A 71,887-nucleotide genomic window follows, 5' to 3' on the forward strand; every position below is an offset into this window, starting at 1 on the left:
GTCCGTGAACACATCTCGTTTAGAGTTTGATGAGAAGCTTGTTTAACCAGCTGAGTAGCACATGAGGACAGCAGCACGGCTGTGCTCGTTTGTTGGCGATACGTAGCTGGGAGCAGCAGGGTTTCCTAGGAGGCCATGTACCAAGGCCTTGGGATCCCATGTGTGTGAATTCACCAGTAATAATCACCAATGTCTTCAAACTAACCATTTCCTACAACACCACATTCCAGCTAGGGCTGTCTTCATTTACTTTCTCGCCTCCGAAGTGCAAAACCAGGGAGCAAAACAGAAGTTACCAGGTTGCTGTTCAGGCACTAGGAACATGGAGAGCGATTTGATAAAGCAGACACAGCCTGACTCTTTACATATACCCCATACATAGGCTTGGTCAACAAGCAGCATTCAATAGCTGGAATATATCAAATGGATTTCCACCAACTCAGCTGGAGAGCTGTCTCTTTCACTGGCATGATTTGGGGTCTGGGGCAGATTTCATTCAAAAAGGAAAAAAGTCAAAGTTGGTTTCCCGTTTCTGGATGTTTTTGCAGCAGCAATGCCGTTCCTTGATGTGCCAAGAAGAGCTCAGGGTTAGCAGGGTCCCGTACAACTGCATCTTCTCCATCCACAGGCTGCAACCATCATCTGTCTGTGTGCCAGGTCTGGATCGGGAGCTGACCGGGCTCCTGCCCCCAGCCCCATTCGCTGCAGAGTTCCCTGCTGGCCTGGCTGCAGCAGCCGCAAGCAGCAACATGTGGACAGGACCTTGCACAAAGGTGTTTGGTTTTTTGGCCAATCCCTGGCATTGTGTCTGGCAAGCGCTGCCGGCCGGGCCTCCAGGTGCCGCGAGGGAGTGGGGATGGGATAAGGTCTTCCTGAGATCTCCTTTGCTGTTGCACTCCAGTCTGTTTTCAACACCTCCCAGAGCACATTCCCTGCTGTCAGAGATACCCCTGATGTTCCCCGTGCTTCTCCCCATCCAGCGGTTGAGTTCATAGCTTGTTCTTCTGTCTCATGGTTAAAAAATCTAACTTTGTTTTTTACTTTTCATCCTCGTCTCCCTCGCTCATGCTGCTGAGGGAGGCGGAGGCAGCTTTTGGAGAGGAAGGTGGGGAGGCTTTATTGAAGACCCAGGGTGGAGACGGGGAGCGGGATGGAGAGCGGCCTCGTGTAGGGCTGCTGTTGGGGCTCTGCCGGGGAGAGAAAGCCTGGAGCATTCGGCCGCTTCGTTCCTGGAACATCTGCTTCTGCGAAAGCAAAATGAAAAGATGCTCTTTGAGGAATGTGCAGAGGGGCAGGAAAGTCTATGGGCAGGCAGGGGCTGTGCTGTGCCTCTTGCCTCAGAGCAGGGAGACACGAGTTCTGCGCTGAAGCGGGGCCAATTCAGCCCACACGTCACCTCTGCCTCTTCTACTGTGATTGTAATAACCTGGTTTTTATATGACAAGGTTTTTCCTTAGATTGGACGTCCTAGTGTGAGGATACTGTGTATATTGTCCTAAGCCAGCCAGGAGGAACTCTCTTTGGGGATTTTTTTGTATACGTTGGTCACTGTCTCAAAAAGTCAGTTTTGTGCCTGAACTCCCAACATTCCTTCTTCCCAGGACCTTTTCCTTTTAGCATACTGGGACAGACCACCCATCTTCTGCTGAGCTCCCTGACTGGCACAGCCTTTTTTCCTCCTTCCCTTCTCATGGGAGGCAGTGGTGCCTGACAAGTACTGGCAGACACTTTCCTGGAGCAGGCGCCACCCAAACCCTTAAATTAGGTGGTAGGAAGGTCAGAATTCAGGTGTCTGTGTCAAAAAGAGAAACACATGCAGGCTCTATGTTCTGCTTTGGGCTTTATTGTCATTTTTGCTTTGTAAAGCTGAGTGGAGACTTGCTGGAGCTGGTGGGGTAGAAGAGGCCACCTGTTCAGTCAAGGAATCCGCTACACTAAGGCAAATGCTGCTACTTGTAAGTGCCTACATGGCCTTGCGTTAGGCTGCTGGGCTGGCTTACAGGAAATCTGGCATGTTCTGCATGGCTGCCGCAGGCTTCACATGGGAAATGCCACATGCGAGCGCCCTGCTGCTCCTCCTGGGGGTGAGGAACAAGAAGGCTCCACCTCGGCGGGAGCACTGGGGTTCGTCTCGCAGGCGATGCTCGGCTGGAACAGAAGAGCCAGCCCAGACAAAGTTAAGTTACTGCCCAGGTCTGCGAGAAAAATGCTTCTGCAGAACGTGTTCTGGGTTTGCCTGCTCGGGCAGCTGCACCCACAGGCTTTGTCAGCTTGAGATTTTGTTTTGTTCCTCCTCCCTTTCCTCCTGCAGCGACTCCGCTCTGCAATAACCTTCCTCCCACCAAAAGAGCATGTGCTCCCCCTCTCCAAACCTCGGTATTCCCACCCAGCAGAGGGGCAAATGCTAGGTGTTCCCATCAAGTTTCTGGTGTTTGCTAATGCCAGGGATTAATGATTGAGCACAAATACCAAGTTTAACTATTCCTCTGTGAGCTCTCTCACCCCATTTATATTTTTATCACATTGGCCTTTATTAACTTAGTTTCGGAGCCTGGATGTTGCTGCAGTGCAGAATGATGGAACAGTTCCTGCCCGGAGCCACGCTTCACCACGCTCTCATGCATGAAGACCCACGGTCTGTGACCTACCCCTGCACTCCTGCTAGCTCCAGAATAGTCAAGACTGCCTAGAATCTCCATAGTTAGCAGATGGTGGTTGCTCCTGATAAGTGGTGCCAGGAAGCATTCGGATGGGGGAGGGTTTCTACTGCTGAGAGCTGTGAGGATGTCACCAGGGCTGGCAAAGCCCCGGAGCCCAGTCAAATTCAGTGGTAGGAATGCCAAGTGGTTTTTTTTTTTTTTTTTTAGATCAAAGAAATAGAGGTTTTGTTGATATGATTTAGTCTCTTTCATCCTCTCACTGAAAATAACTTAAAAAAATGCTGTTTGATAGGACATATCTTTTTCCTGGCCAAGCAAAATATTTTGATTCCCTTGTCCCCCTGGCACTTTACCAGCCACTTCAAACAGCTCAGTGACACTGTGGTGCCTCATGCTGTTGCGGTACCAGTGCTGGGGGAGATCCAAGTGGCCCAGCTTGGCTGGTAACGCAGGTGGCAGGGGCTGCTTGGCTGTCTCTTGGGTCGCAGGGGTCAGGGAGGGAACAGAGAATCCCACCTTCCTGTGAAGGGTCTCAGCCATGCTGGAGGACACACCTGCTTCCTGGTCCCTGCTTCAGCAAAGAGCTGGAGTTTGAAGAAGCTGGTGCACTCGCACCTTCAGCAGCGTAAGTGCCCGGCTAGTCTGAATTGCCTCCTGCCTGCATTAGTGCTGTGACCACCGTGGTGTTGGCTCAAGCCACCACTGCTGCAGGAGGAGCAGGTGTAATTCACCTGCCTCCAGAATGACTCTTCCCCTCCAGCTTTGCTCTAGCAAGGTCAGTAAGTCGTGCCCTTCCCAGGCAAGGTCTTCCTAATGGGCTGCTCCTGGGGCCATGGGGAGCTGAAAGCGTAGAGCATGTGTTACTGCTTCCCTTGAAGTGCTGGAGGATTAGATAAGGCTGGGCAGGCTCTGGACCTTCACCCGAGGCAGGAAAATAATTTCAAAGCTTTGGTTCAAGCAAGTTCAGGTACACCCAGCCAGATTAGGGAGAAAATGCTATGCTTTTGGCAAACTTGCTACTGGACAAAAGCATTTTCACAGAATCCTAGAATAGTTTTGGTTGGAAAAGACATTTAAGATCATCAAGTTCAACCACTAACCTAGCACTGCCAAGTCCATCACTAAACCATGGCCCAAACAGCCTCATCTCTACACGTCTTTTAAACACCTCCAGGGATGGCGACTCAACCACTTCCCTGGGCAGCCTGTTCCAATGCCTGACAGCCCTTTCCGTGAAGTGCCTATTTCTGAATTTTATTGCTACATGTTGATATTTCTTTGTTTTACAAACCAAGTGCCAGCTGGGCCTCGCAGTAGCCTGCTGCTTTCTGCAGGCTTTCAAGGCTGTGCTGTTGTCCAGGCTGCAAACGCATAGCGTGGCCTGAACACCCTCTGTGCATTCTAGTTGCCACCTGTAAGATTGATCTGAGGTGATGCAGCTGTTTCCCAGTGCAAACATCCCTGACTCCCTCTGTGCGCTGAGCAGAGGGCAGCAGCCCTTTGAAGGGACGCCTTGTCTGACAGGACCCTTCTGATGGAGAGCAGCAGGGAAGCCCTGCTCAGGGAGCCTTGCCAAAGTACAGGCGCCTGCTCCTACGCGTCTGGGAGGAGGTGGAATGAGCCTCGCTGCTTCCCGCATCTGTGGAGCGGCATCTCTGCCATTAGTGCCCCTGTGCGGGGCTGCAGGGGCTCCCCTCTCATGCCAGAACAAAAGTTTTGTGTCACGTTAATATTTCTTTTTTCTGACACCTCTGTGACTCTCTCACAGAAAAAACACATGCAAGGGATTGCACAGGTGGGCAAAATTGGCAATGAATTACAGACATCTTGATGTCTGAAAATGGACATTTTGACCTTTTTCACAAACAGGCCCTTTTTTTGTGGGTTACATGGCCCTTACTTTTAGAAAATTGATGCTAGCATAAGGCATGTTATAGTAATTATTTATGAAGTAATAATAATAGCATATTAATGGCATGCAAATTACTGATCTAGGAATCTAGCATGCCCATAACCATTCCTGCACTTTTAATGTCAACATTAAGAACAACATCTAACTGTGATAAGGCAAATTAATGTTAATAATAGTTTTGACACTAATAGCAAGTTATCATTATTTTAAAAGTCTTTCCTGTTGCAAGGCTCAAACTGATTTTTAAAAAGCCACAGCACCTCTCAGCTCGCTGTCACTGATGCTGTTCCTACCACACTGCAAGGAGGTTTCACTCTTGTTCTTAGCAAAGGTCTCTGTGATTGCACCAGATTTCCTGTTCTGGGGCTGGGACACTAACTCAGTAAACAGGAGGCTACCTCCAAAGACCTTTGCAGAGCATCTTCTCTCTAATTGAACTGGGTAAAATGTTTCATCAGCAAAGGGTTTTTGAAAATATCATCAGTGTGCAGTGTTGAGTGGGTAGAGCCAGGGAATGGGACTGAGGCTTTGAAGTTATTTTCCTGTCTCCACACAGCCAAACTCATCTCACCTCCTGTGGGCTTCATGTGCTCTGTTTGCATTAGTTTCATGTATTCAGCACCTATGGCCACAGGACCATCCCTCACGGGGAACACTCACCAAGCTCTGTGGAGATTCACTTCCAGCGGAAGCTTTATGTGGATGTGGTCAATGCAGGTCAACCCGGGCTTTTCATCAGGGGAGTTCACCCTGCTCTACTCCCCAAGGAAAATGATACTGTCTATGAACAGATTGCAAAATAAGCTGTTTGTATGGCTGGGACTGAGGTTATTCAGAGAACACCCACCTTTGCATGGGGCAGACATAGCTGTAAGGAGATTATCAACACATAGTCTCTGTTCTGAAGCCTTCACAGCCTAATTTTAGCCTTTCTCAAAAATGTGTGCTAATCAGCATGGCAAACCGTGGCAGAGGAGAGATGAGAACTCCAGTAAGAGACAGGTTCTCTGTGCTTTGGTGGCACTGAGTGGTGACCTGGCTGTGGTGTGGGCTACTTAATTCACCGGTGGTCTGTGAATCTTCCTGAGGATTTGTTCATGAACAAAAACTGTGCTGAGATCCTTTCAAGAGAAGGTGCCGTTCACCATGGGAAGCTGTTCAGGTATGAACTGATAAGTGACCCGAGAGAATATTATGTGTGTGTTGGCTCTTTCAAAATATTCCAGTAGTATCTGCTTCATGCTACTCCTAAACGGTTTTGGTTTTTTTTTCTGGCTTGCTGCCTCTATTGATATTTTGCCTCAAACTGTGACCCATGAGCAGTTAAAGCCCTGCACAAGCCTCCTGCAAAGGGTTTGCTTTCAAGTGAGGAGGGAGCAGCCTGACAGCCTGCATGCTGCCATCTGAAAATGTTCCTCTGAAGCGTCCTGCTGTTCTGCAGGATTATTTGACAAGCTCTTACTCTGCTCCTGTCCGTTCAGCTTGCGCTGCTTGCTGCTCTCCTCCCTGCTTGCTCACGTTTCCTCGCACTGAGAACTAGCTTTGCTTGGAGCTTGCAACCAGCAGCGTGAAGTCTGAAATGATGCCTGTACTGGAGGGTCTGGCAGGGGCCTGGGCTCTCACCAGAACCCAGCTGTGTGGAGAGCATGTTGGAAAAGGACTGACTCCCAACAGGAAGGTCTAGGAAGGCCTGTTCAAACAAATGGTAACTTTTCCCTTCAAATTAAACTTTGCTACCGGTTTCAGTCTAGCGAAGGGAATTAAGTACAAGAAAACAAAGCTTCTCAAGGTTTGGCAAGCTAATAGAACTGAAAGATGGGGGCCAGGACTCTTTTTGGGCTCTGAAGTGTCACCAGCTCACCACTCAATGACTTTGGTTTGAGCAGGTAAGGCCCTGGGGTTTCACCCCAGAAGGACACTGTTACAGAGCCCCAGCTGCATTTCCAAGGCACCTGGGGACCTCTGGTAAACGTGCTTAGTGGAGGCAGCACGTACCGAGGAGAGCTTTGAAAGGGCTGCAGTCACACCTGAGTGTTCTCTGTGATCAGACAGGCCTGGCCACTCGACATGTAAAATCTTTTCTTGGAACTTTAAACCAGAAAATTGTCAGCTTATGCTGCTGGGTACAGAGCATGAAGAGAACTACTGAAAAACTTTTCAGGGATCCTGTTTCCTTCCCTCATGACCTCCAGTGTGTAGTTCCTCTCTGATGTCGGTGTGATCTTACTCAGTGCTAATGGGGAGCACAGACGGTATGAGCCTGTTTGCTCTTGTGTTGCTATTATGCAGCTCTACTGAATGTGGTGTCACATTCAGCATCACACCTGTGCAAAAGACAGAAATTATCCCAAAGAAAGAAGAGCCAGAAGTGGCAAATCCCCCTCCTGCAGCGTTGGCACACATTATTGGGTTCAGCAAGTGGGTTTGGTGTTATCCTACTGTGCTGGCTTTCAAAACAGAGACTGTAGCAAAAGCATCTGCTCTCTACCTGTGTTACAGGGGAGAAATAAAAACCACTCAGACTTCCTGGAATGGCAAAATACCTACCCAGGCTCCGTCAGGTCCAAACAGCTCTAAAAAGTTGCCAATAAATTCCCTGGACTTTTCTTCCCATTTCTGAATGAGGTCATGGCTCTTCTCTTCCACCTTGTAAACAAATTCTTTTGATTTTTCCTCCACATTCTTGACTTTTTCTTTCATTTTGTCCACTTGGTTTTGAAAGCGGTATTTCTTCTCCTGTTTAAAAGTGTGGACAGAGATTAATATATAGGGACTTGGAAATAATTAGCCTCTGACAGATGAGAAGAAGAAAAAAAATGCATTAATGTATCCTAATATATATGACATTGGTTAACTATTCCCATGTTATTTTTATAAATGCAAATTTAACATTTGTGGAATGAATTGCAGAAGGTACATATGGAAAATACTGTCTTGTGTGATTACTTTGTTTAATCCACTACATTAATCTTTCCATACTGAATGCACTTTGAAAATTACATTAATCTTCTGAAGGATACAAATGAGGAATTAACAGCTCAAACTTTGCAGTAAGCAAAAGGCAAATCTTCCTGGGTTTTCTAGCAAATGCAGCCCACTGCTGACTTTACAGCCTGGATGTTATCTCAGACCAAAAATGTCTCTTTGGTTGGATTTCTGCAGAGCAGAAGGAAGATTCCCTTTACCTCCGAGCCTGGCTAATATAGGAGCTTGTGGCTGCAACAAAAATGTGCACAGGCCAGTGGCTTGTGGCCAACAAACTTGACAGAAGAGAGAGCACACTCCCAATTGCCAAGTCACACAGCAAAAGAGGGGGATGGAGAAGATAATGTTTGGGGGCCAATGTTGAGCCACGCTTCTAAAATACTTCAAGGTTAAAGGGCTTTTGTCTTGAAATGCTTCTGTGTTTTGCAAATATACAGGACACCCAGCGCTGTGCCCTTGAAGGTGGAATGTGTCAGCAGAAGCACAGATCACTATTGGCTTTTAATTTCCTGTGAGCTTCATTTAATGAGCACATTAATGTGCTCTTAAAACAAATACTGCTTAGTGCTGAGGGGGACTTTATTCAAGCGCATGAAGAACAGTCTTTGCAGGCCACGAGGCCAAAAAAAATCCTCAGGGTCCAAAGAAACCAAACTCACTTTCCACCTAACAGGTGACCAAGCCTTTCTTTAACAAGGAAACCAGAGCTCTTCTGTCTTGGCAAAATTCTGTTTTGTTTTGGTTTTTATTATTTTTGAAACACAAACAGCCTCTAGTGCAAATTAGTATTTATGCATTTAAATTACTATAAGCTAAATAACCAAATGCCAGGAGGGACTTCAGGATACATCAGTGTCTTGAAACCAGGGGAAGCATACCTTACGCAACAATATCTTAACCTCAGAGCTGCCACAGGATAAATCTGAGAACCCCCAAAGGCATACAGCATGCTTTAATTTAAGGGATATTTGCAATAGTGATACTTCTGGGTGGAGTACTTAAAAGCAGGGATTTTAGAGGTATAGAGGGCTGAGAAAAAAAGCACAGTGAATTAAATATTTATTCCCTGTGATCTGTGATTTATCTATGAGACTTCAAAATAAGAAACAAGTAAACAAAACCCTCACGAAATGACACAATTCAGTCCTTCACAAAGGGGTTTCCCAGCTGCAGGGTAGGAGGGTGGGAAGTCTTCCGTGAGCCAGCTCAACCACAGGGAACATTTCAGTTATGTAGGTCATCTCAAGGCCTCAAGTTATGACTTGAAACAGCAAACGAAGGAAAGTAAACTTTCATTTCTGTTAAGTGTTTAACTCCTCACTGGAGGGTACGGTGCAATTCTGTATGTAGCAGCTGAATAATTTGAGCCATCCTTTCCAATGGTCCTCTTGCCCTGCTTGTTGTGGCTTCTGGTCTCTTCAGCATCATTTGTGTATGAGGTTCCTAACACAGGGCCTTGTTTTTAAAAACTATTTTAGCTTCCTCTAGTAAACTTAGTGCTCAGCTTGCCTTTTTTTTTTTTTTAATCCTGTCACATTGTAGAGAAAGTTTGGGCATCAAAATCTTTGCTCTCAGTGCTGCCTTCCCACAGTAGGAATAAAGGAAGAAATCGTGTCTTGAGTGAGAGGCTGAGAAGCCTCCAGGGGAATGAGGGGTGGGCTCCTTCCTAGCGTGTCATTAAGTCACCTACTGCTCAAGGAGGAAGGGAGAGCAACAGCTTTGCTCCAAATGTGAAAGCATAAGATGGAAATGAAGCTGCTAATTAATAGTAGCAATTGAAACTACCCTCAGATTACCAGTTTCTTTTAGATCAAGTTATTCCTAGCTATTTTAAAAACAGCAGAAGGACGATATCCTTTCTAAGCCTTTACGCTACATTCAAGGTCCTAGAAGAGAATGTCTCAGAAGCAATTGCAGATTGTTGTACTTACATTTATAAAACTAACATTCAGCTCTTTGGCGGTGTATCCTCGTTGGAGATTGCGCCGGGCATACACATCGTAGTCCCGTACGATCCTTGTGATGATATCCGATGTCGAGATACCTTCGGTTCTCTGTGTTGGTACAAACATTCCTGAGCAAAGTGGGAAAAGAAAGCCTGCTGAGAAAGCATGGCAGGACCAGGCACTGCAGCAAGTAGCTGAGGATGAACATAGAAATGCTTCACCAGAGGTAAGAGACTTGCAGTTCTGCCTGCCCTATTCCCAGTTCTTTCCTGCTGTTCTTGTGTGAGCTTAGGGAAGATGCTAGGTTGCTGTACCAGTCATTTTTTCTCAAGTCTTCAGAAAGGCTAAAACTTGCCCTCTTCACAATGTCATTTGTGATGTAAAACTTATTATAGAATCATAGAATGTCCTGAGTTGGAAGGAACCCACAAGGGTGTCCTGGTTTTGTTAAAAACAAGACCAGTTCTCTGTTAGTGAATTGTTCCTTTCAGCTAAGTTCTTCTAAGTACTTTCTAAATAACTGCACTTTTCTGAATTTACCTACATGTTTGTCGGACACTGTTCCCCAAAGCTCACAAGGGTGACCAGTGGAATGCAGAAGAAGCCCCATGTTTAGATTTATTGCTGTAACGACCAAGAAGACTGGTAAGATTCCACACATCACATAACTGAGAGGGGTATATTTGCAAGGAGGGGAGAACAGGTGACTAAAACTGACTAGCTGAGTATTCCATCCCACATGCATCATACACCCTACAAAAGAGGGAGATCACAAGGGTCTCACTCTCTTCAACCATGGCTGGCATCTGAAGAGGACCCTGCCTGTTGTCCCTGCATCCCCAAATCCAGTTTCTGGTTTGCTGTGAAGTCCCGCCCAGGACTTCTGGGTGCCTGCCTTGCAGCTGCTGGAGCCACAACAGCTCCCAGTTCTGCCACCACTGGAGCGACGCCAACTCCATATGGGGCAAAGCTGCTCTACCCCAGGACATTCAAGATTGGCTTTGTATATTTTGTAATTTTCTCTCTTTATTAGTAGCATTAGTAAAGCCTTTTAACCCTTTCCAACTTGAAGCCTCTCTTCCTTTTTCCCTCTTATCACTTTTTCCTATCTAAGGAGAGGGTGGGGGTGGGATTAACAGAGAGCATCTGCCACAGTTTATTGTCACCTTGCTTTAAACCTTGACAAAGGGTCATTGAGTCCAACTCCTGTCCCTGCACAGGACAACCCCGCAGTTCATACCATGTGTCTGAGGGCTTGTCCTGTCTCTTCTTGAACACTGTCAGGCTTGGGGCCGTGACACCTCCCTGGGGAGCCTGTTCCAGTGCTCCACCACCCTCTGGGGAAGAACCTTTTCCTCATGTCCAACCTAAACCTCCCCTGGCACATCTTCCTGCCATTCCCTTGGGTTCTGTCACTGGTCACCAGAGAGAAGAGATCAGCGCCTGCACCTCCTCCTCCCCTTGTGAGGAAGCTGTAGCCACCATGAGGTCTCCCCTCATAGAATCACAGAATCATTTTAGTTGGAAGAAACACTCAAGATCACCAAGTTCAACTACAACTTAGCTCTAGCACTAAACCATGTCCTTAAGGACCCCATCTGTACGTCTTTTAGGACGTACAGATCTGAACGTCTCCAGGGATGATGACTCCACCATTTTCCAGTGCTTCACAACCCTCTCCATGAATAAATGTTTCCTAATATCAAATCTGAACCTGCCCTGGTACAATTTGAGGCCATTCCTCTCATCCTATCACTTGCTACTTTGGAGAAGAGACCAACCCCCTCCATGCTACAACCTCCTTTCAGGTAGTTGTAGACAGCAATAAAGTCTCCCCTCAGTCTCATTTTCTCTAGGCCAAACAGCCCCAGTTCCCTCAGCTGTTCCTCATCAGACTTGTGCTCCAGACCCTCACCAGCTTTGTTGCCCTTCTCTGAACTCTCTCCAGCACCTCAGTGTCTTTCTTGTAGTAAGGGGCCCAAAACTGAACACAAGATTTGAGGTGGGGGCTCACCAGCACTGAGTACAGTGTCCTCAGTCCCCTCTTCTCCAGGCTGAAAAAAATCAAGTGACTTTAGCTGCTCCTCACACGGTTTCCCCTCCAAACCCTTCACCAACTTTGTAGCCTTCTTCTGGACACTCTCCAGTAGCTTTATATCCTTTTTATCCTGTGACACCCAGAACTGCACATAGTGCTCCAGGTGAGGCTTTGAGTGTCAGGGTCTCCCAAGCCAAGCAGGCTAAACCTTGCAGCTGTGGCAACTCACTGAGCAGTTCCTTCCATAAAAGCAGCCCTTATTTAAGGTCAGGTAAGGGAGCAGGGGTGTTGGCTTCCACTCCTGCTGCTGAAAGGCCATTTGCTGCTCTCCTACATATTTCCACTCTCCACTCCTGTGCTGCAAGAACTGATGGTCTTTGTTATACTAAGACAGACCAGCCTCTGGCCTTCACCAAAACCAGGAAGTGCCTTCACTTAAAAGATGTGTAACAATAACTGGAAAACACCCCGGAGGTGCTGGTAGCTTGTAGTAGGAAGGTGAAGCCTAGTGGTGGTGTGAAAAAACACCGGTATACTGTGGGCACTGAGGCTATCAGTCACCACAGCCCCCGTTTCATGTCCACCTGGCCATGTCAGTGGCCACATAACCACCCTCCCTGCTCTGACAGATCAGTCCCTAAGAAAACTGGCCTTTTACTAATCCTGCTTCTATTTTCCTCAACACAGCTGAGGTATATATTGCTTTTGAATTGCTCTGCATCCAGACAGGATCACAGTATCACAGTATGCTTGGGATTGGAAGGGACCTCAAAAGATCATCTAGTCCAATCCCCTTGCTGGAGCAGGAACGCCTAGGTGAGGTCACACAGGAAGGTGTCCAGGTGGGTTTTGAATGTCTCCAGAGAAGGAGACTCCACAACCCCCCTGGGCAGCCTGTTCCAGTGCTCTGTCACCCTCACTGAGAAGTTTCTTCTCAAATTTAAGTGGAACCTCTTGTGTTCCAGCTTGATCCCATTACCCCTTGTCCTACCATTGTTTGCCACCGAGAAGAGCCTGGCTCCATCCTTGTGACACTCACCCTTTATATATTTATAAACATTAATAAGGTCACCCCTCAGTCTCCTCTTCTCCAAACTAAAGAGACCCAGCTCCCTCAGCCTTTCTTCATAAGGGAGATGCTCCACTCCCTTAATCATCTTTGCTGCCCTATGCTGGACCCTCTCCAGCAGTTCCCTGTCCTTCTGGAACTGAGGGGCCCAGAACTGGACACAATATTCTAGATGGGGTCTCACCAGGGCAGAGTAGAGGGGAAGGAGAACCTATCTCGATCTACTAACCACCCCCCTTCTAATACACCCGAGGATGCCACTGGCCTTCTTGGCCACAAGTGCTGGCTCATGGTCATCCTGTTGTCCACCAGGACTGCCAGGTCCCTTTCCCCTACACTGCTCTCTAATATGTAATTTCCCAACCTATACTGGAACCTGGGGTTGTTCCTGCCCAGATGCAGGACTCTACACTTTCCCTTGTTAAATTTCATTAGGTTATTCCCTGCCCAACTCTCCAGCCTGTCCAGGTCTCACTGGATGGCAGCACAGCCTTCTGGTGTGTCAGCCACTCCTCCCAGCTTGGTGTCATCAGCAAACTTGCAGATAGTACACTCTATTCCCTTGTCTAAATCGTTAATGAATATATTGAATAATATTGGCCCCAGTACTGACCCCTGAGGCACTCCACTAGATACTGGCCTCCAACTAGACTCCGCACCATTGACCACCACTCTCTGGCTTCTCTCCTTAAGCCAGTTTGCAACCCACCTCACTACTCTATTGTCTAGACCACACCTCCTCAACTTAGCTGTGAGGATGCTGTGGGAGACTGTGTCAAAGGCTTTACTGAAGTCAAGGTAGACCACATCCACCGCTCTGCCATCATCCATCCACCTTGTTACATTCTCATAAAAGGCTATGAGGTTGGTCAAGCATGACTTACTCTTGGTAAAGCCATGCTGACTGCCCCTAATAACCCTCTTATCCTTGATATGCCTTGAGATGGCACCAAGGATAAGCTGTTCCATTACTTTCCCAGGGACAGAGGTGAGGCTGACTGGTCTATAATTACCTAGGTCCTCCTTCTTGCCCTTTTTGAAGACTGGAGTGACATTTGCTTTCCTCCAATCCTCAGGCACCTCTTCTGTTTCCCAAGACTTGGCAAAGATGATGGAGAGCGGTCCAGCAATGACTTCAGCCAGCTCTCTCAGCACCCGTGGGTGCATCCCATCTGGACCCATGGATTTATGGGTGTCCAGACTATTTAATTGCTCCCTAACCCAGTCCTCATCAACTAAAGCAAACTCCTCCATTGACCTGGCTTCATCCAGGGTCCCAGGGGTACAAGATCTCTTGAACTGTTCACGCAAGTCACAAAGGCAATAATATAATAGTAGAATGCTAGCACACCTTGGTTTAGCAGTTATTTGGGGCTACAAAAATCACTACTATCACTTATACATAATTACAACAGCAAGCTGCTGATGAGAGAGAGCTGTGAGATAAGTCTGGAAATGGTTTTGCAAAAAAGTACTGCTTTGTCTTGAAAGAGTGCTATAGCTACTGGCAAATTAATGCTACTTGAAGTAGGCAGGCATTGCTAGCTAATTTCACAGGGTTAGAGAAAGATCTGGAGAAGGAATCAAGAAGCTTAGCAGCCTCTTGTGACTAAATGCTATGTGATATTTTTTCTTTCTGATTTCTGATTAATACTCTGCTAAGAAATAGATTATTTCAATCGCAAGCAGAGAGGTTTCTCTGATCATGCTTTTTCAGGCTTGCAGCAGTCAGGAAATTATTTTTGGAAAAAAGCAAAAATCACTTTTGAGCCAGAAGCCTTTATAGATAGCAGCTACAAGAATACATTAACAAAATCCACACCCTACCCTTGCTAAGCCAAAAGCTTAATTGTTTTCAAATAGATACACAAAGTCATGTATGAGAACATTACCTTTAGTCATTGATTTTGTTTTCATTTGCTTCATGTGATTCATGTTTTCCACACTAATTGTTCACAGATGTGCAGAGGTTTAGTCAGTGCTTTGTGACCCAGCTCACCACCATCCATATGCCCCCCCACCCACAGCAGGGAGTGGGGAAATGGGAGCCCACGGACATTAACGCAAGGGGCTCCAGAGTTCCCATCTGCTTCTCTCCTCCCCAGCAACCTGATGTGCGAAAATGGGAGTACTGAAACAAAGGAAAATGCACAAGTGCATCCACAGCATTGGTCTATTTAAATCAAAACGCGCTAGGAGAAAAGGGAAATTAATTATCATAGTAATGCTGTTCTGGAGTGTTGGGACTATTACAGCACTAGATCACAAAACTCTTCACAAATAAGGTAACATCATTCCTAGTTTATAGGTAACGAAATTCAGCCATACAAGACTGAAATCACTTCTCCAGCATCTCGCAGTGAGAGACACGGGACAGACCACAAGTCCCTGAAGCTGTACATCCATACTCTGGTCTGCAAGCAGTCTGAATTTCTCATCAGGACATGTGTGCACTGCACCCATGCCCAACAACAGCAGAGAAGGACATGCCAGGTCTGGGCACTCTCCAGCTCAGGCTGGTAACGATGCTGTGACACCAAGGGCTCCTGTCACAATGTCCTGTGCACTCAGCACCTTATAGAAGAACGGCATAATAGCTGTCTGGCCAGCACATATGCTGTGTGTTCCTCAGTGACCTGTCCTTACCAGAGGTACATTTGTTACACTGCCCAGTGAAGTAAGTTAGTTCTGGTGCTGAAACTGTAGAACAGCAGTTCCCAAAGGAGGATTGTGAGTCTGACACCACAGTGAGGTTTACAAATGGAAAAAGATCAAGGACTGCTGCTATAAAAGCTTATTCTTTCAACTCAGGTCAATACCTAGTCTACTGTTGTCATTGTATAGCTTGAGAAGGTCACTTTGCACAACAAATTACCATCAGGCAGCTTTGCTCTGGAATTTTTTTAAGCCCCCAATAAACATGTTTATGTGGACTAGGAAGAGGATGGATCTGCCAGGGTCCAAAGCATCTCCAGGGAACAGAAGAAGAAAGGTGTGATCAGTTCACTGTGTTTGGATAGCTGCCACTGGCCAACAGTAGCTAAACATCATCTCCTCAGATTTAATTCATCTTCCTCAAACTAAAGTGATACAAATTCCTGATTACTTCAGCATGTTTGTGTTCAGTGTGTAATATGGTAGTCAACCAAACTGTTAAATGGCCATAGCAAATCAATTACTCTGTTACAGATTTAAACTCTCTGCCAGTGCAGTGAAAAGAACCCTTAATGCAAATCAGAAGTGGATCTAAATGGTTCCTGAAGGCTGCCCATGCTTGCCCCTATTCAGGACTGGGCTGTGTCAAGCAGTCAACAGTTTGTGCTTATCGACATACCACCAAAGCTGGCTGGGCTTTTGTGGGAAATAGACTAATTTTCAACCATTCAAAGCTCTTAGTCAAGCACCATAAAATTGTTTTAAAAACCCAGATGGGACTCTTTTGTGACAGATCAGAATGGTTTCCTGGGGGTTAGGCAGGAATTCTGCCAAAGTGAATCTTTCTGCTGAAGTCACCAGTACCTACTGTTAGGGTGTAAGAGAACTTGATATTATCTCTACTGCTTCTGTCTCAGCAGTTGTGGTCAAAAGGCAGTGAAAGAATTTGAGCTGAGGCTCAAAAGGAAGGTGCTAAAAATTTAAAGTTGCTCTTACCTGCCTCCTTTATGTGTTTATATACATCATCCGAGCCAGCGGAGGAGTACGGGATGTCATCATGGGCTACAAAGTCGATCTGCCAGTGAACAGAAGAAGAATCACATGCCACCATCACTGAATTTTGGTTCAGTGGGGGGTCGTTGTGGAGGATCATCTCTTTTCTCGACTTCAGCTGAATTGCTTTGGACATTGTCATCCTAAAGCCATCACCTAGAATATTGCACTAGATTTAGGCCTACAGCTGCTGTGTTGTACGATCAATTATGAAAGAACAGAAAGCTTGTCTCCAGAAGCACTGCCATTAACACGTCACTCTGACTGGATCTTTATGATATTCTGTAGAAAACCTAGGACAGCCATTCCTGCTTTTATTGCTACTGGAAGAGCTAAGCCAAGTGGCAAAGCCTTGACTTTCAGAACCGTGGAGGCAGGATTATTGATTCTACCTCCTTAGGGCTGTGCATATGCACATATACATGCTGTCCATTCATCACTCAGGGATGTGGACACTAAAATAAATCCTCATTAACTGTGCTTTTTTTAAGATTTATATGCATCGCAAGACAGTCAATAGCACATAAGCAATTATATTCTGCCTTTTAGAGGACACATGACATTTTTATGTATTTCTTGCCAATTATTGCACCTGTTGACATTAATAAGTACCAAGCCTTTAATTCAGACCTTTAGCAGGGCTTTAGTCACTATGTGATAACTTTCCTGGTTCTTGAGCACCTTTCCTATATCTCAATTTTTGGCTGATTCTTCTGTGTTATTTTATCATTCAAAAATCCCACTACAGAAATCATCCTAGCATACTGAGAAAAAAATAGCAAGACAAATATAACATTTTCTGATGAAGACTGGGGCCAGAAATGTTGTGTACCTAATTTAAGTGACTGGAATTAACTGAATTAAATAATTTACTCCAGCTAGTAGAGTTTAACAGATTGCTGTTTACAGAATTATAGAATTATCATAGAATAATTTGGGTTGGAAAGGACCTTCAGAGGTCATCTAGTCCAACCTCCCTGCAATGAACAGGAACATCTTCAACTAGATCAGGTTGTTCAGAGCCTCGTCCAGCCTGGCCTGGAATGTCTCCAGGGATGGGGCATCTACCGCCTCTCTGGGCAACCTGGGCCAGTGTTTCACCACCCTCATTGTAAAAAATTTCTTCCTTATATCTAGTCTGAATCTCCCCTTTTTTAGTTTAAAACAATTACCCAACTGTAATGAGTTTATTCTCTGTTGTTCTATACAGGAGAAGGGAGGGATAAGGTGAGAAACGTACCTTATGTTTTTCAAGGAACTCAGGTGTCAGTGTCCAGGGTGCATCTCTGATGACTTCATCCACATAGCGACAGTGTCTGAGAGCTTCATATCGCTCATTTTCATTCATCACAGTGAAGCCTTTGAATTTATGAGTTAAATCATCACTGCAAACTAAAATATGGAAGTGTCAGCAAATTGCTACACACTTAGTAGAATGAGCATGACCAGCAGTTATATATTTCCTGATAATTCCATTAAGCACTTAGTTATTAGATTAGCTAATTTTGGGGTGCTCCAGGGCACCTAAGAGTTCTTCTGTTCAGGGTTCGCAGGTACAACCATAGACTTCTGAGAGCTCTTTCCATTTCTGGAGCTGCAGCCACAACCCAGCTAAGATATTGTAGGACATCTCAGGTGGTACAGTATGCACACGTTGAGGCAACTCAATCCCACTGTAAGTTGGGATTTCAAGGGCTGTAAATTGTCAGGGGTTACGGCCAATGCTTTAAACACAAATAAAAAGTGTGGTGTCGGCAGTCACAGAGTGCCCACAAACTTAATGTATCACAAAATAGTTGAGGTGGGAAGGCACCACGGAACATCACCTAATCCATCCTTCACCACCCCCCTAGCAGGGTCAACTAAAGCAGGTTGCTCAGGACCATGTCCAGTTGAGTTTCTGAAGATGGAGACCCCTCAGCCTCTCTGGGCCTCCTGTTCCTGCTTTTTGTTCTTGTGTCTCTAAATCACAGCAGAACAGTTTCTCACTAAATAAACACTGATAGAAAACAAGTCATGGCGTATTTTATAGGAATCTGTCTCTGAGTTTAGCTTTGAGATCAGCAGGTTTCATAGAAAGAGAAGGAAGTGTTGTGCAATGTTCAAATGGGAAATGGCAGGAGGAAGCTCCACAGAAAGGACTGGGAGAAGCAGTACACTCTAGTGGAGTGAGCACATCCAAAATCCTGCATCTTTAACTCTGCATGTACAAATACTTTGTCACATTGCTTTAAAAATGAGGGGAAGCAACGCCCATGTTACCGAAGGACTATAAAAATCAGGTATTAGTATCTTTCTACTCACATAACATTGTGTAAAACACAGTGGCCTGTCCCCACAACCATAACTCTATCAAATATCATAGCTACAATAGTCCCTTCCCATGGAAAAATGTGAGATCTGTTTATCACTGAGTTGACAGTGGTTGTTCTTCACCACAGGTCAGACCTGTGCCTTTGGATCTTACTTGTCTGTGACACTGGGAGAAATAGTCAATGTACTTGACAAATGATAAATGCAACAATATTAGTTTTGCAAGGAAATGAGAGCAGCTCTATAGCTGCTACTTCTTTCTAAGTTGAAAACACCAACCTATCAGGCAAGGTGCTGGCAAAGATGCAGTCTTTTTTTGAAATCTAAAATGGAGGTTCTTGCTGTGGTGGTTGTTAAGGACCTTTAAAGTAGGAAAAATATAGGAAGGCTTAGATAGCCCTGGAGTTCATGCAAAATTCAAAGCCAGATAATAATATACATACGAATTTCAGTTAGTGAAATTCTAGTCTATCCTATTATGTCATTTCTGATGCCTGCTGACAAGAAATTTAATGGAGATTAAAGCATTTTCAGTAGAAAGATCCTTTCTGAGATTGTATTTACATTTATTTACAAGCTTTATGTCATCTTAAGTCTACCCGCTCCTGAAAGAAAGGGTCTACTAAAATTATTGGAAAATAATAATTTTTGCTTGAATTCTGTAGAAAGGTTTGATTTTATTTTTTGATTACTCTTTATTCATGCACAGTGCAGACACAATATCTCTGTAACTCCTTTTGATTCTGTCATCCTGCTCTAATAACTGATTTGGGAATGTATAAATGTCTATTAAAAAAAAAAAAGCACCAAAAACAATACAAAAAACAACCCACACACAAAAAACAAACACACAAAAAACCCCAAACACCCTTAGCTCCAAGTAGTTGTCTTCACACCGAGAAATAGAAGGGATTGGTTGTGGTGCCCACAAAGACACATGACACCAGTGCTTTTGCAGCACAAATTGTATGTGGGTGTGGAAAAGTGTCCATTTTTTAAGCATGCTAAGACACGATGCCTTCCTGGGAAAAGGTGCTGATGAGTGCTGGCTGCTTTGCCCTTCACTCCAAAAATAAAGGCCGGGTTTAGCTTCTCTGCTGATGTTGAAGGCTGGGTCTGCACACACAGCACTGACCTGGCAGCCAGGGGCCATGGGCTGTGCCCGGCTGGTGGAGGGACCAAGGAGCCAGAAATAAATGAGCAGCTGATCTCATTCGCTCATCTCCATCTTTGAACAATTTTGAGTGAATAACTGAAAAAGGTAAATTATTCATATGGAGCTATTCTAAGCTCAGAGTCATGCAGGCACCTGCTTTAACTAGAATGGGAATTGTGCCTGTGCTGCTGAGGGCAGAATTTGACTTTTACTTTAATTGATGCAATTGTAAGACATAATTCAAGACAAATCACCTATAGAAAGGCCCCCAGAGTGAAAGCAGCATTCAAAGTCATAGTGTATAAGCAGCTGGGGGTGCGAGCACAGCAATAATTCTCTGATACTGAAGCACAGAAGCAAAAATTCAGCGCAATAAATAACTCAGATCTTACCTCCTACTAATAAGTAGCTATTTGGGAATAGAGTTTTGGCTTGCATAAGAGCTCTAGCATGGCCAGAGTGGAAGAGGTCAAATATCCCATCTGCATACACTCTGACAGGTCTGTCAACTGCAGAGAAAGAAACACAACAGTGATTTTTCAGACCCAACGCAAGTTGCACTTAATTCTACTGGACAGTTTTTTGTTCCCAGACCAGGTGATTGCAGAGATTTACCCCAGTTATGATATTCAAAAGCACCACGGGTGAACTTACAGTGTTTGTCCTACTCATTACTTGTTCTTCTCTCTACTCTCTGCTGTTTTCTTGCAGACGTAGCCTATTTATTATCGTCCATCATCCTCGTATTCTAATTTGGCAAAAACATCATCTTCCTGACTCATTCGGAGTTCCACCATATGTCTTGTTCTTTTCTCTCTGCCTTTCTAGTCAGTTCTGCCTTCTGGATTTTTTTCCATTTTTTCCTTATTTTTTCCATCATCTCCCTTTTCTGCCCCCCTTGTTTGTGACTTCCTTTTTTCCACGGCTTACTACTGTAAAAACGTACTGCTTACCACTTCCACATAAACCTTTCACTTCCCTTTTTTCATACTTCCCCCAAGCTCTTTCTCTAATGAGCCTATAATTCATTTTTCTCACCATCCTCCTGCTATCACCCATATAACTCTGTGCTTTCCATACGACATCTTCAGCAGCAGTCTCCAGATAGAAAAAGGACTTGATTTAACAAATGACACACCAGACAGCTGTGCCACCTCCAAGCAAAATAACAGTGGAGATAAGAGCAACAGAGCTTCAACCTCCATGGAATGTGCTTTGGTGCTACAGAGAGATGTCTCCGTTGTCAGGACATCCAAGGGTCCATGAGAGAACACTGTTCTTAGCAGAGATGATTGGAAAGCTGGGGCTTACCCCTATAAAGTGTACCTACTTTGAAAGCTTATTTCGAAGAAGTAAAATAAGTAAACAGAGGTTTTTAAAAATAATCTCTTGGAAGTTAGGGGGGCTAAAGTATATATTTGGGACTTTATGTGAAATCATTGTGTTTCCCCAGCCAAATCAAATGTCTAAATAAAGAGTTCAGAAATTGGCCATGAATTCTTTCCAAAGGGTACATTGCCTTTAGGGTCACTTAAGGTCTGATGTGATCAAAAAAATGTGCATGAAACAAGAGGTTTTCCAGCATACAGAGGCAGTATGGGAAGAGAAACAAGGAGGCAGCCACTGCACAATACAATTTTCAGGCTGGCTGGAGTGGGCTGGCAAGCCTTCCTTCCAACAAACACACAGACATCTACTAAAACATCCAACTCTAACTTCAAATGTTTTCTCTTGTTGTTTCTCTAATGGCAGATAATGATCCTGTAGCTGCTGGTTTCTTCCCCAATACCTGATAGCCCCAGATAACAGGCTGGCCTTCGTGCCTCCAGGTGGAAGGCATAAGCAAGGATTGACAGATGTTTGTGAGGAAGAGCCTGTGCCTCAGGAGCACCCAGGGTGCTGCTGGTGGAACCTCTGCACATACCTGGTGTTCCCAGACGGGCTTGGGCAATGGTTAACTTCTCATGGGGGGCTCGGCACTGGCAGCTTGTTTCGTCTGCAAATGGAGCAGGCGCTGTCAGAGTCTGCAAGAGGGGAAAAAAAGACAAAGTCAATTTGTTTCTTCCATCGAGTAGTTAAAAAAGAACCATTTAACTGTGGCAGGATGCTGTAACCAGGCTTAATGCTGGTTTGTTCTCTGGGGATTTTTGCTTTTTGGTCACCTCTGAGCACAATCCACACAAGGTAAAATGATGAGGAAAATAAAGCTTTCCAAACACATCACACAGCCTAATTCTTTGTCTCTGTTTAGAAGCTCAGGCATTTTTGAGGTGGGTGCAGGTACTTTTTTTTCTGTTTGCAGGGCAACATTAGGTTTGATGGTCCAAGCAGCTTAATCCTTGGTTTGGTTTCAAGGACTCCAAAGGCCCAAGATGCAAGATATATTCTACTACCTGTAAATAACAGCTGGAAGAACTAATTGGGATTTAGAAAGCTGCAAATGAGCCACCTCTTCACAAGCACCAGTTCCTTCCACTAACATCAGTACAGATAACTGGGCCTACAGGTTGTCTTGTGCTTTTAATCAGAATCTTGTACAATTTTGAGGAGCCATTCAGAATAAAAGCAAGAATGCAACCAGAAGTCCCACCTAGCTGGAGATAACTGAGCCGCAACTCCTTCCTCTGGTCTGACACATACTGTATAAATTCTCTGTCTGTGATCAGAGCACTACAAGGTTACTTGCTTTGAAGGGCTTATAACCTAAAGAGAGAGAGTGCAGATGTGTGAAGAACGATGTGGCATTATCTGTCAGGAAACTTGATTACAAAAATTGCATTTTCTGCCTATGCCTACGTAGGAAGTTATCAGGCATCAGCGCCTCAGATATTTATTATCTGCCATATGGTCTGATATGAAAAAACATGTTTCTACTGCTCTTGTTTCATAGAAACAGCAAACTACTGTAAGATGAGTTTTGGGTTGCTTTGGTTTTGTGAGATGAGGTGGTAGTTGAGACAAGCTGAAGGAAATCTATCACTTACTTTGCCTCCACCATGAGTTATCTGAGACCTCATGGCCTTGCAGCTGTAGCCTGGTTGGGTTTTGACAGTGACCATGGGCAGTTGTCATGACAGTTGGATCACCTGTGGTTGGTCATAACAGAATCTTTCCCTTTACGCTATTTTTCACTTTTTATATGCTGAATGCTTACTCACTGAGCGTTTATTTTCTTTAGCGTACCTGAGACACGTGAAGACATGTCAAGCCTAATTGCTACTGACCTCTGGGCTCACGGGCCTGTTGCATGGAAAGCTCAGAGGACAGCAATAAAACAGCAACAAAGACCTAAGGATGCATATCCAGCTTTTTCTGCTGATTTACTATCCATTTTGTTTACTGAAAGCGCTAAATTTTTATGTAAATTTATTTTTTTCTCCTTCCATTTTTATTTCCTTTTTTTTTGTAATTTCAAATGTTGCAGGAAATCATCATGGTCAGTATCTTTGTGATGAAAATCACAGCATCTCTGCAGAGACAAGGTTAAAAATGGAGAAACTATGTCCAAGTCCAAGTTTCTGTCCGGGTTTCGTGGACAAGAACTGTTCATCCGACCACCCACGCCGCACAGCACAGAGCATTACACATAATCATACCATGCCAGCTCCTTCCTTTATTTTCTAAATACCATCTTTTTGCTTACAGCTTTGCGATCACTGTGGGCTAACCTGTCTTTTTATCTCCAAGCAAGGTCAGGTTACGCGGCAGCCCATACAGTCTGGTTCCCGCTGGGATAAAGAGGAAGGCAGAAAAGTTAAAACAATAATGGCTTGGTCTGAGGCCTGCAATGGGTAATCAGATCCGAGTTTGGCAGAGGCTGTTTCCTTGGAGATTATTTGAAGAAAACAGACCTGGTTTGCAGCAAGATTATCTTTTTTTCCCCCTAGGCAAACACAGCGGTGCTTTTTATCTAGCTAAACACCTTTGCAACACCAAGATTTCTCTCTGTGTCTCTGCTCAATGGAGAACCACCTCTATTAGCTTCCCACTGGTCCAGCTTTTTTAAACATTCACATTAAAGCTTAGCTTATGGCTGATGGCTCAGAACCAGACTTGTCAATATTTCTGTTACTCTGTGATGTCTCAGCCACTGGATATGAAAATACATTAAAAAGATAGATTAAAATTGGCAATATTCTATCAAAGCCACATGGAAAAATGCATAAATACCATGTGCTGACAGATCAAGTGAAATATAGCAACAGCTTCCCAATGAGTATCCAATATTATTTCATTTTATCTGGCCTAGAAAAAATGCTGCTGAGCTTAACAAAAACATGAATAAAATAAATTGAGACCATTGGGTTTGCACATTATAGCATAAGATAAAATATTTCAAGAAATTATTAAAAAACATAAGTGATTTATCAAACCTCTCTCAGTTTATATACAATTACTTACAGTTGCTCCAGTTTCTTGTCAGTAATAACTAGAATTGGGAGAAGAAAGCAAGTAGTTTATATAGCAACTTTTTATTTTCAGTTAATGCATTAAAGTACTTTTGGAAGTTTGCTATACTTTTGCCAGTAATCAGATGGCTTGACAAAGACTTTTTGCAAATGTACTTCTGTCTTTGTCTGACAGATTTTTCCCTTCATCTGTGCCTTCATTGTTTTCTAAGCATTTACATTTTGTGATTAGTCAAGCAAGTCAAATTAGCCTCATATTTTGGACCAAGGTAATCTGTTTGAGATCTGCATCATCCTGTAGCAGGATGTTCTATGGCCAAAGTGTGAGTTTAGTGATGGATTATCTCATTCGGTTTGTTCAGCACATGACTCCTCTTCCAGACACGACTTATCTTCCAGACAGATGGGGAGGAAGCTGCTTCCCGTAGTCTGAGGGGAATGAAGAAAGATTTCAAGGTCTTGGGACGGTTGGCGAAAGAGTCTGGAGCACAAGATATTTTCTCTTCCCTCCTTCCATTTTTAGGTGACAACGTGGGACAGAATAGAAGAATTCGGTCTATAAACCATTGGCTACAAGACTGGTGCTACAGGCAGGGCTTAGGTTTCTTTGGTAACAGCTGGTTTTACAAGACACAATTCCAGACAGTGACACGTGGGAAAGGTTTATCTCACAGGGGCAAAAGGATGCTGGGACAGGAATTAGCAGGGATCATTTGGAGAGCTTTAAACTAGACTCGAAGGTGGATGGTGTTGTAGCTGGGCTTGCACCAATGGGGTAGCACTCTAGAGTTGATGAAGCCTGGGAGGCCTCCCATCCCCCTAGGGTGAAATCAGTGTGCTTGGCTCGCTCCCTGAAATGCCTGTACACCAATGCACGCTGCATGGGGAGTAAGCAGGAGGAGTTAGAAACCTGTGTTCAGGCAGGAGATTATGACCTGGTGGCAATTACAGAGACATGGTGGGACAGCTCACATGACTGGAATGTGGTCATGAATGGTTATGTGCTTCTCAGCAAAGACAGGCCAGCCAGGTGTGGTGATGGAGTTGCTCTTTACATGACAAGCAACTACAATGTATTGAGTACTGTCCAGGCATGGATGAGGAGAGAGTTGAGAGTCTATGGGTGAGAAATAAGGGGCAGGCTGGCAGGGGTGATACTGTTCTGAGTGTCTATTACAGGCCACCAGATAAGGGTGAGGAAGTTGATGAGGCAGCTTCTACAGGCAGCTGAGAGCAGCCTCACAGTCACAGGCCCTGGTTGTTGTGGGGGATTTTAACTTCCCTGATGTTTGCTGGAAGGACTACTCAGCCAGACAGACACAGTCCAGAAGGTTCCTCCAGTGCCTTGATGGTGACTTTCTGATGCAAATGGTGGAGGAGCCAACTGGGAGAGGTGCACTGCTGGACCTCATCCTCACTAACAAGGAGGATCTGGTTGAAGCAGTAAAGGTTGAGGGCTGTCTTGGTTGCAGCAACCATGAAATGGTGGAGTTCAGGATCTCATGTGTCAGGAATAGAATACATGGCAGGATCACAACCTTGGACTGCAATAGGGCCAACTTTGGCCTTTTCAAGCAATTGCTGGGGGAAATCCCATGGGCAAGGGTATTGAAGGTAAAGGGGCCCAAGACAGTTGGTTAGTGTTCAGGCACTGCTTCTACCAGGCTCAAGATCAGAGCATCCCAACACGTAGGAAGTCAAGGAAGGGAGCCAGGAGACCTGCGTGGTTAAACAGGGAACTGCTGGGTAAGCTCAAGTGGAAGAGGAGCGTTTACAGATCATGGAAGCAGGGGCTGGCCACTTGGGAAGAATATAAGGCTGTTGTCAGAGGATGTAGGGAGGCAACTAGGAAAGCTAAGGCCTCCTTAGAATTAAAACTGGCAGGAGGGGTCAAGGACAACAGAAAGAGCTTTTTCAAATACATGGCAGATAAAACTAACACCAGAGGCAACGTAGGCCCACTGATGAATGAGATGGGTGCCCTGGTGACAGAAGATACAGAGAAGGCAAAGTTACCGAATGCCTTCTTTGTCTCTGTCTACTCTGCCGGAGGCTGTCCTGGGGAGCCTCATATCCCTGAGGCCCCAGAGGAAGTCAGGAAAATGGAGGAGTTTGCCTTGGTTGATTAGAACTGGGTTAGGGAGCAATTAAGCAGTTTGGAGATCCATAAATCCATGGGTCCAGATGGGACGCACCCATGGGTGCTGAGGAAGCTGGCTGAAGTCATTGCTGGACCACTCTCCATCATCTTTGCCAAGTCTTGGGAAACGGGAGAGGTGCCTGAGGACTGGAGGAAAGCAAATGTCACTCCAGTCTTCAAAAAGGGTGAGAAGGAGGACCCAGGTAACTATAGACCGGTCAGCCTCACCTCCATCCCTGAAAAGGTGATGGAACAACTTATCCTTGGTGCCATCTCAAGGCATATCAAGAATAAGAGGGTCATTAGGCGTAGCCAACATGGCTTCACCAAGGGGGAGTCATGCTTAACCAACCTCATCGCCTTTTATGAGGACATAATCAGGTGGACAGATGATGGCAAAGCAGTGGATATGGTCTATCTTGACTTCAGTAAAGCATTTGACACAGTCTCCCACAGCATCCTTGCTGCTAAACTGAGGAAGTGTGGACTGGATGATCAGGTAGTGAGGTGGACTGTGAACTGGCTGAAGGGAAGAAGCCAGAGAGTTGTGGTCAGTGGGGCAGACTCTAGTTGGAGGTCTGTATCTAGTGGGGTCACTCAAGGGTCAGTACTGGGACCAGTACTATTCAATATACTCCTCAGTGACTTGGATGAGGCAATAGAGTGCAGTGTCAGCAAGTTTGCTGATGACAGGAAGCTGGGAGGAGTGGCTGACATGCCAGAAGGTTGTGCTGCCATCCAGTGAGACCTGGACAGGCTGGAGAGTTGGACAGGGAAAAATTTAATGGAATATAACAAGGAACAGCACAGGGGAAAGGGACCTGGGGGTCCTGGTGGACAGCAGGATGACCATGAGCCAGCACTGTGCCCTTGTGGCCAGGAAGGCCAATGGCATCCTGGGGTGTATTAGAAGGGGGGTGGTTAGTAGATCGAGAGAGGTCCTCCTTCCCCTCTACTCTGCCCTGGTGAGACCTCATCTGGAGTATTGTGTCCAGTTCTGGGCCCCTCAGTTCCAGAAGGACAGGGAACTGCTGGAGAGGGTCCAGCGCAGGGCAACAAAGATGATGAAGGGAGTGGAGCATCTCCCTTATGAGGAAAGGCTGAGGGAGCTGGGTCTCTTTAGCTTGGAGAAGAGGAGACTGAGGGGTGACCTCATTAATGTTTATACATATGTAAAGGGTGAGTGTCACGAGGATGGAGCCAGGCTCTTCTCGGTGACAAACAATGGTAGGACGAGCAGCAATGGCTATAAACTGGAACACAGGAGGTTTCACTTAAATGTGAGAAAAAACTTCTTCTCAGTCAGGGTGCCAGAGCACTGGAACAGGCTGCCCAGGGAGGTTGTGGAGTCTCCTTCTCTGGACACATTCAAAACCCGCCTGGACACATTCCTGTGTAACCTCATCTAGGTGTTCCTGCTCCAGCAGGGGGATTGGACTAGATGATCTTTAGAAGTTCTTTCCAGTTCCTAACATTCTGTGACTCTGTGTGATTCCTCCTTGTACTATTTGATATTCTTGTACTGGAAGCTTCAGTAAATTAATCTGCAGTCACTGATTCACTGTGTCCCGTGATTTCATAGTCCTCTGTTTTTTCTTCTCTCAGTCACCTTTTCCAGGCTGAAGAGCTTTACCTCATTCATTTGTTCCTTATGTGGAAGCTGGTCCACACCTTTGGTTATTTTTGTTGCCCTTCCCTGTTAACTGCAAGGTTGCTTATACAATATTTGAACTGATAACTTTTTCAATTTCCAGAGCTTTAACAGGTAGAGACAGAAAATTATTTACATGGTAACAACACTTTGCTGTTATCTTCAATGACATGAGCACCTTATATCTGGTGTCAGCAAGGAGACCTTTCATTTAAGCAGTCCAAATGCCAAATCATTACTGTATTATTAATATGTGGTGTCTAGAGAAAGCCTGTTCCATGTCACCAATGGAGAAATCATTGTAATATTAGGACTCATTACTGACATTTATTTCAGAAATGTTAAAAAACTCCTGCAATGCAAGTCCTATTTCCTGGGAATGAAGACAAAGCATTCAATTATAATTAAATTTACTTCCTCAAAATGCGAAAACATCATGTCCAATAACCCTAGCATATCTGAAGCAACTCATTCGATTACAAGTTTAAATATCTACATTATCACAAATTTGCAAAATAAGCAAATGGCGCTCAATACGCTTCAGGAAATTAATAGATGGGAGGTGAGTAAAGGGAGGCTTCCTAGAAAATACCTCTCAGCTCCATTTGCATCCGGTAACATCTTTGTAACCCCCAACTATACTTAGTGAGACAGTAGCCCAGAGAGGAGAGCACAGTGTGATAAGGGGATATTATACTTTATGACAAAACCCTACATGACAGCTAAAAGCAGCTTATTTTCAGGTGCTTTCAGCTTATTTTCATTGCTGCCTTTTTATTATCACTCTTCATAGTCTCTTATGCTACCATAGCCGTTTAACTAGGCTGCTAGTCAGCAGACAAACATTCATAGCTTGTGTTTCCAATGGATTTAAAGGAAAGTGGTAGGTAATTTGTAGAGGAACTGAAATAACAGGACAAAAGCACTAGTAGCTCCCCACCCTCTCTTTTCTTTACAGTCTGTAATAGGAATAATTAACTGTGTTATTGTTTGTTTGGGGTTTTTTTCTGTTTGGTTATGTTTTGGGTATTTTACACAGCAGCAAGGAAGACAGAAATATTTTGGAAAAGGGGAAGACAGACTCATCTATGCCATTTTAACTCTGCCTGCAGGGTAATTGCATGCAACATGTGCTAATGGAAGGAGTTACTCTTTTTTTATATTTTTTATTTGCATAGCTACATTACCTGCCTCACAACATGACGCAGACAAAAACACTGTTCTCTTCTACAAACAGTTGTATTGTCATCTAAGATTTTGCCATCAACAGTTTTCTAAGAAATGTGCAGGCCTTGAACCAGTACAGCTACATAAGCAAAACCTGGTAGAGCAGGCTGGGCCTGTGCTTATAAGACAATTAAGCTGGCAGGCAAATTCTGTGGGAGGTCTGATGCTGTAATCTGTTTTTATCTCAGAGGCGGTATTTAAAACAGATAACTGATTTCACTGGAACAAATCACGTGGCTAAGATCTACTCATAAGAGGAAAGATTATTTTGGGAACCTGCTCCTGATGTTGGCAAACAATAATTACAGAACAGGAAACACTGACATGAGTTGTAAGGAACATTGAAGAGAAAAACACTATCAAAACTCTTGAGAAGTAACTAAAAATACATGCTGCGTTTCTGAAGTATGAATACCCTTTACAAGTGGAAAGGCTGTGTTAAGGACTATCAAGGTCTTCTCTTAAAGGCTGAAGGAGTGAACGTTGTGAAAAATGAAAATAATCTTGTCTCATGTATTACCTTTAGTAACCTTGACACAAACAGATAAATTTATGAGTAATTAAATGTTAGGGCTGGATACCTTCAGGTAAACCTTTTACAAACAGTTCCAACATTAATGTATACATCAAAAGAATCTGGAGCACAAGTCTGATGAGGAGCAGCAGAGGGAACTGGGGCTGTTCAGCCTGGAGAAAAGGAGGCTGAGGGGAGACCTGATCGCTCTCTACAACTACCTGAAAGGAGGTTGTAGCACGGAGAGGGTTGGTCTCTTCTCCACAGGAGCAAGTGACAGGACAAGAGGAAATGGCCTCAAGTTGCACCAGGGAAGGTTTAGATTGGATATGAGGAAACATTTCTTCATGGAAAGGATTTTCAGGCATTGGAACAGGCTGCCCAGGGAAGTGGTGGAGTCACCATCCTTGCAGGTGTTTAAAAGGCGTTTAGATGAGGTTCTTAGGGACATGGTTTAGTGCCAGAGTTAGGTTATGCTTGGGCCTGATGATCCTGAAGGTCTCTTCCAACCAAAATGATTCTATGATTCTAAAATAAATCTAGCTCGTCCTCCCACAGTTCTGCTGACTCAGTGAGGTGGATGTAAACTAAAAATAGGGCAAACTAACTTTACCAATAATAATGTAAAAAAAAAAAAATCTGTTTGCAACCATTCCAAATTGCCTTATTCTCAGTTGCTTTTTCTGGGCTTTATCTCCAATCAAACATACTTCACTTGTTATTAGTATTAAGTCAGTAAGGATTAAGTGCAAGGTGCAATTACAAACTGAAGATGTATTAATAACAGAAGAAAAGCAGCTTCCATGGCATTCTCAAGAAGCACAATGATGTCCATATGTACAGATTCATGGGTTATGAATGTAGAACAACTATTATATAATCTAGTCTAATATTTGCAACGGGCCAAAGAATTTCACTACAAGATTCCTATGTGACAGCCATAACTTTTGACTGAACTGGAACACGTTATTTAGAAAATAAGATACATCCTAGAGGTAGAATGGGTCCCAAGTCAAGCAGAGCTCAAGTGGAAGAATCACTAAGGAAGCACCTTCATCTCCATGAACATCAGCTGTAAAGAAACGTGACCCTGGGCAGCTTCCCCACCTGAGCCCGCTTTCCTGGCATGGCTGGAAGGAGCAGCACCTACAGGTGACCCAGGAATGGCTCATGGAAACAAACCAAAACCAACCTAAGGCAGCATGCAGCCTCAGTGTCCTCCTCTCCTGATGGCTAGAGGCTTAGCCAAGCTGCCAGAGGTCCCAGCACTGAGGACTGATATGCAGTACTTCAGAATAAAGTATGTGGCTCCTTCAGCAGGGCACTGGTGACGAGGTGGCAGCAGCAGATGCCATCACAAAATGAGGATGTTGTAACAGGGCTGCTGAACCATGGTGCACTGGCAATTAAAAGCTGAGTGGCAGGTGCTTGGTGGCCCACGAGTAACACTGAGGGTTGGCCATGGTCAATAGACCAAACATCACCACCGCTCCAGTGCCACTCAGAGTTTTACTGATCAGTTCAGAAACTGGAGAAAATGTCAGTTCTTTCTCCTTTCCCTTTCCTTTTCCCTTTCCTCTTTCCTTTCCTCTTTCCTTCCCCTCTCTTCCCCTTCCCTCTCCTCTCCTCTCCTCTCCTCTCCTCTCCTCTCCTCTCCTCTCCTCTCCTCTCCTCTCCTCTCCTCTCCTCTCCTCTCCTCTCCTCTCTCTCCCTTTCTTCTCTTTTCTTCTTTTTTTCTTTACAATTAATACTCATTTCTTTTTACTTGCTCATTAGCATACACGCCTGATGTATGCTTAAAAAGACCTAACTTCAGCTTTAACATAGGCAAGGGTTAATCTACTGAAATCAACTGAGTTATACCCTAAGATACTGGGTGAATCTGGCCCAGTATTTGACCTCTACATAGAAATACTTAACATATGTCAATTATTACCTGTCAGACATAGGACAGTATTTTGTATAAATCGTTACTCAGAACTATGTTGAGGCAAAGGAAACCCCAGTTTTTCCTCCCGCAGAGGAGGCACGTGCTGGCTGCAGCTCCCCAGCTGGCAGCCAGAAGCTCCCTGGGAGGGACTGTTTTCCCAGAGGGAGTGCTCTGGGCTTCTCAACCACATCCCTCATTCATCCAGTGCCTTTCACAACAGCTCTTCACCTTATGCCGTCTGTCTCCATGTGTGTAGGAAAGGAAAGCAGATTATGTGGTAACAAAGGTATAAGGCGATATTGTGACAGACAGTCCGGCTGCACTGAGTATCTGTGCACAATCCTGGATATGCGGTTATGCACTACATGCACTTCTTGCCCATCTAGCTAGTATTTGGCTCCTAATTCTGTATTTCTTCTGCACCACATCCATGCATGTGTTAGGTTTCTTTTTATGTTTTATACATGTTACCTTATAATGTTGCATATGTTTTTGAGGAGGGGGCGGAGAGTATCTATTTGCAATGTTTTTTCACTCCTTTTTTAAACACATGGCACAAACCTACATAGTAAATACAACAGCACAGCTTAAGAAATCGGTAATATTCTAATAAAAGCTGCTTCTAAAATAGCATTGCACATATGCATTTGCAAGCAAGGAATACAACACATGGAATATAATGTTTGCTCCCTGTACTTACCTGTCACTTGTGAAGCCTGCAAAAAGTATCTGTAGTTCTGTATATCTGATGAATAAGTATTGCAACATGTTTTTGCAGAGACTGTGGCATTTCAGAACGTATACCAATGATATGTCCTTTATGTAGTAATGGGAAAGCACAGCAGATTTTTGGTGTCTATGGGCAATTTTTAGTTTAGCAAAGATTGCTACATATCCCCAAGTGCCAAATACATTTGGCATGTTTTTATGGGTTTGTCCTTTTATGTCATAGCCAACATTCATGGAAAGTAAAATTAATCCAGAACAGAAACCAAGCCTGTAAAGGATCAAAAAGATATTGAGTCAAATGAAATTTTTTGGTTCCTCTAATGTAAAGCTGTTTACATGTATATTTATGCTTAGTTCCACTTTGAAGCAAACAGATGGCAGATCCCCTAAGTCATAACATCGTGTGAGTGAGAAACAGATGCACGGGACACTTTTTAACCACAATAAAATGCCCTAAACTCATCATTAGCACCTCTGATTAAAATCACGTATACTTTTCAGTGATACAGGAAAGATAAAGATGAAGGTCTATGGAAGTTCATGGAATTAAAAAATCTGAAATAATTCTAGAGGTTGCAGACCTCTCAAAACACTGCTCACAAGAATGAAGGGACTAAGGCATCCAGGGATGAAAATAAAGGAATCCAAGGCATGCACACTCTTCTTGCAATTATTTAAAATATTGTGCTTAAGATTACATTGCTTAATAGCAGCAATAGCGAAATTGTCTGAAGGAGTCTAGTGCCCCCTTAAACCTTTATACAGCTCCAGTGAGTGAAAGTACTGAAATGTTCTCCTCTATCCTTCAATAAAAACAAAACAAAACAAAACAAGAAACAAAAAACAACCCCCACACAAAAAACCCCAACACAACAACAACAAAACTCCCAAAAGAACCCAGTGTTTTCTAAATGTATTTGAATAATTTGAAACAATGAATTCAGGTACTCTCATTTCTTCTAAAAACTGGATAAAATAAACAAAAAGGTTAAAGCTGCTGATACCTAAAATGACATGAGAGCTGTGATCTTCAGTTGTACCTGAGTCTCATTCTCCAAAGTATTGTAGATTCAGTGCCCCCAAGATATTTGATACCTAATTCCTATTGAACTGTAGATGTCTGTAGCTGCTGAATCTCAATAAAAAGCAATAGAAGTAAATCTGGGCTTGGGAGATGGCACCGGGATTGCCAGGGTGAACCTCAAATGGCCCTGATGCTTACAGTGCCTTGGCAGGATGTGTTTTATCTGCCATATGGATAGGTCCTAAGCCTCCAGCCAGCCTGTCCTTGCAAGGGTGATGCTAAGCAGAAAAAAATAGTTGGGTACTTTCCACACAGGGTCCCGATGCTCTTTCCTGCACAGGCAAATGGGATCTGGCCACAGCTTGAGCTGCCTGAGAGCAGGCGTCCACTGGTAGCATAGATGTCACGTTACCGCAATCTCAGGAACAGGCCAGTATTCCTGGGATCGCATTGCCAAGGGCAGAGCAGACACAGCAAAAAGCACCTATTTGCTTCTTTACGTCACCTCAAAGATAAGACTCACGTTACTGTAAATTCATGGAAACTGCTGCTTAATTCCTGCCTGGCCCTGTACCCACCAACGTCCCCACAAGCACAGGTCAAAACAACCACCTTACTTGTCTGCTCCCTCTCCTTCCCTCTAGTTCACCTTGGCTAATTCAGGTGCTCTTCTGCCTATCAGGCTCCTTAAGCTGTGCCTGACTTTGCCTGTGTGTTGCAGAAGAGACTGTATTCCTGGTTTGGGCTCAATCTCACATTAGACTCAAAGCACAACAAGATAGGAACTGCAATGGACACATTCGTTTCATTGCCCTGCATTCCCTTAGCTGAGCTAAGCCCAAAGGTTTCAGCCAGTTTTGAAAACAAGACATTGGTACCCAGGTCCCAACAGTACTTTCCCAGATGTTCCCACTGAGGCCTGTGTTGGATAACAGACATGTGAAATGCAAGGAAGAGAAGAAATCAGTGTGTTCAAGGGAAAGGTGAGACCAAGCAGTAGGTTTTGAAAGTAAGTTTCAATGTGTATTTGGTTTTTCTTTATCAGCAGCACTGTCCTTTTAAATTGCCATAGTTTCCTTTTATGAAAGACACTATCTGGAATTGTCTTCCTGAACAAAGTGTGTCAAACTGCTCATTTGCTCCTTTCAGAGTGAGGACTGGTAATTCTCGAGGTGCACACTGATCCCTCAAGGAGCTGCCCCCATGCGGGACCAAAGTCTTGTGGGATCAAACTTAAACTCTTGAAACCAAGGGACATAAATACAAAAAAATAAGCTAATTGCTTCACAAGGCTTTGTACTTACTCCTTGCTATTTCCTCCTGTGTTATCTCTCCCATCCAGTTAAACTAGGAACTTGCTTGCTTACTTACCTTTGTAGTACAGATGCCCCCAGGCAAATCCTAATGCTGGGGTTGCCAGGCTGAGCTCCATAGCCCAGCAGTGCTCTGCGGCTTGCTGAGAGTTACCTGGGGTCAACTGCTGTACCTCGAATGTGTGGTATGATATGAGCCACAGCGCTGTTTATCCCATTTCAAACAATGAAGTGCCCCATGACCAAACCATGGGTATCTTAGGGGCAGCAGTACAGCGGTACACCCTAGAGTATGAGACAGTGGTAAATCAGGAAGTGGCCAAACCCAGCAGTTTGGTCCAGATAAGAAACAGACAAATGTAAAAATAGACAAATCAGGATTGGAGAAACATTATTTGTGTTTTTTTTCTTCGCTACAGAACTGCTAAAATCACCACTATGGATAAAGCCTACAACTGTAATTGGTTTGTTTCTCCATTGTGCATTGAGACTAAAGTACGTGTGTCATCTGAAAGATATTTTTCTGGCATTCAGACACGTTGAAGTTGAGAACATAAAGAAGGCAAAGATTAAGTGTGAGATGGACCAGGGGAATTGACTGGAGCATGACAGATCATTAATGCTCTAGTTGGTTAAGAAAACCCAAAGAGTGTCTTGGGAAAAAATTAATGGCAATTTATATCACAACAGTCCTAGGCACTGGAAAACATCAGATTTCACTGAAGCTTACCTGGGAATTGTCTTCAATGTCCCCTGTTTTCCTGCTTTTTGAAGGATACAGGAGTTTTCTTTAGTCTTACTATGACACTTCCTGCCAAACTAGCAGACTCCATAGCCTAAAATACAGGTTACTGGCCTACCACTGTACATGCTGCCTTCAAAGAAGTGGAATCAGAAAAAAAGTAATGAAGATCATAAAAAGGATCTGATAGGAACTTAAAATCTGTGTTATTAGATCACCTGTTGAGGGGTGATTAACTCTTCAGGATACCAGCTCTGAATTCTTGTCCCTTAATACATGATTTGATTTTGCCTGCCTCCATCACTCCTTATGCCCTTAATAAAGCACAATGTATTACATTATACTTCAACTGGATTTTTTTTTTTGCCTGTGTTCAGTTTTGTGGTCCCCAGCTTAAGAAGGACATGGACCTGTTGGAGCAAGTCCAGAGGAGGCCACAAGATGATCAGAGGGCTGGAGCACCTCTCCGGTGAAGACAGGCTGAGAGCTGGGGTTGTTCAGCCTGGAGAATGGAAGGCTCTGGGGAGACCTTCCAGTACCTGAAGGGGTCCCACAAGAACGGAGGGGACTTTTTACAAGGGCATGTAGTGACAGGACAAGGCGTAATGGCTTTGAACTGAAAGAAGGTAGATGTGAATTAGATATAAGGAAGAAATTCTTCACCATGAGGGTGGTGAGGCACTGGGACAGGCTGCCCAGAGAAGCTGTGGATGCTCCATCCCTGGGAGTATTCAAGGCCAGGCTGGATGGGGCTTTGAGCAAACTGATCTAGCGGAAGGTGTCCCTGCCCATGGCAGGGGCTTGGAACTAGATGATCTTTAAGGTAATTTCCAACCCAAACAATGGTATGATTTTATGAAGATAATGTAGATCTGCTGACTGACAAAATATCACTTTATAAGAATACATTTTCCATAAATCTTTATTCAAAATGTCTCCATTGTCCATTATTGATTTACTGATACTCAGGAAGATCTAAAATATCATAATGAATTCTTGTTTTATTCGTGTACTCTAGCTGTCACCTTAATTTCCACAGAAATTACACTGGAATGCGTGATACTGTAAATACTGGCATCATATTGTCACTTCTTTCTTTAAAATCTTTTAAAATGTCAGACTACATGGAGTAATATATTCAAACGGGTTGTTATATCTGAGCTTTTGACAGGGAAATCTCAGACAGCCTGTATGAACACACTGCAGTAGGAACACGTGAGCTAACTTTCCCTTTTGAAACAGCTCAAAAAGTCTTCCACAAACAAATTAACAATCTTCGTCAAAATTGATTCTAATTATAAGTAGAAAATGTTAATTTAGGTCAGCTCCAACAACTGTTGCTATTTCTTGTCATACCAGAACAATGTCTCAACTATAGTGTTGAATTTAATTACTCAAGTTTAATGTTGAAATATGTTTTAATTAGGACTGTGACTGAATTCTAGTGCTAAATGATCTGATTTCCAGTACTAATTGTTGCATCAGTCATGTACTTTCACACTTTGATGCTGTCTCTGCATTTCTGTGTATGCAAACAGGTATTGTTATTATTTTCCTACCACCTTGCCAATGGTGCAAACCAGGCCGGGGGAAGGAGTGCTCATTCCTGACAGGAATAATAAAAGGTTTCAATAAAAAGCAAGGAAACATTCCAATTATTTTAAATTAGCACATGAAAAAAAAGACCAACAAGGGCAGCTCTCAGAACCTTAACTCGAGGGGAGCAGCAGCCTTGTAAAGTTGCCTGCACGATCTGGAGGAGGCTTCCCTCACCTTTAAAAAGACCACCAAAGGAGTTCATTTTTACTGTCACTTTCCTGAGGCTCCCATTCCCCCCAAAAACACAGCCTTCCAAGACTGCCTTCCTCACACACCCACCATCGAATAGGAAACTCCTCGCTGTGCTCTGAAGTTGAGAGAAGTGTGATTTACCCATTCCCGGTGCCCCAGACCCGGCCGGGGGGCGGCCCGCAGTGCTCGGCGGGACGCGGGCGGCTCTGGGAAGCGGAGGCGGCTGCCGGCGCGGCGGGACGCGCCGGTGAGCCGGGGCCGGGGCTCGGGGACAGGCCGGGACCGGGCACCGCTCTCCGCTGCCGCCTCCTCTGAGTGTGCGCTGCTCCTCTGCATTCATTATTAAAGATATGCAGCTTTCTTTTTTTTTTTTCAATTGTAACACGGCTTTACCGAGTCACATGCCTCCCATCACCTGAGCTGGAACTGGGGCTTTGTACTCCGGCCGCTCGGTGCGAGCCCTTCCCAAACGCGCCAGCCTCTGCTCCACCATTACTCAAAAGTACCCTCGGTTGCGCGGGGGCTTAGGGAGGTTATTTTTCCTTTCCAAGAGGGAAATATGAATCCTGCCTCGCTGTCACTATACTCCCCGAAGTCCCCAAACGACAAAGCACAGCAAGGGCAGCCCGGACGGGACCCGGCCGGGGACAGCCCACCCCCACAGCAGCCTTGGCTTCTCCGCTCCCCGCGGAGCCGCGCCGCCACACAAAGGGACCCGCCGTAGGACGGAACCGGCCTCTCCCTCCCTCGCCCTCCACCCCGCACTCGTCCCGCAGCGCCCGGGGGGGAGGCCCATCCGGGAGTGCCGAGGTGGTGCCGAGCCCCGGCCCGGGGCTGGCCCCCACTCACCAGGCGAGGCTGGGGGCAGGTGTGCTCTAGTTCCTCCATGGCCTCCGAGCGCCGCGCCTCAGAGGGGGATTTCGGGATACCTGTTTCTGACTCAGCATCGGGCGCGAGCACTGGCATGGCCGGCGGCAGCCTCGCCCGCCGTTGCTGCCGCTGCCGCCGCCGCCACCGCCCGGGCCCGCCGGCGCGGAGCTCCGCCGTCACGCGTGTGCCCGCCCCGCGGGGGGTCTCCCCGGGAGCCGCCCGGGGGCACTGCCGCCGCGCGTCGCCATGGCAACCGGGCGGCCGCCGCGCCACCGCCCCCTCCGCGCTGGGGACGCCGCGCTTATTTACATGCGGCCTCCTGGTTGGCTGCAGCTCCGCCGCGCCACCGCGGCCCCCGGCGGTTCCGCGGGCGGTGCCGGCCCCCGCGGCAGCGCCGGGTCCAGCCGAGCTGCCGATCTCGCCGCCGGGCAGCTCTCCTGCCGCCGGGCACCTCCCTCCGGGTGCCCGCTAAAGGGCCCCCAACCGTGTGCTCCCCGCGCCGGGGCGGGGCAGGGCGGGGTGTGCCCTCCTGAGCGCGGGCAGGCCCGGCTTAGAGCCGCGCACGGGAATGTACCGGAACGGCGTGGGGCGTGGGCAGCAGAGTCGCTCCAAGAGCCACACTAGCGTTATCTGGCCAGGCCGGGCGCCGCTTCAGCGTACACCTCCCGTGGCCCCGCCGGCCCTGGTCGGCCTCGGCAACACCCTTACGGTGACCTGCGGGGAGGTTTGACTCGTTCAAAACTGACGGCGGGAGCCCGGAGCAGCGGCGGCGCGGGCGGGCGCGGTGCTGAACGGACAGCTCCCGCCCGCGCCGCACCGCCCCCTGCTGCGCCGCGGGGCGCCCCGCGTCCCCCACGCGTTGCCATGTATTACGTGTTTTTCAGTTAGCGACGTCAAAAGAATTCAGGGAACAGGGGTGTTTTTCTTTCAGAAGCACATATTCACTTCGGCTTGGTTGAGTTTCCAGGCAACGCTTTTGCAAATCTGTGGCACTAAAGACATAAAGTTGCTCTTTTGTGAAATAAATTGTAACAGTTTCTGTAAAAATGCCATTCTTTTCTGCCAAGAGATGGACTAAGGGATGTAGTTGTTACGGTAGCAGCTCCGTCTAAAGGCAGCAAAGCGTTTCTGTCATAGCCAAATACATGAGAGAGTTCCCAGGTCTTTAGCGAGGAACCTGGCTGATGCCTGCCCAGGAGCCACAATTACACCTTCAGTTGTGCTGTGCGGCTGCTTCACCACACGCAGCCGTGGCTTCTGCGCTGCTGAAGTGAAATACCTGCTCTTCTTACACTTAAAGAGCCTGAGAATACAATCATGAGAATATAAAGCCAATGCTTTTTAGAGCAGAGATACTCCATTGGCTATTGTTAATCTTGATAGACCAGTTAAAGTGGATTCCTGCAGTACTTAGCTGTGGTAGGCACTGTGAGCATTGTTTTTAAAAATCAGACTTCATCAATGGACACAAACATTTAAGGCTGTCCAAAGCCATGAGGAGTTACAAGAGAATTGTGCTTCAGGGTAATTCCCTAGGACTTGAGAGCTTGATTTCGAATGTCTTATTTTTTGCACATCTGTAAGGGAGGTAGAGTGCAATACAAAAAATATATGAGCTATGTGAAAGGGAAAGGGTAAGGAGATGAGAAAGCAGAAGGAAAACAGGATGATAAAAAACAAAACCAAAACAAAACAAAAAACAAAAAACCCAAAACAAAACAAAAAAACAAAAACAAAACAAAAAACCAAGAATGAGACAGCAGTCAAGAAAAAAGGAAAATACATGCCAAAACAGGTGACCGAACAGGCAAACAGGTAGCCAAACTAACTAAACCTCACAGCTGACTCTTTTTCTCATAACTAAGTCCCTTTATCAGTTATTCTGTGAGGACTACTCACACATTAAGGAAAGCATACTCAAGGGAAATGATTAAACCATGATTAATGCAGCACTCTGCCTGAAATTTGTAGCTTGTTTTCTTAGGAAAAATATTTGCAGGAGTGTTGAGCTGTTAGAGGAATGTTTGGACAGCATGGCTGAGCAGCCTTAGGAGTTGAGCAGCCAGAGGAGGCAGGTGGCCCTCTTATAAACCCAACCACATCTACCAGCTCCTCAGAGACAGGTGCCGGTGTGCTGAAGGAGTGGCATGAGGTACAGACGTATTCAAGGTCAGTGTCCAACCCTCCCTGACCAGGCGGATGCATGGGAATAGAGGTGAAAGGGAAATGGGCCTTCCTGCAGCTGGGTGACTGCCAATACACTGAAAATGTGTATTCGCTTGCCTTTTATTTATTTTGAGCATGAAAGAGTGAATTTCATCTTTGCTTTCATGCTGCAAGTTTGCTATTGACTCCAGCTGCACTTGGATTTCTTTTCTAGAGATAAGTTTTTCCATATACATGTAGCATTAAAGAACGATATATCTCTTGCAGCGGGCTTAACACCTAAGTTGTGCCAGCATTTCAAAGAGGGAGTGGAAAACTTTCTGCTTATTTCATTTCCACCTTTGTGAAATACTTTGTAATTTTTTTCCCCTTCTTTTTGAACATCAGGATTAAAAAATGTCATGTACCTCATTACTAGAGAGAGAAGAAATAATGGCAGAGGGAAGGCTGTGGGGTCTGTCATGTCTATCCAAATGGAATTTTTCACATGCCACCTTGGCTCTGATAATCTTACTAAACATACTGGATATCTCTAATAAGATATCCTAAATTGCATTTTCTTCTAGCTGGAGTGGCAAAATGGGCTTTCAAAAGGCTGGTGTGTGTCTTCTTTAGCCTCTAAAATAAATAAAAATTAGGTTTGACTAGAGAAGCTCATCAGATGGTCTTCTGTAAATCCTTACAAGTCACACAACTTTTAAAAGAACAGTGGAGCAAGAATGATGGGTGGGAAGGTTCATCCATCTGATTTCTTTTATGTGACCAAATATCCTGCACCAGGCTGCGCACAGTCTTCTGGGTATTATCCTCCCATTCCTTCAGAAGTAACAGGGATGTGTAGCCACTGCCTTAATGACTGAGCTCTTGGCAACAGCTGCTTGGGTGTGAATAGACATCTGATGCATAAAAATCCTGTCCCAGGGTGCATAAATTAATGTTACATGCAAACAAGCCAGGAAACCATGATCCCAATCCTCTTAACACAAATTCTGATGTCTGAACTGAATAGTCAGCAAAGAGTGAAAAATCTTAGCACTTAGGAAGGTTCCTTCTGATACGTGATGGGAATTTTTCTCTAGGGAATTTAACTTTGCAAGCTGGAATAATTAATTCTCAAAGTATAAAAAATATTTTAAAATAATATTTTTAGGTGTTACATTTAAATCTTCTCCTTTCTCAAACTGAAAGTATTCTCTCTCTTTGTGGGAGCTTCTCTACTTTGTGGGCAGCTGAACATTATAATGACAAATATTCTGTAGAGACTCTTCTACATCTGCAAGCCCTCATTTTTAAATATCTCCCTGTTTTGTTTTGTTTTGTTTTTCTAGTTGGCCATTCGTATTTTTAAAATCTTTTAGTGTGGATCACTGCCCACAGCTGTAACTATGCTTCAGTTCCATGTGGACCCCAGCATCTATAAAACCTCTGTCATGCTTTTACCATATTATGCATGTTAAAATGATTCTGGGAGACCAACATTGGTAGGCCAACATGGCTGAAATCTGAACATGATTTAATGTGTCTGCTTCCCTCAGAGGAGTTATTTTTTCTGTATTTGATGGATTAAGATAAGCAATAAGCACACTTCATCAGAGTTACTACATCCAGCTTCGTAGCTATGCTGTTTAGTGTACACTAATTCCATCTTCGTCTTAAGGCAAAATCCCTAGAAGGACCAACCCATACTTGGAAATTGTGAATAACCCCATTAAAGGCCTCAAACTGCTTCAGTAGGGAAATCATATGCATTTCACCACTAGTTAACAAAGAGTGTTTTCTGCTCCTTCTAATGGTGAAGCAATGATATAGCCTGCTATCTGCAGCAGAGTATAATGACTTACATCCAACCCACTTGCTAACAAGGTGTTTTAGCTTAGGCGCCCACAGTTGTCCAGAGATCTTACTACTACACAGAAGTCTGTAAATACTCAACAAAGTCTCCAGGCTAAGGACCACAACATCTGCTTTATTAAGGCAAAGATACTACATTATTCTGATGTCCTTTGTAAAAGCAGGGACTGTAATGTATTGCAGCCCCTGGAGGATATTCTCAAGTGTCTGATGTGCCACAGTGGATATCAAGCACCTGTCACAGTATCACAGTATCACAGTATGTTCTGGATTGGAAGTGATCTCTCTGACTGTGCTGTCAGCACAGCAGAAGTTGTATTTAAAATGGTCTTCACAGGAGAGGGGCTGCAAGAGCCTTCTAACTTATAACTAAATAATCACTTATTTTCTGTTCAAAATTCAGCAGGAAACTATGGAAAAACAGAGAGTGGTATAGCTAAATAGTGTTTGATTTCAAAGTCAAACATCTACAGAAAATATAATAGAATAAATTCTTGAACATTTAACAGATAAGCTGAATTTTGCTTCAATGTATCTATTTTGGATCCTGAAGGTTTTAATGTCTGTCAACTGCAAGACTTTATAAGATGGAGAAATGTCTTTTGTCTGGAGCATTTTAGTTAAAACACTACGTTTCTATGCATGTATGTATCTCTCCATCTCACTCTTTCTCTCTCTATCTATCTATCTATCTATGTCATAATAATCATAGACATGCTAGAATTAGTAGGGGGAAACAAACAAACAAATAAAAAGAACACCACCAAAACCAACCAACCAACCAACCAACCAAAGCCAAACAAACAAACAACAAAAACACAAGAACAGGAGAAAAAATGCATTATTGCTGAGATGACCAATTAGTCAAATCACATATTTTTAGACTGAGATTAAAACTCTGTAATGGTGGAATATCTTCCCTACCTGCAATGGTGGGGGGAAAAAATGAGAGGATGAAAGGTATAAATTTAAATACACCTGTGTACACATACACAGGCCCATCGCAAGAAGAGCCAGAGGCCAAGAATGCATTTGCAAAGAGCAAGTTTTATTCTAGTTACCTCTCTACTGGGGGATCTCTGAATCCACACCTGAGCTCCCAGGCAGAGGTGACACAAGTGGGGACGCAGGTGCTGGTCAGTTCAGCCCTGCTGGAAGATCACCGGGCCTGCTGAGCTCGCCTGTATTTCAAGGCTTCAGGCAGGCGCAGCCTCCCGCTCTTTCTCACAATACAGCAGGAATCTCAGACATAGTGATAAGGTGCCTAGAGTTTCTCACAGGCCTATGTTATTTAACACAGAGGTTCTACTCATCAAGCACACGTCAGTAAAACTATTAGCTTGAAGTATGTGCTTTTTCTACAGACAGGTGCAAGTCACTTGAGCTTATTTACATTTAACTAAACTCCTCGCCAAATCTTCCGCTATATTCCCATACAACACCCTATTGGTTTTCACCATCTCCAGCATCATTGCTTTGCTGCTTCCATGTAATGTCTGATGCTGTAGCTTTAATTCATTTTCAAGCTGTAATTCATCATTCCAGTGGAACATGCAGTGCTTACAAACTAACTCATTTTTTTTAGAATAAATCCAAAATATTTCCTATTTATGAAAAAGTCTTACAGAATTATATATAATTAAGGTTGATTTTTGGTTTTTGGTTTTTGTGTTGGTTTTTTTTTTTATATATATATATTCAATGACAGTCCATAGGTTGTGAAAAGCAAAACCTCAGGATTTGGTATAACATAGTGTTACATCTGGTTCTTTCCATAGTTCAGTCGCGGAGATGTGATTTTTTAATAAATGCGATATTCTCGGGATACTTGTAGAGAATCAAATTAATCATTTGTTATATAACAGTTTAATTTAAAATGTCATGTTAATTCCAGTGTGGTTTATAGATAAATCACCTGAAATCCATAAATTCTTAAAGAGTGGCCTTTGATGATGCCATTCATCCCTGCTTTATAGCACTGTTTTGAACAAGTGGGGCTATCCACCTTTGGGTAGTTTTTTTGTGTTCTTTCTCTTTCATTAACTACTTTTATAAGCACTTTTTAAGAAGATAGTGAGAAATTGTGATTGGTTTTTGACCAAGAGGCTATCTGTCTTAGTTTTGTTTTCCGCAGTCAGAGAGATGGTCAGTTAGTGTGGGAAAAGTTAGGTCTGTCTGTCCCATTATTAGATTGTTCTGTTGTCCATTTTAATAATTAAGTTTTTATTATTGGGTTGTCAGAGGAGGATGAGAGATTTCTGGCAGTTGGACTTCCTTGCTGGATGCACAGATGTTAGGAAGCACTTTGATCAGCTAACCTCTGTTGGTCATTCCCTTCCCAGAACCCCAACTATCCAGCTGATCCATTCTTGTCACAGAATCATAGAATCATAGAATAGTTTGCGTTGGAGGGCACCTTTAAAGGTCATCTGATCCAACCACTCTGCAATGATCAGAGCCCTGTCCAACCTGATCTTGAATGTTTCCAGGGGTGGGTCAACTACCACCTCTCTGAGCAACCTGTGCCAGTGCCTCATCACCCTCGTAAAAAAATTCTTCCTTTATATCTAGCATGAATCTCCCCTCTTTTATTTTAAAACCATTACCCCTTGTCCTATCACAGCAGGCCTTGCTAAAAAGTTTGTCCTCATCTTTCTTATAGGGCCCTTTTAAGTACTGAAAGGCCACAGCAAGGTCTCTCCAGAGCCTTTTCTTCTCCAGGCTGAACAACCCCAACTCTCAGCCTGTCCTCATAGCAGAGGTGTTTCATCCTTCTGATGATTTTTGTGGCTTCCTCTGTACCCACTCCAACAGGTCCATGTCTTTCTTATGTTGTGGGTCCCAGAGCTGGATGCAGGACTCCAGGTGGGATCTCACCAGAGCAGAGTAGAGGGGCAGAATCACCTCCCTCAACCCACTGGCCATGCTTCTTTTGATGCAGCCCTCTTCTTTCTTTCTTATTCAAAAGTTTTTCTTAATGTCTAACCTGAACCTCCATTGCAGCAATCTGTTGCCCCTGTTTGTTTTTCTACTGGGCACCGGGAATAGGTGTACTCTCTTTTGCTTTTTGTATGACTTGTATAGTTAAGATTTTGAAACAATAGTTTGAGTATTTGGAGCAGAGAACCGATATTCAGAAGGTAGGTTGGTATTTTTTTCATATCTCTTGTGACTTTTCTAGATGAAACTGCCCTGCTGTTCCAATAGTTTCTCACAGGTCATATTTTACAGATCTTCTCGTTATCCTTCTCTATAGATTTCTTGCTGAGTGGTGCAAGCACATTCCTACAGCTGCAACTTTACTGCTACCAAGAAATATAATTCTGAGTATTACAGATCTTACTTCTCACTCCTTTATATCACAGTATCACAGTATGTTTGGGATTGGAAGGGACTTCAAAAGATCATCTAGTCCAATCCCCCTGCCGGAGCAGGAACGTCTAGGTGAGGTCACACAGGAACATGTCCAGGCGGGTTTTGAATGTCTCCAGAGAAGGAGACTCCACAACTCCCCTGTGCAGCCTGTTCCAGTGCTCTGTCATCCTCACTGAAAAGAAGTTTCTTCTCAAATTTAAGTGGAACCTCTTGTGTTCCAGCTTGATCCCATTACCCCTTGTCCTATCATTGTTTGCCACTGAGAAGAGCCTGGCTCCATCCTCATGGCACTCAACCTTTATATATTTATAAACATTAATAAGGTCACCCCTCAGTCTCCTCCAAACTAAAGAGACCCAGCTTCCTCAGCCTTTCTTCATAAGGGAGATGCTCCACTCCCTTAATCATCTTTGTTGCCCTACGCTGGACCCTCTCCAGCAGTTCCCTGTCCTTCTTGAACTGAGAGTATCTCAGTATAAACTTTGCCTAAATGATTCATATTCTATCTGTCCTTCTTATTATTGTTAGAGATAAAAGATAATTTAAGAAAAAATATCTTTCCTACTTACATTTAAACTATGTTGTTAACTCTCCTTTCTCTTGTTCTCCTCTTCTGGCTTTCTGGATTTGACACAAATCCCCTCAAACCCACACTAAGCTGAGACTGCTGTTCTTGCACATATTGGTATTGCACTCACTTTTACCCTATGTCTGTCTATCCGGTGCCTTCCTTTTTCCCCAGCCCAATTTCAAACTTCTTGCATTGATCTTCAGTACCCTGTCGCACTACCTTTTCCAGTATTATAAGTCTCCAATACTTTCCTTTCCTCTGCTGTTCTTGTCAACCTTTATCTTCCCATTTGTCAATTTTTCATGCAAATACCTTCATGTATTTTTTGCATACTATCTCAAATACAAACCTGACAAGTAAAACATCAAAAAATCATACTGTAAACTGCATTCAAGTGATTGTTGAGGGTTAATATTTAATATTTTGGGTACCAAAAACTTAATTACTTGAGCTTTTCATAATCTGGGTAGAGATACACACTTGATTTAAAACCAAGCATGTACTTATGCACTATAAAATCATTATTTGCTCGCTAGTGAAGCTTTTGCTAGTTATTAAGATTTTTTGACCCTAGGATCTCATTTCAGACGCTTATAACTTTGCCACCTTCAAAACTTTGGTCTGACAGGTTACCAGCTGGGGACCTAGTCCCTGAGAACTTATGGACAACTTCCACCAACATAATGAAGCTGTTTCTGGAAAAACAGATTGAGAATACCCTGCAGATATTTTGGAGGCTTTTTCTTTGAAATATTCAAGAGCTTTCATGATTGTGAGGAGAGATTTTATATGTGTGTGGAAGTTTGGCAGTCGTGACAGTGGTGTGCTGGTTTTTATTTTCATGAAAATTGGGCAAATTTGGTCTTGAATATAAGTCACTTCATCTATGTCAGGGCCCTGAGAGCACTAAGAGACCTTGACAAGACTCACCTGGGGCCTCCACTCCACACCCTCTGCCCAGGGGCTCTATTTAAGCTTCACATCTCCACACTTTTTTTCTGAAGACCCCTTCCCCTGATCTGGACCCATAATTGCAGACTGATTTCCTGGTTTAACTTAAGCCCTGCTTCATTTCTGTAGACCTGCCTGGTGATTCCTGGACCTGATCCTAAAACTGACATGCAGACTGACCAAATAGCTTGACCTTTGACTTGCCTCATTGCCATGATATTGCCTTATGATCTGGACCCTTTGTTGGACTGGGACACCCTTCCTCATTCTGTCCTGCTCACTTTGCTCAGGTACTGTGGGATTGGGTCGTGGCTGGTGAGGACCCTGATGACCAGCAATGATTCCCCTTTGGTTCTTGGTTTGCCCTTTTTTAAAGAGGAGCTCCTTGGCAATGTGTATGGTATTGGTATGCTGAATATCTTCTTGTTTCTAGCTGCCAAAGTAGTTGGAAACCCCATTCACTAGTGAGTGTGGGGTGTGGGAAAAATCTGCAAACTTGTTCAGTTTTACAGAACAACTGCTTATAATAAGTCTTGGGATTGGAAACTCTGAAAACCTCTTAGTGTATCAGTGTCTTCCATTTTGTCTAAACTAAGGCAGATGAAGGCACTAGAAATGCTTGGAAGGACTTTTTCTCTCATGTTCACAATTACTTTCCTGCCAGTGTCCACAAGGAATAACTAAGAGCATCTTAGTTGGACTTGAATGGAAGGAAAAATTTGTGACTAGCTAGTGTTGGGAAGCAGTATCAGATGCCAGTGGAACAGGGAGACACCTGAAAAGCACAACAGAATGCTAACTATTAGGCAGATCAGGCACAAACAACCCAAATTTGTCATCTGCCATTTGTAAAAACTTCCTGCTTTCGCTTCCCTGTGCGAAAAGATCATCTCAGCACCTCCTTTACTATGGTAACTGTTACACTATTTCTGAGGCATTTGTACACTGTAGTGACGAGATTTTTAAACAAAAAAGCACCAATACTTTCCAAGATATAAGACATAAGGAGGCTAATCATTCTGCTTCAAGTGGGGGCATGAGTAGCATGCAGTAAAAGAAAAACTAGGTCACACTTTGTAGAGTGAAGCTGTAGAAAAAGTACAAGGAAACAGGACAACAAAACATCTTTTTTTCAAATACAAAACCCTTCAAACCTCATTTAATCAAAGGCTACATTTGCTACTTTTTTAACAGACTAATTTAAATAAAAGGGGGAAGGGAAATGGGTTTTTCCTAGGACTAATTTTTCACACTTTGGTCAGATACGATACTGAAATGAGATTACAGTAATTTGTTCTCATATTCAAGCACAAGGTAGCACTGGCATTTCTGTGGCCTCTCTGCCATATCTGAAAGAAGGTGATATGGGCTGGCATGTGGCATGTTCTTTTCATCTTCAGACAACTCAAAGGAGTGAGGCTTCACTATTTTCAGGACTGGCCTTCTAGAAGGCCTGTGGAGCATAAAGAGACAGGGGAACAGGTAGAAGGTAAATCCATCCCACAGATTGTCTTGAGGCATGGAACAGGATGCTGTGAAGTCTTCATCCTTAAGACTGCTCAGCCTGTGTCCAGTCAACGTTTGACTGTCTCCTCTATCTGGGCCTGCTTTGAGCAGGAGGAAGACTAGAGATCTCCAGAGGTCCTTTCCCACCAGAGCTATTCTAAGACCCCACACTTAGACAAGCTAGCTACAGCAAGGTGGCAAAATTATTTATGCTGTTGTCTTAAGGTGAAGAAACAGCATAGAGCAGAGAAGCCTCAGTAAATCTGGGAGAGGTAGAAAAAATTGGGGAAGTAGTTATGGCTGAAAGATGGGAGGGAAAATGGAAAGTCATTTCCCAGTTTCTGTATTATTACTTGTGGATTAAATAATTCCTAAGCAGGTCATGAGTTTTTGAAAAGCACCTGTAAGAGCAAGAGAATGAGTGATCCTTAGTAACAGCTAAACTTCTGTAGCCTCGATGTCTTAGTACAGTGAAATGTTAATGATATATAAATATAAATATGGAAAGTGATTCAGTATGTAAGTTTTTGTTATAATAAATGAAAGGCTTTAGCCATAAGATTAGGTTGACATGGGCTCTGTGTCAGTGCCCTGAATGCATTAATAGGCTTTAATAAGCCTGACCACCCTCAGCTGGGGTGTTCCCATATCCTGCTGCCCAAGGACCAAAGAGCCACACTTCAGTTCAGCCTTTGGCCTTCAGTCCATGCCTGAACCATATTGTAAGAGTGGGTGTCTCTAGCTGAGCCTGGCAATGGACCCTCTTGGACTTGACCTCAACTCATTGACTGACTTCTTGCTCTGGCTTAGGACCTGCCTTATCATCATGGACTTGCCTGGTGATCATTGTATCATAGTTTTGGTTGGAAGAGACCTTCACAGGTCATCCAGTCCAACCTCCCTGCAATGGGCAGGGACATCCTCAACTAGATCAGGTTGCTCAAAGCCCTGTCCAGCCTGGCCTGGAATGTCTCCAGGGATGGGGCATCTACCACCTCTCTGGGCAACCTGTGCCATTACTTTACCACCCTCATTATAAAAAGAAATCTTCCTTATATCTAGCCTGAATCTCCCTTATTTTATTTTAAAATAATTACCCCCTGTCCTGTCATAATACACCCTGCTAAAAAGTCCGTCCCCATCTTTCTTATAGGCCCCTTTTAAGTACTGACTGCAATAAGGTTTCCCTGGAACCTCCTCTTCTCCCTTCTCTTCTCAGTGATCACTGAGCTGTGTCTGACCCAGATAACCATCACTGGATCTGACCCTGAGTTGAGTTTCTGGTTGGCCTTGGACCTGCTTAATTTCCATGGACTTGTTTGCTTTGAGCTGACTCCCATCCCCAGGCCAACCTGCTTGTGGTCCTCAGGTTCTGGGGAACAGGGCCACAACTGTCTTGCCAGCCTCACCATGCTCATATGGAGCAGTTGACCCTTTCTGTTCCTCCAATCTGTGAGCACAGTCTTTACCAACACCAACCCAGGAACAAAGAGTTGTCAGGATTACAACTACACTTTGCAGCATGTAATGATACTTTCCTCCTTTCTGCCCAAGAGACATGAAATGGTGGATGTTGAGAGTATTCACCAATGGAAGCACATTTGATCTTCAGCCAGGTCTTGAAATGTAACAGCCTGTCTGCAGTAATGTTCTGCTTATACAATAATTGTTCATTTTTGTGCAATTGTAAAGCAAGAGTGCTGAAAGTAGTTAAAACAGAGACTTTCATGCTGTGGCAATAACTGTATGCTTTTGAATACCATTGGCATCAGACTTAATTTTTAGACATTATAATTATGTGAGAGCTCATTCTCTGTGAGTTTGCTCTAGCTTGTCTTCCCTATTTAATTTAGATTATAATATTTTGTACTTCTCTTCTAGGCTTGAATAGGAATATTGTATTAGGCAAGCAGGTGATGAGATTCTGCTCTCTGTTCTGGTTATTGTAATTCCATCAATTCTGGCTGAGTTGCTACATTTGGTGTAATATAACTACAATTAGAATTTAATAAATATATATATATATATATATTTTTTTTTTTAAGAAGTATGTCTGGATGTTCATTCCATAGACCTTTTTTCTCTGTCAGAAAGGAAATAGTGTTGTTCCAGTTTTTATTTCACATTTGCATTTCAGAGCCTCAACATCCTAATAGAAACTTTATTTTCTTCAGGTTAGCAGGTAACTCAGGTAGGAAATGAAAAAGAACTGTGCAGTGATAAAAAGGCATTTTCAGGCCTGATAAGCAACGAACCTGCCCTTTGAACATAAATGTCTGCATTATCTTTATTGATAAACAAATGGAGAAGCATCTATTTCTTCACATTTCTATCAGTTAACTACCTCTGAAGAGTTTTGAAAACAAAGGCCTTGTGGCAAGTACTAATTTGAGATTTTTTTATGTTTAATTTATGTAATCTGTGCTCCTTTAGGAGTTTAGTCCCTCATACAGTTAAGTAATTAATCTTGAAATGTCATGTGAATAGCATGACTTAGTAAGCAGCTGCTGAAATGAGGTAGTCAGAGCTGGATCATATTAGACGTAAAAACGAAATTAAGTGATAACATGAATTTATACAGACCAATACAATGATTAAATGTAAGAGAATTTAATACTCCACATTTGTAGGAAACATACACATAGAGCATATACACTTATATCCTGAGCACTAGCATAGACAGACACACACACAATTCTCCACGAAGACGATATGATAATGTTTAGGCATTTTGCATCAGCCATAGTACCGATGAATTGGCTACCTTGCTATAGGTCATGGTTTACTCACATTCTGTTTTTTTATACCACCCCTCTTAGTTTCAACGGATTTTTTTTCCATCATCCAAAAATTACCAACCTTAAGTTCCATGTGTAATGTCTGAATCTGAGAGCTTTAACTGCTAATACCACCGTCTTTGAGACAGATCAAGCATGCCATAGACACAAAAATGAAGACAAGAAAAATCCCCAATACAGTAATTATTTTGTCCATTCAACTTAGGTTTGATACTATAGTCCATTTGTACTTTCATATGTTAATATATACTACTGTTTATATTATCTTTGAGCTCTTGCAATGAGTTTACAATATTTTCTATTCATAACTTATGTATTTAAATTACAGCTCTAAGAAAACAACATGGAAAATACATCTTTGTCACCTTTCGTTGAAATCTGGCAGCTTCCTGAGCTTCCTCCTCTGTTCCCTGTGTTTTGCTGCCCACCATCTTCGCCACTGTGCACCTCTCGCACTTTTCTCTGCAGCTACCACACTTTCCTTGAGAGAACCTTGGGTGGCCCTGAGCTGCACAGCAGAATTCCCACTTCTTGTACTTAAAAGACAATTAAGCAAAGGTCACGCCAAACTGTTCTTGTGTGTCCGTCCCAAGGGAGGCTGAAAATCAGCTCAAAGTAATCTGCTGTGATAAAGCCAGTTAGAAGAGCAAGTGCTGGGTTATTTTTCTTTTTCAAAGCAAAGTGCGTCACCTTCCCCTCTCTTTTTTCTTCCCCCTGCAGCATTTAAATATGCTTGTTATGCTGTGCTGTGGGAAACAGATGCATTTTTGTTAAGACTAGAGATGAATGTCAGGACTGAACTAGCATTCATGAAAAAGGCTTTTGTTTGATCTGTGCTGTCCCACAGTGGAGCTATGGCAACAACTTCAGTTTGGTAAATTAACTGTATCACTGTGTACCGGCTCAAATCATGGCATCACCTGAATGACAAACATGCCACTGTTTGTTTAACAGCTCACAAAGGGGATTGTTTTATTTTTAATCAGTATTAAAATCAAGTCACTTCAAAATTCCAAAGCATTGTTGTTTTATAAATGTTTCTCTACAATAGTTTAAAAAATTGAGTAGCTTCTGAATTTGAATGGCACATCATGCCCAGTGGTGTGATCTTGTTTTCTGCATGTGTTTTAAAAAAAAAAAAAAAAAAAAGAAAACAAAACAGTGGATACACAGATGAAAGGCTGTCTGTAGGTCAGACAAGCTTCTTCCTACTGCTGTCAGTGTTTCAAAGGACGTGAGTTTGCCACAGCTACAGACTGGCCTACACTGATGACATCTGAGAAAAAGATCAAAGTTCTAAGCAGACTTAAGCCATTTTAGAGAAGATGAGTTGTAAATCTCCAGTTGTCTTAACCAATAGTTTTAGAAACCTTTTCAACTATACCTGAGACTGGAACGCACCCTTTTCCAGACACAGCTCTTGCTCCTTGGCTGAAGGCTGCTGTGTAATAGTCTTGACTTACGTGAATGAAGGTGTTGCTGTAGGATCCAGATGAGCACAACATACGCCACTTTCCCCTCACCACCCAGTCTCTGTACATAAGGAAAAAGTTAACTGGTCTTTTCTCTGATCAGCTGTACATAAGGAAAAAGTTAACTGGTCTTTTCTCTGATCCCTCTGTGCACATAGATTCAGACTAGATTTCTTAAGAGGCTATATATTTTTTTTTTTTTCATGTCTAGCAAGGAAGGCAAAAAAATGTGTCCTGGTTTCAGCTGAGATAATTTTCTTCCTAGTAGCTGGTATAGTGCTGTGGTTTGGATTGGATATGAGAAGAATGTTGATAACACACTGATGTTTTAGTTGTTGTTAAGCAGTTGAGGACTTTTCACCTTCTCATACTGGCCTGCAAAGGAGAAGGTGGGGAGTGCACAAAAGGTTGTGAGGGGGTACAGCTGGGACAGCTGACCCCAACTGACCAAGGGGATATTCCATACCATATGATGATGTATTCAGCATATATTTTGGGGGAAGAAGGAAGGGTGACATTTGGAGTGATGGCTTTTTCTTCCCAAGTAAGCATTAGCTGTGATGGAGCCCTGCTCTCCTGGAGATGGCTGAACACCTGCCTGCCCATGGGAAGTAGTGAATTAATTCCTTGTTTTGTTTTGCTTGCATGTGCGGCTTTTGCCTTACCTATTAAACTGTCTTTATCTCACTTTTACCCTTCGAATTCTCTCCCCAATCCCACGAGTGGGGGGGCGCGGGGTGGGGAAGGTTGGGGGGGCAAGTGAGCAAGCAACTGCATGGGGCTTAGTTGCTGGCTGGGGTTAAACCATGATAAAAAGGTAAAAGGATCTGGGAAACAGGAAGGCATCCAACACATTATCTATTTTTCCCCCAAGCTGACCAACCACAACCTGTCTCTGGAAAGACTAGGGAGTAATTTACTGAAGGAGTTTGTGAAACTTGTGACAGAGCATAATGCTATGTACTCTAAATATACAAGAAGAAAACCATGGCTGTTATGGATGTTATTCATAGTCTGCCACGATCAGCCTCCTATATATATTGTTATATTGTTTAAAATAGTGTGGGAAATACTCATTTCTACCAGAAGCTACTGATTTGCAGACAATGTTATTGCATATGGTCCTTGACCCTCATGCTGCAGCCTGGCTTGTTTTCAGACGGTTGAAATCAACCACCTTCTCCCACTTCAGGAGTGTGCACTTATTCAGGAGTGTGCACTTAGGCTATTTTGCTCTAATTAAGGCACCGTGCCACTACGGTTTATGGGCCCCTACATCCCCGCAGCAGGGGTGGAGACCGGCTGGAGACCCCTAAGGCGCAGCTCACGGGATGGCGCTGACCTGCTGCCGCCCTTGCCCTGAGGCCTTGGTGCGAAATAACGAGCCCATCTGCGCTCAACACCTTGGAAACCGCCACCGCTGCCACCACAGAGCCGGGGTTGTAGCTCGGCCCCGGCTCCGCAAACTGCCCGGGCCGGCGGGAGGTGCCCCCCCCCCAGGCCTCAGCTGGACCCGACAAGCGGCGCAGGCCTCGCCCAGGAAGTGGCACCGCCTCGCCCGGGGCTTCCTTCCCGCGCTCGGCTCCTGGCGGGGGGGGGAGGTGGACTGAGGCCCCTTCCCGCAGCTCCGCGCAGGCCGCCGCTCCCCATCCGCCCCACTGGCGGCCGCGGCTCGTCCCCCGCCCCGGACGGCGGCGCCGGGCCCGCCCCCGCGGCTGCTGATTGGCTGCCGCCCTGGCGGCGGCTCGCGGGGCTCCCGTCTCGCGCCACTTTCGGGAGCCTTGGCGCGAGCGGAGCGCGCGGGCGCCATGGCCGAGAGCGGCGCCCAGAGCCGGGACGGTGAGGCCCGCGGGGAGCCCGGGGTGGCAGCGTCCCCATCCCCTTCCCCGCAGCGACTGCCGCGGTTTCGGTTTTAGGAGGGGGTCGGGGCGGGGGGAATGTGTGTGCAACGGGGCAGCGGCGCTCGGTGCGGGGATTGGGGGGGGAGAGAGGAGGAGAGCCCGCGCGCGCCGGATGTCCGCGCGGGTGCGGGAGCGTGCGCGCGTGTCTCTGGGCAGCCCTTGGAGAGGGTCCCGCACCCGCGGGGGCCGGCGCTGAGCGGGGCCGTGGCTGCGCTGCCCAAGCGTGGGGACCCTCTCCCCGCGGGGGTGGGGGTGCACACCGGGAAGGACGGTTTCTGCTCTGCCCCCGCTGCCCCGCACTGCTCCCCGGAGCTGGTTTTCTCACGGCGCTGAGGCCAGGTTGTCCCAGGAGGGGAGGGAAGGCTGTAGCCCTACCTCCCCCTCACGGCCGCCGGCCTGGGCACTTGCAGCCTGGGCACTCCCTGGCGTTTCGCTGCTGAGGGCACCGACACGCACGGGTGGTCCCAGCCGGGAAGGGAAATACGTTTGTTTCAGAAGGAGCATGTTGCCTTAGGTGCTTTCTCATGGTAAACGCAAACAATTGACAGAAAATCTTGTATAAATACACCCAGAGTAAGGAAGATGTGCCAGGGGAGGTTTAGGTTGGACATTAGGAAAGGTTCTTCCCCCAGAGGGTGGTGCAGCACTGGAACAGGCTCCCCAGGGAGGTGTCACGGCCCCAAGCCTGACAGTGTTCAAGAAGAGACTGGACAACACCCTCAGACACATGGTGTGAACTGTGGGGTTGTCCTGTGCAGGGACAGGAGTTGGACTCGATGATCCTTGTGGGTCCCTTCCAACTCAGGACATTCTATGATTCTGCTCTTTTAGAATCTTGGTAACGTCTCTCCCATCTAAATAAAATCTTTGTATTCTCATGAAACAAGATTTTTAGTGAGGCTTTGTTGGCCTCTTTCAGCCCCAGATCCTCCTAACAATTTCTGAGCTCCTTGACAGATTTCATCCTGACTTGGTAGAGGCTGTCACCAGGAAGGGACTGGCCGCCTCTGCTGGCTGCCTGGCTTGGATGCGTGCATTCGTCCTGGGTCTCCTCTGCCTGCAGCTGGGGGTTTCAGCTGTCATGTAAAACCATTAGTCTTGTTCCTGGGCTAATTGTGTGTTGTCTGCTTTCGTGAGTTGGGTTCAGCTCATTTGTTCTTTGTGGTCAGATAAATGCACCATCCCGCCAATCGAGAGAGAGAAAGAAGTGGAGGCCACCTTGCTTGGGGGAGTGTTGCAAAGGGAATAAAGTGTGCAAGGAAATGGGGTGGCAGTCTTCTGCCAAAAAATTACTAGTTTGTCTCAGTCTAGCTGTACTCTTAAACATTGTGAAATGGCTTAAAAAAATTACTGCTTTGTAGCAATATAGGCCTTTTCTAAGTCTGTTCCTGAGTTGTCATGGAGACATGCAAAATAAAAGGAGCTGGAAATTCCCAAGGAAGGAGTGGGGGGATCTTTTTCAGAGAAGGGATAGTGAGATTTGAGACATGCTTTGGAAATCTAGGTGGTAGCTTCTCACTAAATGTGAACTGGCATGAAGCCTGTTTGATCTCTGTGTCTGTCTGAGACTATGCCTATAATTCCAGAATTGGCTTATCAAGAGCCACCCACGAATGTGTGGTTTTAGCCAAGTATTCCTCTATGTCGATTTTAACAAAACTGCAACCATCTATTAGGATGTCACTGAACACTAAGTACCAAAGCTAACAGCAGTTCATTACTAAGCTTATTTCCCTGCTTTTTAATTAATTGCAGCTATGTATGAGTCTGGAAATTTTGCAGCATCACGTTCTAGGCGTGAGAGGAAGTCTAAAAGAGGCCAGCAAGAAGCACTGGAACGTCTGAAAAAAGCCAAAGCTGGTGAAAAAATAAAATATGAGGTGAAAATTCATCATCTTTTTAATAAAAAGTGGATGTGAGATAAGGTGCTTAACTACCCTTTATACGTATAGGAAACAAAACCTTCCTTTCAGATCAGCTTTTGTTTTTAAACAGTGTATGTTTTTTCAGAATGTAATTGTAGTTGTTTTGCTGCTTTCTGGTATAATTTATTTCTTTCTGTTTTCAAAGCAAAAACAATTTTAGTAAATGTAAGTCAAATGCTTGATATTGCTTGAGAACTATCCACTGGGGAAGGACCAACTTTTAACATCTAATTGCATAATTAATGTTATGGTAGGAAGGATTTTTAAAATCATTTGAAGTTAAAAAAATTTTAAAATTAATTTCAAAGGTTTATGTGACTGAAATCCATTAATATTGATGTGCTCTTTCCAGAGAGAAGCGAAAATTTAAGTATTTAACTGGTAGAACTGGAATCTGGCAGTGTAACATTGATACTGCCCAGTTAATTGTAATGCCAACAGGAAGTGACTTCCACATTGAGGTGGATAAATCTAAAGAAGTGTGAAGTGCGTAGATTGTTAACATGCAAATGTACTCTGAGGCGCAGAAGAGCATCTTCAGCATTATGCTTAGGCACATCAAATCACCTTCCTTTTCACTGATCACTCATCTTGGTGTTTGAGAGTAGAGCTAAAGGTCAGAAGTTTCCATTGGTAGGATTTTTTTTCCATTGGTAGATTTTGACTATCAGTATACTATGATGATTTTAAAAAATTATAATTTGTCTTTTGTCACTGCCAAAAATGAAACTTAAGCTGAATGAATAACTGCACTTACTAGTTGTAAACAATCTAACAGCGTAGGAAACCGTGCATTTCTTGGGAACTTTTATGTTCTTAGTGATGATCTATATTAGTAAGTAATGGTATGGGAGCTGTTAATCCTCAGTATACCTTAACTGTAGGTTGAGGAGTTCACAGGTGTTTATGATGAAATAGATGAGGAAGAATACTCCAAGAGGGTCAGAGAACGTCAGGATGATGACTGGATTGTTGATGATGGTAAGTTAAGATTAATTTCGCGGGTTATTTTGATTATAGTGTTGTAACTTAATTAGGCTTCATAATGTTCAGGATTTGAGTTAAGTTATAGTTAATACGTTCTTACAAATTGTTTTAGGAGACAAGAAAAAGAAGCTTTTATATGGAAATGAATCTTTTGCATTGTTCTTGCGGTGTTAGGCTGGTAATGAAAGTATTTTTCCATTAAGAACTGGTTTTGAAATTTTATTTCCAGTTATCAGTGATGTAACTTTAAAAGTACTGTAATTGAGAATTTCTAATTAAACATGTAATAATATATTTAGTCTAAAAGAAGACATAGCTGAGAGTGCTGTAATTTTTAACTCTTTTGTATTTACGACTTTTGCTCTATATTAAAGAGGGAAGGTGTTTAAATATATAAAACTTCGTATTATGAATATATTTAGAAATATCAGAAGACAATTTAAAATACAAATTGTTAACAATTTGGTTTTCTACAGATGGGATAGGTTATGTAGAAGATGGAAGGGAAATATTTGATGAAGATCTGGATGATGATGCTCTTGGTTCCAATAAGAAAGGTAGGTTGAACATGACTATTGTAGAATGTCTTCCAGTGGCTTTTAAAGGGTACCTAAAATGGACAAGTTCTTGGCATCAGTATGTGATGAGTGTGGCCAAATGATACGTTACTTGAAGCTCTGCAGTTCTATGGCTGTGACTGTGGATTTTGTTTGGATCCCATGATACAGAAGACAGAAGTCCACAAATTGAGGTCAAATCACTGCTGATTACTTTAACACTACTGGAGCAGTTTTGCTTATGGTCTTCTGTGGGATACATATTCACTTCTAGAACAAATACATCTAGGAATGATCTTGTTTTCCAAAGCCACTGTATAAAGGATGTGTGATCTCTTGCATTCTTTTAGGGATCTGAGATCAGATGATTTTGCCAACTTCTATGAAGTTGGTGGCAAACTGAGAAACTTAGTCTGATGTTGAGAATCCAAGCCTAGTGCTAAACTCCTGGATACTCTGCTTTTTTTTGTTTTCTGGAGATGCTTCCATGTAAAGCATCTTTGTCCTTTTTCTGGAGTATGAACTTGAGTATGCAAAGATCATCTGTGACGTGACTAGGAAAGATGGGGTGCTGACAGGGTTTTGCTTTTTTGGTGTGTGCATGACAGCTGCTAGAAAGCTGGCAGCAAATGAATGGTGATTAGGCTTCATTTCAACTGGCAGTGTAAAGGTGGAAGAAATAGACTACCTGAACTATCTATTCCTGCTAATAACTGGACCCTAAAATATTGAGCTTTTCTAATGTGGAATTCACAATTTTATATTTTCCTGTAGGAAAAGGTGGCAAAATATCTACAGTTGATAAAAAGAATGTGAAAAAATCTGTGGTGTCAAAGCCAAACACAATTAAGTCTATGTTTATAGCCAGTGCTGGGAAGAAAAGCACAGATGTAAGTTTTTACATTTTTGAATTTAAAGATTTCTAACTTGTTTGAAGTGTTTTAGTGGGAATGGAATAAAGCAAGGGCTCATTTCAGTTTCTTGTGTCTAGCAAGCCATAAACTCCCGTTACAATCTCTTGTGTATGCATCGTTCTTGAAAATGTTGTGTGTGTTTTGTAGGAACCCTTTATTCATTTGCTGCTGGTCTCCTGATTGGGTTTGCACATTTAACTTACAACTGTTTGGCTAATCTGTTATTTTACAGAAAACCGTGGACCTGTCAAAGGATGATTTACTAGGCGATATTCTACAAGACCTTAATGCTGAAGTAAGTATATTAATAAAATCTGCTGGAAACACCTTAATCCATTTGTTTTTCTTGCTGTTGAACATATCAAGAAAATAAAGTTCTTCCTAAAACTAGACCATCTAAGATTGGTTTCTCCTGTAGCACACCTGCTTGGTTTATTCTACATATGTATGCAGTCTACCTGTCATCTCCACCATGCAGAAGTTGCATGACTGTTGGTTTGATAAGCCAAAACTACTGTGTCCTGATTGGAGATGGTTTATGTGAATGTGATGTAGAGCCTCTGCTATTGCAGCCTTCTAGGTTTTAGTCAGCTTGGAGTGGAATAGGACTTATATGCTGTACACGATTCAGATGCAGGTATGTGTACCACTGCGCTCCAGCCGGTGTACTGTAGGATGTTTCCATCTGGCATGTTTGGATTTGTGAGAAGAGCTGAGGGAGGACTGTTTCAGCAGATGACGTAGCCTGAACTTCTGTCTGCCTCCTCCAGGTTTCCACAGTTTGCTACAGAGAACCAGATTAACCCTTCTTCTGAGTTAGGAATGCGGAATGACTGCTGTAGCAGGGTTAGGCTGTCTCAAATGAAGCTATTCTTCATCATTAATGACCTTTCAATGAGTTAATGCGCCTTAGCAAGATTTCTTAAAACTGAAAGGATTGCTTACATGTAAACCGTGAAACTGCTGTAGTGGTGAGATACTGGAGTGAAATATGTTGTATCATAAAAAGCACAGTGTGTTTTTAGAGATCAATAAGAGGGGTATAGATGTTCCAATATAAATTTGTTATCTTGTTCTTGTGCGCTTACTATTTTACTCCTTCATTTACTTACTAATGAAGGCAAAAGAAAACACTAAACAACACCTCTTCATTTTGTCACTTTCCCTTTTCTTTCTATATTCAGACTGTTCAGATAAGTCCACCACCAATTATAACACTGAAAAGGAAAAGATCTGCTGGAATGCCACTGAATCCTTTTTCTGTGCAGTCCCAAAATCCTAAGGTAAAGGAAAAAATCAAAAAAGTTCTTGTTAAGAAGTATTAATCTGTATTGGTTGATTGGAATACCATTGTCTTTTATTTCTGCTTCTAGAAATTACCTTTCTCATTAGCTTCCTTTCAATGTTACTGTGTAACTTCATGCATTTTTTTGTCTTCCCCTTCCATGTTAGTACATAAGCAGATTACAACTCTTTCTGTATCTTTAGTGCAATAGTAGTATATAGCTGTTAATATTTGACAGGTGAAACTATTTTTATAAAATGTTAGGTGCATCATAGGAAGGTGAGCTGCTGCTTTGTCTCTTTTTTCCCAAGAGTAGAAAAGATCCTTGTGGCAAGGAAAGGATGATGGGAACTGAAATAAGCAGACAAAAGAGTAATTGTAGGTGTGGAAAAGGATAATAAACTCATCTTCTGCAGAAATGGAAAGCAAATGTAGAATTAAAGCTATGGATAGAAATTTACTCCAGTGGAAGATTTTAGAGTGAAAGGAGAGATGGGCTGCCAAGGATGGAAGGCTAGCATTTTGTTAAAGAATTCTGGTAAATGAGAAGGACTCTATAGCTGGAAATATAATGAGTTATTGTTATGTAATGAGCGTTTGTAGAGGGCAAATTAAGTAGAGTAGATTTATCTGATTTGTGAAGCCTTATGTAATACTGACATCAACTCTTATGTTGAAAATGATCACTAGCGGCACTCATTTCAACAGTTGTGTTGAAGCCTAGGAGTAATTGAAAAAGAAAAAGGTGTGGGGGGAGATATAGTAAGAGAGAATCTTTGACTTTATTGTGCAAAACACTGGTAACTTTTAGTAGGAAACACTGAGAATGAAATTAATTCCCAGACAGTCTGTTCAGATGATAGCTTCTGTGGTCCTAGGAGGAAGAATTGGGTATTTTAGGCAATGAAACAGATGAAGAGGATAAGAGTGCAACCGTAGAAAATAAATGGGCATATAAACAATGAGGCTTTCTACATCAGGAGATGAGCAGAAATATAAGTATGGATAAATTAATTTGGCTGGTGAAGGTAGATTAAGTAATGTTTGCTTTCTGTTTAAGGTGAATGAAGGCCTGAGTTTGGTGTTGACCACAGCAGAAGTAGCTGTACTGAGATTAAAACTCTTGAAATTAATTGTGTGTGGCTCTAAATGCTGTGTCTGTAAATAACAGCTTTCCCCGAAGATAAGGTTTTGGACCTTGCTGCAGGTTTAAGGGCCTGTAGATGCAGAGACCTATTGTTGGTGATAGTGGAGCCCACTTCATATACACCATCCCTAAGAGGTTCTGTAGCTGCTACTGCAGTGGTACCTGTCTGAAAAACAAACTATGTAGTTATTGCCTCAGAGTTCAGGCTTGCAGGGCACACTGAAATTTTGTTTCTTTGTTTTCCTCCCTCTCCCTGTCAAGTGTGTAGCATGAAGAAATCCAATGGAGAAGCACTTTCTTCTCTAGACCTATGGTGTCCTGTAGACATCTGAACTCATTACTGATATGAGCAGGTGTAAAGTGCCATATTGGCTTTCACCAGTTGTTCCAGGTTCTGTCCCTGCCTGACATATGTTGTCGCATACTCAGTTGACACAGAGGTTTTCATTTAGGAATGGAGTAGTGCCACATGGGGGAAAAAATGAAAGTAACCACAAACTTAATTAAGTATCAATCATGGCCTATTGTTAATGGCTTTTTAAAATTATAGTAGAAATATATCACAGCAGAACTGATACTATAGAATTAAAAATTTACTTTTGAGAAGTTTTAGCTATCATGCTGCGAAATACGTGGAGCTTTTCCTCTAGCCCTTATTACTAGTTCTGCAAATAACAAGTGCTAGATTGTTTTTGGTTTGTTGTGGTTTGGTTTTTTTTTTCCTTTTTTGCTCTTAAGAGTTTTGTTTTGTTTTAAACTCATGGCTAAAATGTCTTTCAGGCAATCACCCCTATATCAAAGAAAGCTCCTGCTCATCTCAGAAAGGAAGCTGTTCCTGCAGCTTCATTTCATCCTAAACATCCAAATTACACAGCAAAATCTGCCATAGACTCTGAAAATGAGGATATCAAGCATGTGCAAAAAGCTACAGAAAATGGGGGAACAGTGAAGACAATAGAAGAGGAAGCGATTGAAGGTATCAAAGAGAAATCAAAACCTAGTTCTGGAAACTCTTTAAATATGGCATATTAGTGTTAAAACACTTCTTAGTTTATACTGATTAGATGCTTAGCAGCTTAAATGTGATATTTTGTTTGTACATTAATACTGTATATTACATTAATGCATATAGTATGCTATGTATGCTGTAGTAAACTGTGTCATTTTAATGACTGAAGCCTTTAGTTCTATGTGCAACACTTCCAGATGATGATCAGGGAATGATGGATTTTGATGAGGAGGACTTTGATGAACCTATGGAGGCAGAGCATGTGGAAACTATACCTGAGACTGCTGAAAGCTTAAAAAGAGACAAGGAAATTGAAAAGAAAGAGACAGAGCAGCTGGAATCAGAGAAGAAAGAGACATCTCTCTTGTAAGAATCTTTTTTTTTTTTCTTTTTAGTTTTTTCTTCCACCAACAAGCCTTAGATTTATCTTCATATTTGTCTTTGCCAATGAGATAATTATGAAACAGACAAAATTATTATAATGCTATGTGACTTTTTTGTAGTGATGTTAAAAATAGTAATGTTGAACATGCTAGTAGACAATGTAACACATTTCAGTACATTGAGGTGACCCAGTGTGGGTGTTGAACAATGAATTTTGATGGCAATGAGAAATTTCTAACAATGCTTATTCTAAGCAACTATGAAGGTATTTCATAACTTTAGTTGTAGATAAAAATATTGTCATCAGAAGTAATTTCACGTAGTGAACAGTGTGTCTTTGGAAATAGAAAAAAAAAAAAGGTGTCTTTCCTCCTTTTTTAATTTTTGGAAGAATCTTGAATAACATGTTTCCATAACTTTAAACTGTGAAATATTTGAATGATCAAAAAGACTTAAACGTTTAATGACTAAAAAGGTAGTTTTATTGAAAAAAATCTGTTCCCACTGAGCAACTTGTACAGATAGATTAATATATTTGTTATGTGAAGGCTTGAATGACCAAGGCTGAAATACCAGGTGAATGACTTTTAAAACCTTTGTGTTTTTTGTTGAGCACCATACTTGTATGTGGATTTTTCTCTTTGTCACTCCATCCTTCTTTTCAGAAGAAATCTGAGGAAACCCACCTGTTGGGAATGTTGCTTGGTAGGGGAAAGAGCAACAAAAGGCCTGAGAGTATAGGGCTGGAAAAAGAGAAACAATGGTGGCTATAGAAAAGGCACAGTTTTACTTCTTGTTCCTTTCTTCTGCAAACCATGCAGAAGTTGTTCTCTCCCAGATATCTCATGTTGGGACAGAATTGATGAAGATGAAGCTGATCTAGTAGTGGCAGAAGTTCAGCTGGACCCTGATCTCCTTCCACTTGTGAATGGGGAAAATGGTGATCAAGTCTTAAGATTTTATTGGCTGGATGCTTACGAAGATCAGTACAGTCAGCCAGGTAACTATTCAGTTAAAGGCAGAAAATGCCATTATTCTGATTCTTTTTGTGTAACGAGGATTTTTTGACTTCCCTAAATTATGTCTAGATGTCTCTCTGTGCTCTATAACTTGTACATTGATCTCCTTTTTTTTTTTTTTTTTTTCTTTCTGTGCCTCTGTCCCCAGTGCAGAGCATTATGACTGGGCAAAGTTACACTGTTGTCTCTTGGTCTGAGATAGTAGTAGGGAGGTACAAAGGGAGCTACTGGCACTTCTCAATGTTGGTGACCCACTGGCCTTGAAATCTTGTGTGCTTCAGGAATAAGCTGATATTGTTAATTTCTTACTCAGGAGTGCAACAGTTGGGCATGTTTTTTTCTTCTTTCTGGAAATGTAACTTAAAATTCTTGTGGATTATTAAAAAGCCTGTATGATAGCAGTTGCACGATTCTATATGAAGGAAAGGTGTGCCTATCAAGGGAGGAAGGTTTCCTGAAAAATATAAGCTCTGTCTAGATTCCTTTATTCAAACTGTCTAAATCTTGAGGGTTATCTCTGTATGAGCATCCCTAAGATACTTTGTGCAGTGAATCCTGGATCTCATTGTCTTCAAAACTGCAGCATTCTGATCTCAGCCCTGGTGAAAGAAGCTGTGTTCATGTCTGTTCTAAGGGCTTCCCATCCATCCTCTTGTTTCGTCAGCAGCTTTAGGATCTTGAGTTTCTAATTTGTGCTTTGTGTAGACTTACCAGAAGGTTCTTCCAGATGTTGTTGAAGGTTCTTTGCGTTGGTGCTGTAAGCACTGAGCTAGATATATTTCTCTGTTACACCTTTTGTTGTGAGTTGGGATGCCAAACAAATATGAGGCTGTGCTGGGATGAACAGCTTAGTGATGGGGGTGGTAATGATCATAGATATCTTGATGAAATCAATGGTTCTAATATAAAATTGCTACTTTTAAAGACTCCACTATTGTTTTCTTTTTTTTTTTTTTGTCTTTCAGTCAGTGGTTGCTGAATGGAACATAATTATGAAAGGATTTCTGTTCCTTACATGCAAGGAGTGTTCTTTTCTCATTATGACTTTTTCAGGATTGAATAATAAAGACTGCACCTGTTTTCAATTAGTAGTGTAGAAGGGAAAATTCTGATACTGCTTTTTGTTTAACATGTTCATGATCTTTATTTATGCCTCATTTGCTGTGATATCAAATGCATTGCCAGAAGAGTAAATACTATAGCATGATCATAAGACTCTTTCGAAGTTAATGATTTTTATGAAGGCTTAGTTTTCATAACTCCCTTTACTATCTTAGGCAGAGAACTTGAGAATTGTAATCCTATTAACATGTTAAAAAAATAACGAATAAAAATTGCCCTTTCTTTCCCTTCTGCAAGACATTTTCCCTGTCTCTTGACTTTGCTTGCAATTTGGTTCATTGGTAATGTGTTTTTTCTTTTCAGATTTTGTGTTTTATAAGCTTTACTTCTACTTTTTCTTTCTTCTTTTCATAATCAAGCTTACAGGGAACAGGTCCTGATATCTCTTCTCTCATTTCTTGGTTTTACATATGAAATGTCTCAGAAAACTTTTTGAAGTTCACTCTGCTTTTTTTTTAGGGGGTGTGATGGGGTGGAGTGCCAGGGGGAGGTGTTGTCTGTATGGGTGTTGGACTAGATGGCATCCAAAGGTTCCTTCCATTCTAAAATACTCTGATTCTGTGAAATCTGGGGATTAAGACCACTTATTTGTCCATGCTAGAGTTGATTGAAGATTGTCTTTGCAATCCAGACAAGCTTTTACCCTGTCTTTGACTGGCTCATGTATCCTTCCTTCTGTCTCACCAGCATGTATGTTTACCTCTGACAGGTTAACTTCTCCATGCTCTTAATATTGCCAGCTGTTCAAGCAACCAACTCCTGTTTTGTGGTCTCTCCCATACTTTCATCTTTCTGTAGGATACAAACCTATTTGAGTTTTTTATCCCTTTAAAAAAAGAAAAAAAAAGATTACTAGGAAGAACTTCATCTGCCCTGTCACTTAGGTCTGTAATTTGAACTCTTTCTAGATCCTTTTATTCAAACTGTCTAAATCTTGAAGATTGCCTCTGTGTTAAAATCTCTAAGATACTTTGTGCAGCTGACACTTGTATCCTTGTTCTCATCATCTTCAAAACTGCAGCATTCTCTTCTCTGTCCTTGACAAAAGCAGTCTTGTTACCATCTATTCCAAGCACTCAAGAAATGATTTTTCTTAGCCTGTCACTCCAAGTCTGTCATCCATCTTCGTGCATCTTCACTGATTTATCTTTGGTCTAATGGAGTAAGAAAGGTGCCTTTACTTCTGATCGATTGCGTGGTAAAGTTAAATTATAACTCTTAACCAAGGACTTGTTTGTGCATTGTCAGACCAAGGAGAAACGCAGGTTCCAAAATCTTCCTTATGTGAAACACTGTTTCAGAGCCAGTCTCTGCTCTGATACTTCTGATTTCATTAACAGTAGTGTACTGTAGGAATAGTGTCTTTCATGTAATCAAATTCCAAATTATTTGGAATTCAAAGGGAACTCTGGTGAAGCCAGGTTTTTGAGTTGTACTTGAAAGTTTATTTTACTTGTAATTCACAAACTGTATGTGAAAGTCAGCTAGCTTTGTTCTGTGTTACTTCAAAGTTTAGCATCACTTGATTAGCAGTTTGCAGCATTTTGTGCTAACACCGTCTTCTCCATGGCTCAGAAATGTGAGTGTAAAATGATGATGTGGTCCATAGGGAAGTCAGTCACGCTAGTCCTGGGTCCTGTTCTGTATGTGCTTTCTGAAAGTCTACCTTGGTTACAACTGCTGTCTTGGCATCCAAGATTTCTTGCAATGTCATCCATCTTTTGGCATCCTCATTTGTTAAAAATAGTTGAAAACTTTTTACAGTTGATCAGCTTCTAGCTGTTGTCTTAAGAATGTATTTCTACAGGTTTTATTAGTAGTAGAGTCTTGCTCTCATGGTATTGAAGTGTAGGAAAAATGAGTTAATTGTACTGGTCTGTCTAGCTGAAGAATGAAAAATTCTAGATAACACGTTTCAGGAGTGATTGACAGCACAGGCATTCTGATTATCTTCAGCTTTCACTGACTTCTCTCCTTTCTCCCTTTCCCCATGAATTATCAAACTAATGTAAGCAGAAATGGAATATTAGAACAGAGTTCTGAGATTGGCTGTGTGATGCCATTTTGAATTTCACATATCAAGGTGTTACTGTAGTGATGGAGGTAGGGGCATGAAGAACTATACAACTTACCTATTTGTAAATCTGGTGTTTAAAACAATTTAGAATATGCTGATACATCAGGAAGATTTGCCGTTCAAGGACCTAAATGAGAATGGTTGTGTTTCTATGCAAGAATGCATAACAAGCTGCTTTAAGCAACATAAAGAGTGATTAATTTAAGAATTGCATCTTGAATTCTTTACTCTGCCCTTCTTCCTTAGGTGTGGTGTTTTTGTTTGGCAAAGTTTGGATTGAATCTGCGAACACCTATGTTAGCTGTTGTGTGACAGTGAAAAATATTGAGAGAACTGTTTACCTACTGCCACGTGAGACAGTAAGTGTATCTTTTAAACACGTCAAACGTAAATACCTTTCATTCTGCTATGGCAGGTTATGAGTTCTAGTAGTGTGTTTATGGGAACTGTTAAAGCCATTGTTGTCTAATGTAGGTGGTGAAGTACAACGTGTACATGGTGTATCACATGTGAGATGCAGAGTAGAGCATTGCTGCTTCTCTCTGACCCTAACAACTGCAGACAAATTGTTACCTTTAGACTTGCTGCTTGGGAAATAAAGTTGTCTTGAGGTGTTACTAGAAAACCTAGTGCTTTTTATACACTCTGTTTCAAATCATATTGTTTAGATTTGGGGTTTCGTGGCTGATTGCATTGTAGTTTTTACCTTAAATAAGAGATACCCGATTCATAAGAGCAAAGCAAAATTCAACTCATTGATCATGTCTGCTTGCATTTTTTGTTAATTTATAAAACCTGACTTCTGTTTTTGAGGAATTCGACCTGTCCACTGGCAAAGAGACAGAGACTCCGGTAACTATAATGAGTGTTTTCAAGGAATTTAATGACTGCATTTCACCGAAGTATAAGATCATGAAGTTCAAATCCAAGGTTTGTCTACAAGCATACTATTTGGTCATTTTCTGTTGTTCTGGTTTATAAGGTAGGAAGTCTCTTGAAACACTGTCCAGGTTAATGCTGAAATGCAAATATATAACTCCTGACGTGTGTAAGTGTACCTACTTGTAAAAGCCATGCCGGTGTCTTCCCAAATATCCATATTCCTTTAAGAAGAGTAAATCTATGACATGATTGCTCCACCAGAAGTTTACACAGACTGTGTTTGAAAGTACTTGTTCATTAGCTTCTTTGAAACTGAGTTGAATGTTAGACTTTGCTTGCTGAACTGTTTTTGAGAATACAGAACAGATAGAAGTTCCAGTACCTAAAGCCTGGGTATCGGCTCATGGTGTCAGTTTAAAGTGAAAGATTGTATTGTCCAGAAGACAGGTCAGTGCACTGAGATTAGACTGTCTTTGCATTTGACCAAACATTGTGTTGAACTTTATCTCTTGGCATGTTTCATCCTTACGGATATATCTTTTTAGAATGCATGCTGTTCGGTACATTAATTGTCACAGTGTGCTTAAATAGGAGGTAGCAAGTGTTGAGGACTGTCAACCAGTCTTGAAACTTAAACAGTTGTGGGCCTACAGTTATGGGCAATAGTCTTATAGTGTTGTTTTTCTGTGTTCTATTTGCTTGAAAATCCTTAAAAGAGCATTTGGAAAAGCAAAATATTGCTTTAATGGAAAATTTGCACACACAGTAATATAATACCTGTTGTAAATCTGCAGGAAAAAAGCTGATGTCACTGATAGTGTTGCAGATTTGGACTGAATGAGTTTGCTAGTGTTAGAAAGCCTTCTTCTTCATCTATGTAGAACATTTGTCTTTTGGTGGGGGGGGTGAAAGTTTATGTGAGGGCAAAGGTGGCTAACATACAAGTTAGAGGAAAAGATCTGTTCAGAGTGAAGTGCCCAGAAGATTTTTGGTTTTGTGAAGTTGTCTTTAGTCTGGCAAAGGTAGTTTTCACTGTAATTACTGGGTGGTGTGGAATTAGTGGTAACTTTTCCCAGGCTGGTAGTCTTGTGACTTCATAGGATTTGTTCCTCAATAGTTGATCAGGAAATGGGATGGCATGTAAAAATGCAGGAAGAATGGAATTTAACAGTATATAAGTGAGGGAAAATAAAAAGAAGTTCATAAGGTAATTCAGGTTGGAAAGACCCTCAGGAGGTCATCTAATCCAAAGCTAGAGTACTTCAGTGTTAATGTGAAAATGGGAGGAGTGTTTCTCAAATGACAAATTCATGCAAGAAATGACGTCTTTTCATGAACATGTAGCATCATTTGCCTCATTCAGGGAAAATGCATGCTTCATTAGAACTTTGTAAAAAAATTTATTTTTTGTTCTAGCTTATTTTCACTCAAAACTGATGCAAATTTAGCTTTTTTCAATTGTATCAGTGTTATTTCTCTTGTGTATTTGTTTATAACTTAGTCAATTATATACGGGGATTGGAAAGGAATGAATTTAACAATAAGTAAAAAAACAAGCTTATAATATCTCATTGGTCAAAGGTGCTTTCAGGACTGAGGAAGGAAACTCAGGGCAAATAAAATTTAGATTGAAAGAGAGGATTCCAACACCACCTGTATTCTAGAAATGGAAGGAGGGGAAAGGCCTTTGGAAAGACACAGATCTGCTAACAGCATCTTAGGAAACCTCCACTTGCTCCATTGTACTAAGAAAGGACAGTGTGAGTGAGGTAATGGAGTACTATAGTTTAACCTTCAAAGATGGCTTTTTGAAATCGAGGTAAACCGTATACAGGAAGTATTGGAACTGTTATTTGTGATGTTAGTTCGAAGGTTGTCTATTTTTTGCCAACTTTACACAGAGCTTGAGATGAAAGGCCCAATTTTTTTGTCTGGATATGACTACAGCGCATCTGAGGTCCTTTGGTGTAACACAGGAGTGATCCCTAACAGGAACAGGCACCATTCAGATCTTACTTAGAATATTATAACACTTGATCACCCTGACGAAGAAAGATTAACTGAAGCAACAACAGGTACAAAAGATGGTAATTAGAAGGATGAGACAAAAGGAGAATCAGTTATATCAGAGATAACTATGAAAGAACTTGAATTTTTTTTTAGCCTAGTGAAGAATAATGATAAGACCTTTTTGCTCTCTAAAAACATTAAAAGGGGATGAGCAACAAGAAAGCTATTTAAAGGACAGTTTTAGCAAAAGAACAAGTTTGTAAATTTTAATTCGTGAATAAATTAGGCAGGATAGTTGGAAGTGCAGAGCAGCTCTGGAATAACCTACCAAAAGTGTTTCTAAACAGTAAGAATTCAAATAATCTTTGAATTAATCAGACTCTTCACTAAACTCAATTTTACTTGCATAGTAAAAGGCTATCTAGCTTTATTTTTCTGCCCTAATTTTCTGCTGATTTTGATAGTTAGAGCCTCCTGGAAGGGTTTAGTGGAAGTGGGAGCTGGCAGGACGGTATGGGACTACTAATGTGGGGAATAAGAGAAAAGATAGTATTGGAGAGCAGAGCTGTTGGTGGGACCTTTGTAGAACTATTCAAGGAAAATATTAGAGTAACTCAGGTATTCCAGCTTAACACAAAATTGACTGTGAACGAAGCGTCAGGATACTGTGAACCATATTTGGCCAGGCTTGCATCTCCATAAGCCTGGCCTTTTGTTGCCTGCAAGATAATTGTGAAAGTAGTGGGGTTGTCCCATTACTGGGCCCTCCTTTACTTTTGTTCCTGTATGAGAGACCTTGGTTTGCTTGGTTGTGTACCTTGTTAATCAGTTTTTCATAAGGAGTTGTCATCTTTCTTTTCATTGCAGGCGTACCACCAGAGATGTTGTGTAGTTTACAGCTCTTCAATCTGTGTTTCCATAGGGGTGTGCAGGGCTCTCAGAGTGAAATGGTGGTGGTATTCAGCTGAGTGAATGCTTCTAAAAAGTCATCTCCACACACTTGTGACTGTATGTGGTTAAAAGCTAATATGCTTTAGCTGGTGAAAATGTTTGACACCTCTGCTTTAGAAGAACTTCTGTGATGTGCAGCCAGTGTTCCACTACTGTGTTGCTAAGGATTGGTGTTTTAAAGTATTTTGTAAAGGCTAACAGCAATATTGCTCGTATGAGCAGAGCGCTTGTCTGTCGTGTATTCAGAGTAACATGTAGCAATTCTGTCTCAGTTTTGATAGAGTACTGTGAAACCAAGAAACTTTTATTCTTCCACCACTTGCTGGAAATCAGAAAGGCATACCTGCCATGCAATGAGAATTCTTTCATTCAGAATACTGAGTTTTGTGATAATGTGGAGAGGGCCAGTATTTATACCCTGAGACAGGCTATTCTCTGTGGATGTGTGCGTGCATCTTGGCCTTGCCAGCACCAAACTTTGTCCGTGCAAACAGATACACTTAAGCCCTATCACTTCCTCCTGCACCTGCTGCTAATTGCAGCTTCAGTGGGTTGCACTGCTGCCAAGTTAGCAAGTCTTCACAAATCAATTTGAAAGCAGCCTTATTCCACTTATGAACTTAGCAGCTAATCACTGCTGCTCATTTCTGCTCTGTGAAGGGCCACTTGAAGGGCAGATTACTCGGCAGCAAAGCATTCATTCACTGCAGTTATGACCAGAAGCTTGTGTAATTGAGCTGAGCTCTGTGGAATAGCACAGATGAATCACTGCAGCATACTATTTTTACATGATCTTCAGCTTGCATTTGCGACAAGGACTTGTTTGAAGCCTGAGAGAGGTTTTTTTTTAGTTAAAAAAAAAAGGAGGGGGAAGCACCAGTAATATGTGCTAAAAGCAGT

At 43.0% G+C, this 71,887-nt stretch overlaps 2 protein-coding genes across 3 annotated transcripts in view; one reads left to right on the top strand and one right to left on the bottom strand.

Annotated features, from left to right (window-relative positions):
* Window positions 1-1,037: 1,037 nt before the first annotated feature.
* On the bottom strand, window positions 1,038-38,223 carry PCYT1B (phosphate cytidylyltransferase 1B, choline; the record flags this gene model as incomplete). The annotated part of the gene is made up of 8 exons (XM_080363316.1): window positions 1,038-1,244; window positions 7,120-7,308; window positions 9,489-9,631; window positions 16,262-16,340; window positions 17,559-17,710; window positions 20,180-20,296; window positions 21,712-21,811; window positions 38,107-38,223. The coding sequence occupies 8 exons, from the start codon at window positions 38,221-38,223 to the stop codon at window positions 1,038-1,040; spliced, it is 1,104 nt and encodes a 367-aa protein (XP_080219442.1).
* A 16,402-nt stretch (window positions 38,224-54,625) lies between these two features.
* POLA1 (DNA polymerase alpha 1, catalytic subunit) overlaps window positions 54,626-71,887 on the top strand; it is a gene marked incomplete at both ends in the record, with an annotated part of 204,290 nt that continues 187,028 nt past the window's right edge. Inside the window, 12 exons of one of the 2 annotated variants that reach the window (XM_080364084.1) lie at window positions 54,626-54,656; window positions 56,474-56,598; window positions 57,528-57,624; window positions 58,107-58,187; window positions 58,962-59,077; window positions 59,334-59,396; window positions 60,286-60,384; window positions 62,314-62,509; window positions 62,719-62,908; window positions 63,748-63,926; window positions 67,391-67,503; window positions 67,958-68,074. In XM_080364084.1, the coding sequence (XP_080220210.1) occupies window positions 54,626-54,656; window positions 56,474-56,598; window positions 57,528-57,624; window positions 58,107-58,187; window positions 58,962-59,077; window positions 59,334-59,396; window positions 60,286-60,384; window positions 62,314-62,509; window positions 62,719-62,908; window positions 63,748-63,926; window positions 67,391-67,503; window positions 67,958-68,074 (1,407 nt within the window). The remainder of the gene's footprint in view (window positions 54,657-56,473; window positions 56,599-57,527; window positions 57,625-58,106; window positions 58,188-58,961; window positions 59,078-59,333; window positions 59,397-60,285; window positions 60,385-62,313; window positions 62,510-62,718; window positions 62,909-63,747; window positions 63,927-67,390; window positions 67,504-67,957; window positions 68,075-71,887) is intronic. The other variant, XM_080364085.1, reaches the window with a different exon arrangement.

Source organism: Nesoenas mayeri, assembly GCF_963082525.1.
Source record: "Nesoenas mayeri genome assembly, chromosome: 1".
NCBI classification, from domain to species: Eukaryota; Metazoa; Chordata; class Aves; order Columbiformes; family Columbidae; genus Nesoenas; species Nesoenas mayeri.